This window comes from Denticeps clupeoides, chromosome 6 (assembly GCF_900700375.1).
Source record: "Denticeps clupeoides chromosome 6, fDenClu1.1, whole genome shotgun sequence".
Classification (NCBI taxonomy): domain Eukaryota; kingdom Metazoa; phylum Chordata; class Actinopteri; order Clupeiformes; family Denticipitidae; genus Denticeps; species Denticeps clupeoides.
In genome coordinates this window covers 16,768,168-16,840,256 of record NC_041712.1, presented here as the reverse complement: position 1 = coordinate 16,840,256, position 72,089 = coordinate 16,768,168, and the positions used below count along the sequence as shown (strand labels likewise).

The 72,089-nt window shown below is 42.3% G+C and overlaps 1 protein-coding gene across 3 annotated transcripts; it reads left to right on the top strand.

Annotated features, from left to right (window-relative positions):
- Positions 1-14,647: 14,647 nt before the first annotated feature.
- Positions 14,648-49,619, top strand: gabrg2 (gamma-aminobutyric acid type A receptor subunit gamma2). 3 transcript variants are annotated; one of them, XM_028982796.1, is made up of 11 exons: positions 14,648-14,968; positions 15,060-15,267; positions 21,376-21,518; positions 23,641-23,708; positions 25,275-25,495; positions 26,586-26,668; positions 27,797-27,934; positions 38,780-38,932; positions 41,691-41,896; positions 43,754-43,777; positions 45,928-49,619. In XM_028982796.1, the coding sequence occupies exons 2-11, from the start codon at positions 15,179-15,181 to the stop codon at positions 46,204-46,206; spliced, it is 1,404 nt and encodes a 467-aa protein (XP_028838629.1). In that variant the 5' UTR covers positions 14,648-14,968; positions 15,060-15,178; the 3' UTR covers positions 46,207-49,619. The 3 variants fall into 3 exon arrangements, with proteins under 3 accessions (XP_028838629.1, XP_028838630.1, XP_028838631.1); XM_028982797.1 differs by lacking the exons at positions 14,648-14,968; positions 43,754-43,777 and having other exon boundaries at positions 14,993-15,267; positions 45,925-49,619; XM_028982798.1 differs by lacking the exons at positions 14,648-14,968; positions 43,754-43,777 and having other exon boundaries at positions 14,994-15,267.
- The last annotated feature ends 22,470 nt before the right edge of the window (positions 49,620-72,089 follow it).

Sequence of the window (72,089 nt, the reverse complement as noted above, 5' to 3'; positions counted from 1 at the left end):
GTGAGGTGATAGCCTGATATGGGCACAACACACATGAGTAGGAATATGTTTATTCAGTCAGCAGGAATCACTCTTCAGGTAGGTCTGTCTGGTGGCACATCTAACAAGTAAGCAGCCACTGTCTATCGACGTGGCTTTGAAATCCACGGTGCACTGGGTCCAACCTTCACATCTCTCTGCCCCTCCCTACCCTAGACCCCTGCAGGCTCTCTCACCCACTGTGAACCTCAAGCCTGAACACACAAAGGCTGTGGAGGGGGAGAGTCTGGGCCTGTTTGCAAAGGGTGACATACAAAATATCTCCACAGGGGCCTTGAGAGATGAGAGTGAAGGATTCAGAAATGGCATGGAATGGCCCCTGCATCTGTCCCTCAAGGACGTCTCTCATGTGACATTGGCATTTCGGTCGGAGAAACAGTGCACCATAAAGAAGCAGCAGGCTACAGATACAAACGGAAACATGTACTGACCAAAACAAATGAAACAAAGCACATTTTGAGCACTGGGCATAAGGCTTGTTTGCTAAGGTAAGGTCAGGCGTCCTCAGGATCTACATGAATCCGTTAAGAACCACTTGGTAGTTACCTGCGTTGTGAAGAAGATAAGATAACTACACTTTTTGTTTTTGTATAATCATTTCTGTCAGACAGGATAGGCTTCAAATTGCAGCTCTCATGTCTGCTACATCCTCATTTTGAATTATTCAGATCTGCCCGTCAATATGTCACATGCTCCAAAAATGTATGTATTTATTTATTTTATTAATTTATGTGTTTGAGCATCATTCTTCGCATAGCACTTGGCATGAATTTGTTTGAAAATCGTGTCCTTGTTGTCTTCAGAATATTAGTATAGCAAGACTGTTAGAATAGACTACCAGACTACACATTTTTTCCATACTCATCTAATGATGGAAGGAACCTCTCCCAAAAAAGGACTAACCGTAACAGTAACCACAGCTCAGTGCATTGATGTTTTTTGATTGAGCTTCTTCAATTCTATTCATCATCAGCCCTTATCAGCGAATCATATGGGGCATACTGCAGTGTTAAGATCTCTATTCTATCCTCAGGGCTTCAAAGACCCTGTCAGAAATCATGATACAGGTCAAATCCAAGGTCTGCATGGTATGATTGTTTACATTATTATTACATGTTTTCTGCATTTAGAAAACATTGAATGCAGAGATGCAGGGGGTCGTGTCTGCCACACAAAGGTAGGCAAGAATGATCCGTTTTACGGACAGTAAAATCTATATTTCAGAATTACAGGTTAAAATGTCAAACACATCTTTCATTTTTCAGACATTTGGCCAAACATCATATTAATAAATAATGCCTGCTTGAGTGAACTTTGACATTCATGCAATCCATGTGCAGAATTATGGCAGAAAGCAGACAAATGAGACTAGCAAAAGTGCTGTAAAAAAATAAAAGGTCAGCAGGTCAAGGTTCAACCTGGGATCAAATGAATTAAATGTATGTTTCTGAGCAAAGTTGTGTGTATGATGTCAGTTTTTGCCATTCATCAATGTATTTTTTGTCCCAAATTTTTGCATACCAAAATTCTTCCACATTCCATGCATTTTTATATTTTGAGAAGCAGCATGTTGGCTTGTTTACTTTAGAACCGAGATTGGTTTTGCTGTAATATTTCTTGGTTTAAACCATTGTCTTTTGCATGATGAAGTGTAAATCTACCTTAGCATTATCGTCCTGATGCCCTTGTGCTCTGCTGAGGAAGGTGCACTCTGGCATGCCAACGTCGCAACTGCCCTGCAGAGTTGCCACCACAGCTCAGAAATGCTATTATTGATATTGAATGAGACACAAACAATTTCCAGCCATATGACTCAAATTCCCCATTGTTTCCTTTGTGACTTTGATGATACATTCTCTCTTATCACTGTAATGCTGCCTAATGATATTTTAGGAGTAAATGGCTTTGCGATTACGCCTTTACGGCCCACACTGACTTCAGCAACTCATTTTTCTTTAAGCCCCTTGGCTGGAGGTGGCTGATGAGGTGGAATGTCTCCTGGCTAGGAGCATTTCACAGTTAGTGGCATATAGTCAATCTATCCTCAGTCTGACACTAACATTGTAAAGGACCCTGGGAGTCAGGGAGTCGAACAATCATGTATTGTCTTTGAGAAAGGTGTAGTTAGCAAGGGGCAAGGTCATGAAAATCTCAGACAAGACTTAGATGTTAGATTTCTTTACTGGAACTATATAGTGCACAAAAGGGAGACCGAACTTTGACCTTTCATGGATGAGGACATAATAATTAATTGGCCAGAATTTGGAGCTTTCATTGCTATGTGTCTGTATTGCAGGACCGCAGGTTAGAAGAAGAATCTCAATGTGAGAGGGAGGGAAGCAAAGCTGTGAATTATTCAGCACGACTTGGGGGAGCAATTCCATCTTACCACTTGTGCCTGGAAGACCTAAGCTGGATCGTGGGACCCTTGAGTCATGCTATAGTCATTTATAATAGATTAGAGTACACTCAATCCACCTTCACTCATCATCTTTTTGTCACCTTAAATAACCAGATATGTTTTTTTTACATTTGTTCCCTCAGCTTTTGGCCATGAATCAGTATTATTTTGACTCCAGGGCCATGCTTATGGATCATTGAGGAAGTTATGCACCTTACACATTATACTTTAAATTCATGTGATAAAGTCAGTGTGAACAGCTTTTCTGTTGTTTAAATGAAAGATAAATGAAAGATGTCAGTAAATGTTCTATCAGGCAGGACCAACATTGCTGAAGAAGACTCTTTCAATCTAAGTCTGAGTTGATTGTACTTGCAGGACACTAGAAGGAGGCGAAGATGAAGAAACCCTCTGCTCACGTCAGGACAAGGGCTTAATTTCCTTTTCAAATGTTTTTATTTGCTGTAATTGACCATGTCTCAGTATTTGATTAAAGCTAAAAGGCGCTGTAACAGTGTTGATCATTCATGCCTGGAAGGAATTCTAATTTGTCTAATAAAAAAAAGGGTTATTTTATATTGTACATGACCTTTTCTGTTTTTTTCTCTCTTTTATTTGTAAAATCTGATCATTTTGTCCCATGATACAGAATGTAGAAATGTTGTTAAATTTATGCTCACTTCGTTTTCATCCATGTTTCCTTTTCAGGCTGGTGCTTTAATGGCGGTAACTGTTAATAATTTATGCCACCATTTTATTTAATTAAAGGGTATTTGTCAAAAAATGTCAACCACACAGTGCGCAAAGCATTCAATCAATGCTTACAGTTCACAAGGTGAAAGGGATGAGTCACACGCTCTTAATTTTTGCACTGAGCAAAAGTTCATCAGGAAGTTGACTAAATTCTGGTGGTACTGTGCACAGTGTGATCCACCCACACAGGCACTGTGAAACACGATAGACTGGTCAGGTGTGGAATCCATGCTAGTGCAAGCACTTTTCCACTTTATACAATTGTAAGCAGGTGAGTTGCAGCTTTGTGAAGATTACAGCGCGCTATATCTGCCATGGCTGTTTTTTCTTAATGTGATAATTACATACCTGCAGAAACTGAGACAGAAAATAATTTAGGTGCAGAAATGCACATTTTTCAGAACTGCATCTATTCAGAATATTGCAGGCCTGAAGTGTACTTTGAAAAATGTGGTAAAAATATGTCTTTCACTGGATAAGCGCTCCCCCAACATGCATTCCTATATATAGAAAACAGCTTATGCATATAAGCCCTGAAGCAAACATGTTCTGTTTACATTTTACTTAAGTCAGTCATGATAGCTTAAAAGATTACATTGCTTGGACGCCATGCACGCGGTCTTGGTGTTTATTTCGTAATGCTACTTCCAGTTTTGCTTGATTCTTCTTCTTCTTTCTTTTTTTCTTACGACGGGGTCTGCTTGTTACTCAAAAGCTTCACTAAGAAATATTTCACACCACCTCAACATTGTCAGCCTTTAATTAAAACCTCTATGTGTAATGGGAGGTAGTCACTTAATGTCCTGTAGCGTCTTGGAATCCCCTGTAAAAAATGTGTTTTGTCCACCATGGCATAAAAAGCACTGATTGCTGAATGCCACCCCCCCCCCCCCCACCCATTTCATGCTTTCAGAATGTTGCCAAGCATCCCATGACTCACAATTAGCAATGCAGAAAGGAAAAAAAAATAATGTGATGATGTAATCATTAAGAAGCGAATGCTCTAAGAGTCTTGTGGCATTATGGCAGCCTGTCTCTGCAGGTTTGAGCTTCGCAGAAAACAAAGCGCCGCAGCACGTCAGCTACTAGCTTAGCGAGGTGAAAGTCATTAAAGGTTCCGCTCAGCAGACAGACGTGACTTTTGAATACATACTTTTTTTCTCTGTCTCCATGAATAATTGATTTGCACAACTGTGCTGGAAGTGGCCCTGCGGCAGAGCCGCCATCGGCCCAGCGTTTTTATGCTGAATGGGAGGATCTCCTCCGACTCCCGTGCAGGTGCTAACCATGCGATTTATAACCTTCCTCACTATCCGACATCTGCTGTCTTCTGAGTTCCTTGGAAATGGGCACACCAGGCTTTCATCTTCTGGCTGGAGCTTAGATGTGATCATAACGCGGAGAAAAAAAAAAACAGATGAAAGGTTGAGCTTTTAGATTTCAATCAAAGTGGAACAACGTGTGTGGCGGAGCACATTTCCTGGAAATCTTAAAGTAGGTTACCTGGAAAATGAATGGCAGCCTTCCCTGCCTGAAAGCAGACAATCTGGGGCAGAACTTGTGTTAAACTTTGTTAAAGGCGCTGTGCCATTTTAAAATTTCAGCAAGAGCAGAAAACCTTGTTTTTAAATGGAAATTTAAAGCAAACAGTCCTACCTCAACCCTCTCAATTTCCAATTTTTCTTGTATTGAAAGAACCACATCAAAAAGTAGGCCACAACTCTTAAGCTTTGTCAGAGTAAGTGCTGACATGGTAATAAAAATGGGGAGGGAGTTGTGGATTCACAGTTAAAAATGAAAATGGGAATGCCCCATTTCAAACGGCTCAATATTTTGGAGACAAACCGTGGCTGACAGTAGGCTTGTGTATAAGTCTCTTTAATGGCTCCACGCAGCCACGTACATGGGAATGCACTCCTTGATGGAGATAAAAGGGGTGCCAGTGCTTCTTTTACCATCTTACCGTCAGTGGGATATAAGTGGATTAAGTACGAGGTGGGAAGTTTATGTAAACCTGCCTCAACATGCGTGAGCACTACCATTCAAAAGTGAACTGGTTTGTAATTTTGTACTGTTTTCTCTTTAAAAACTTAAAATAGTGATGAGGATGAACATGTAATTGTCTGAAGAAGTCCAGATTTATTGCTTCTTTAATCAGTGAAACCATTGTCAGCTGTACAACGATAATTGGAAAAGGTTTTTCAAATAATCAATAAACCATTTAAAGGGACAGACTTGCATTAATGAACACAACATTCCATTGTAACTAAAGACTAATTGTAGCTGATAATGGGCCTAGCTACAATTTATTATCTGCCATTTTCAGCTTCCATGGTACATCATTATCAATCTCTGGACAGTGTTTTGGTAATTGTATGTTCTTCTTACTGACGTTTCAAAATTTGAAACATTCATTTTCGAAAGTTAAAGTCAGGAGAAAGAAAAAAAGTCATTTTTGTGTAGTTTTGTGTATGCAGTATTTCACAGTCATTGTCTCAATGTTTTTCTGGTCCAACCAGTGTTCACTGCCATAATGACCACTGCTGCTGCTGTTGTTTTTTTTCCACGTTGATTTGTGTTCCTGGTCAATAATATGATCTCTCATTATGGAGAACCTAGTCAAATTCTGCGACTAAATTTCATATTCTGAGGCATCAAGACACCTTGCATGACTTCATTTTTTTTCTATCTCTTAGACTTTGACTGAAATCTGTTTAGAGCACTGACAAGGAAGGAAGGGACAGAAGGGTCATATATCCTGGAATCTAACCAAATGATGTAAATGCTGTAAATGTAAATGTAAATTGGAAAAGAGTAGCCTGTGCTCATTGAAGTTCAAAAATACTTATTTTGTGATCTGTAGAGAAGTGAAAGTGTTTTTTTTTTTATTGTGATTCATAGCACAGCACACTGTGCACTTAACAAAATGTAGTCTCTTCATTTAACCCTTCACCCTGTGAATAGTTTTCGACCTTGAAAGGCGCAGTGTGTGGGGATGGTACCTTGCTCAAAGGGGACCTCAGTGCCACCTTGGCAGTTTAGGAATTGAACTAAAAAATGTACTGTAACACCTGTGTTATGAAATGCGGTCTCAGTTTGACCATGAGTCTTGCTGCTCATTCATCCTGTGCATTCCCTGGCATACTTGAAGAAGGTGGTTTATCCAGGGGAGGCTCAGCCTCAGACTCTGGCTATGCCGACCCCCTGCTAATTCCCCAAATGTTGGAATCTTGACTGCATAATTTCTGGTAGTGGGGGACTGCATTTGTGGCTCTTCACTGTGGGGCAGTGGTGGCCTAGTGGTTAAGGAAGCGGCCCGATAATCGGAAGGTTGCCAGTTCGAATCCCGACCCACTGAGGTGCCAATGAGCAAAGCACAATCCCCACACACTGCTCACTAAGGCTGATGGTTAAAAGCAGAGGACACATTTTGTTTTGTGCACCATGTGCTGTGCTGCAGTGCATCACACTGACAATCACTTCACTTTCACTTTCACTTTCATCAAACAATCTGATGTAGGAATAACTTTTTTTTTTTTTGCCAGGGTGTGCTGGAAGGCTGGCGTGATTGCCCTGAGAGACGCTTACACTGAAAAATAACATTTTAAAGGGATTCTTCTCTCCTGGTTATGCTGGCATCTTGATTTGTCAGCATACCATTGTATAATAAAAGCTTCTCAGCTTCAACCTGTGCAAACACAGTATAAAAAAGATATGTCTCACTATAAAGCATAATATTTGGATATCTATGGATTTAGATTTTATATCAATTTCTGTGTCACAATTTACCAGATGTGCTAATGCCATTGCCTCAAAAAAATGGACCTTGGTTCAACCCATGACCTGTTTCCTCTCATGGTGACTTGATGGACTGGTGCCCTTTTCAGAATTGTTTCAGCCTGGGTCAGTAGCCACTGTGGAAAGGGGGGTTTAGAAAATGGATGAATGGGAGGACAGAACTACATACTCGCTGAAAATGAAAATGGAGCAAAACAAACAGAGCCTTCAAACCCCTGTGTGATGGGACTCAGCTCATAAGTTATTCCCTTAGTGCCATGTACAGGATGGATACACACACAATGCAGCATGTCTGTTGTGGTGACAGGATGATTCTATTATTATTTTTTCTGGCATTTTGCAAGGCACATAGGGGCCACTGTAGTTATGACAACGGCAGTCTGAAGTTTCATATTCCCGTGCTCGCCTTTGTTTGCCACGGTCCCTTGACAGTGGAAGACAAGATGAATCTGAAGGCATTCGGCTCATTACAAGCCAATCAGCAATATAAACGTGACCCTGGAGCCTGGCATGAAAAAGCACAATAATCCAAATCTACACCCCATCCCAACCTTAACCAAAGAGACTGTCCACATCTGTAGTCTCAAAGTGCAGTGTCTCAGCACTTAAATCATTCATGATGGCACCTTTCAAAGAAGTTTTAAAAATTCATGAGGGATGAGGCGAAAGACAAGAGAGAAAAGGAGCGTGATAGAGATTTATTTTTTATCTCATTTTCATCTTTGATGTGTTTCACGTCTTGATAAGTGAAAGCTCGAAGAGGAGCATTCTCGACTTCCTTTGCAGTTTGGGTAAAATGGACCTCAAGCCAGATCCAAGGTGAGGAGCACCTCACTATTTTTTTAACATGAGGTCTGCAGGTGTTTGTTTCAAAAGCTGCACTGGACTTGGAGAAATAGGTCAGGGCAATGAATGCCTGAAGCCTGTGAAAATTCCTCTGCTGTACTGAATCATCACCTTTCGGTGTATGCAACACAGAGACTCTGAAATTACGCTTAACATGCAAAAAACTGCCTTATGCTATGGTCATTATGAAACACTTTACTGAGAATTAAGGCAATTCGAGGGTAAATAAATGAATTGGGAAAAAAGTAAGCCATTGTTAACCACTCATTTCAGTATTAATGACTATAGCAGTGGACTATGAAGCATTCATTAGTTCAATAAATGGGCCTAATCTTTCAAAATAGTTTTCAATAGAATAAAATAAAAGAGCATTTGGAGTTATTACGTTTCATTAATTCTGCATTTAGATAGGATCATCTGTGATCTAGGTGTTCCTAAGGAACAATATATCTCATGATGTAAATGACGTTGTCATTGTTGCAGGACATGGCGAGGAAAGCAGGACGCATACACACAACATCATGAGACAGGGGATTGAGAAGGGAAAAATCACCCCAAAATGACCCAACGGCAAACTGACACAAACTGGGTGGCTTTATACAGGCAAACACAGGTGACAACCATCAGGAATCAATTTGACACAGGACAAAACACAGGACCTGGAGTATCCCCTTCCGGTCCGGATCCTGACAGATGTAATGAGGCAGAATGATATTTAGAGTGAGCTATTGTGCCAGGCTTCCTCTCAGAAAATCCACATGCAAGGATGGGAGCATAATTTGTATCACATACAAAAAAATCAAAGCCATTTCTTGCCATATAACTAAATACATTTGGAAAAAAGTTAATTGATTTCATTATCCAACACCAATAATGCATCAAAATGAAACATAATGAAAGCACTGATTGCAATGGTTATGTTGGAGTCAACTGGAAGTACATTTACATTTACATTTACAGCATTTACCAGACGCCCTTATCCAGAGCGACTTACAATCAGTAGTTACAGGGACAGTCTCCCTGGAGCAACTTCGGGTTAAGTGTCTTGCTCAGGGACACAATGGTAGTAAGTGGGATTTGAACCTGGGTCTTCTGGTTCATAGGCGAGTGTGTTATCCACTAGGCTACTACCACCCTGTAGAAAGTAGAAAAGTGTCAGATGAGAAATTGCTGTTGCACCTTGTCAAAGATTCTTCAGTCTATTTTAGCATGTTGGGAGGAGGTCGGCTCACAAGACTTTCCTTTATTCAGAATCTTGATGAGGACAGGACGAAATCTGTTGATGGAAGGTCATGTCATAGTATGTTGATGTCATATGAAAAACACCACTTCCTAAATGATCCATACAATGGGATATCATTTGTATGTGTTTTGAAAAATGACTTAATACATGCTATGCATTACAGAGTCATCTGCTTCACTCTAGGCAAAAGGCATTCATGCCCTAAACCTTGTATTGTTTTTCTAGTTGAGAAGATGGTGTTGTTTTCTGCTTACAGACTATTATGTGCATTTTAGGAAAACTCAGTTATAACTATTGACATCAGTGTTGCTTGTAATATTGAGCCAAAACATACTAGATTCTTAAAAAAAAAACAAGCATTCAATTTAGTAATTTAATTAGTAATTCCATGGTTTCAATATCAACATGAGCACAAGACAATTTTGCCTGTGAAAAGAAGAGAAGCTAAGTATAAGTATTAGCCATGGCTCATTTGTGCTTCTATTTGAACATCTCGGGGGGTGGCTGCCATCATGAAGCTTTTCGTCTTACAATTCTGAAGTGCCACTCAAACAATTGCCATAAGCGCTCTACAGCTACATTCAATCAAACATTCAGAGAGTACCTGAGGACTGGTAGCACAAACACGGGCCTGCTGGCTCTTCCGAGCGGCTGTAACTGCTGTGAAGTCACGGTAAATCTCCCACAATCATTACATGCTGTTGCAGAGCCCTCTTTGTTTATCGTGTTAATCTGTTTGTGGCAAACTGCGCTATTTATGTAACACTGAGGCCAACCAAAGGAAATCTTATTAATGAGCTGACAATGAATAATCATAAATAAAGCAGCAACAGGGCCCCATGCATAAACTACTTGACCTACTTCACCCCACGAAAAAAAATGTACAATGCTAGCCCGTCTCTCACAGAAATGTAGTTGTGCCATGATGATCGTGTCAGATCATTCATCTTTCTAGCCCTTATTGAGAAGAAACTCAGTAACAATGGAGTGTCCAGTGTCCAGTGTGTGAGCAGTGTGTGGGGACGGTGCTTTGCTCAGTGGCATCTTGGCAGCTCGAGATTCGAACCGGCAACCTTCTGATTGTGAGTCCGCTTCCTTAACCGCTAGGCCACCACTGCCCCAGTCTGTAACAAGATGGAAAAAAAAAAAACATATTCAATACTTTGGGCAGCAAATCAATCTGCCTGACATGGAACTGTGCTTCAGGATGAATTGAACAATCTTGTCAACAGAGATGTTTAACCAGAAAGGGATCTGCAGTAGGTGTTCTCTGCTATTTAGACAGCACAGCAAGAGGTGAACAGTAGATTGCATGGTGTGTTCAACTGGCGTAGATTAAACCCCAGGAAACATGTTTATCAAGCCAGTCCATATAGACATAACAGGATACAGGCAAAATTTACATTTACAGCACTTATCCAGAGTGACTTACAGTCAGTAGTTACAGGGACAGTCCCCCCCCGGAGCAACTCAGGGTTTCTTGCTCAGGGACACAATGGTAGTAAGTGGGATTTGAACCTGGGTCTTCTGGTTCACAGGCGAGTGTGTTACCCACTAAGCTACAACCACCCAAAATATGCAACTAATGTTTACATTAAGCAGATATTCACATTTCATTCACTGAATGTACAAAAATGTGCATTAATTTCTGGTCAAATCATATAACACATTCAAAAGTATTGATGAAGAATCATTGAAAAAAAGAAGCATGAGAGCTTATAAAATAATAAAAAATTATGCATAATTTTTTTTATGCATAATCGCCACTGGTGAGCAGTGGGCAGCCATGAAAAACAGTGTGAGGACAACAATTTGCTCAGTGGCACCTCATTGGCACATTTAGGATTCAAACTGGCAACCTTGCGATTATGGGCCCACTTCCTTACCCTCTAGGCCCCCACTGCACCATGTGTGCCCAAAGGTTATATATAAGGGTGGTGTAGGGAGGCCTATGCATCAGTTCTTTTCCAAAAAGGTTTTTTGTCACAGAGGGCATAAGAGAAACACAAAGGGCACGAGGACCCATACACACACAAACACATGCACACACAACAAAGCACAAAGAATCAAGGTAGTCAGGGAGACACTAGTCACAGCAAACACAAAACTCCAGTCCGCAACACTGGGAATTATCGGTGATTGTGATGCCGTTCTGTCACTTTCCTCCATCAGTCCAAAGATGATGATTTAGTAAATATGGTCATGCTGTATCGGCTCTGATATGGCTGTGTCTGGGTTTGCATGTGTGCAGAGTCTTCTCTAGCCATGTGCTCAAAAATCGACTAAGCACGTTTACGAGAAAAAAAGATTTAAACTTAATCTAGGATACAGAAATCAATTTTTTCAATCCAACATTTTATCTCTGTTATATAGCATTGTTACAAAGTACACCTATACCTGGCATGTAAAAAATCATATACTGATCAAAGATTTACTTAACTATTGCAGAATTTCCTTATTTTCATAAACATTGACATTTTTCTGAGCAGCAATACAATACTAATCTCCATCTCTGGACTTTTGCTTGTAGGAGATATTTCATTAAATTACAGATTTGGGATAGACTAAGAGCCGGTTCTTTTAGCAGATCTCTAGATCTTTTTTAATCATTATTTGAGTGTTTTACCCTTTTAGTATCACAACCACGGGCTGACGGGGGAAGAAAGCACAGATGGGATGAGATGGGCCAAATGGGATATATTAATAATACAAAGAAAATGGCACGAGGGTCAAAAGGGACAAAGCAAAATACAAAAGGAATTAAAACTAACCCACAGGCGTGTGGCAATTGCCAGGAACCGAAACCATACTGTACATAAGGTCAGGTTCAGAGTGCACATAAATGCTGCAGTGTCTGTCTGCTGCCAACCAGTTCCTTATGAAAGGGCCCTAACCATGGACACTTAATCAGCCCCACTTGTCCATGGTTAGAGCCCTGCTGTCAAGCTGAGTGGTGCAGGCTGTGGCCCCAGCTTCACCCAGACGTGACATTTAGACAGTCCTGAACAATTGATTTTGATGTTAAGAAGATGTTAAGAAAAATTGAATTATTCTTTCTACAGACTTAAACTATTGCACAGCACTGGATGTAGTCAAGAGTCACCCAGTGCTGCGGTGTTTTGAGATGTCGCCACCTAAGGTTAAGAGTTTGAATCGCGACTCAGACCATGTGTGTTGAGTTTACATGAAGAAAAGTGAAGTGAAGAAGTGAAGCGATTGTCATTGTGAAACACTGCAGCAGAGCACACGGTGCACACAGCGAAATGCGTCCTCTGCTCTTAACCATCACCCTTGGTGAGCAGTGGGCAGCATGACAGGCGCCCGGGGAGCAGTGTGTGGGGATGATGCTTTGCTCAGTGGCACCTCAGTGGGACCTTGGCAGATGGGGATTCAAACTGGTAACCTTCTGATTATGGGGCCACTTCCTTACTCACTAGGCCTCCACTGCCACCCTCAATGCCCTTTAAATGCTCTCCCCGTGTTGGTGCAGGTTTCCTGAAAGCTTAATGGCAAACGTCTGCTGAGCCGGCCAACGTACTTAGTCAAAAATGAGAGTATTGTCATATTTTTATTTCATTTTATTTTTATTTATTTGAATGCTTTTCCAGGTCATTGGAAGAGCCAGAGTTGATGGGGTTGTGTAAACAGACTAAGCCATTAGTGTTTCTGATCAGTTACATTTTATGGGTACCAGAATGATAATAATTATTATAATTCATTAATAAATGCACAAGACAACCAATACAGAATTTGACACTAAACAACTGGCCACACTTTGAACATGCACATTGTTTACACTGCATGTATTTTATATATAATTTTATTGTATGTAATATTTGTGTCATACATTACATTTTTATGGAATTAAAATTTGGAATTAAAAAATGCCAAACGTTTTTGACACACCTTCTCATTCAATGTGTTTTCTTTATTTTCATGACCATTTGCATTGGTATATTCTCACTGAAGGCATCAAAACTATGAATGAACACATGTGGAGTTATGTGTTAAGTGGAGACCTGGCCTCCACAGTCACCGGACCTGAACCCAATCGAGATGGTTTGGGGTGAGCTGGACCGCAGAGTGAAGGCAAAGTGGCCAACAAGTTCTAAACACCTCTGGGAACTCCTTCAAGACTGTTGGCAAACCATCTCTTGAAGTTCATCGAGAGAATGCCAAGAGTGTGCAAAGCAGTAATCAGAGCAAAGGGTGGATATTTTGAAGAAACTAGAATATAAAACATGTTTTCAGTTATTTCACCCTTTTTTGTACATAACTCCACGTGTTCATTCATAGCTTTGGATGCCTCCATATGGGTGTGTGTTTGCGTGTGCCTGTTTAGGTTGAGAAGTTTAAAAGAGTGCAGGATGGCCTACAAGTCCTCGAATGTTTCAGTTTTTTTCCTTCTCTGGGGCACATCTGGCCGTGTTTTGTTGAGTAAGTTCTGACATAGTGCCATTTTCACTACAATTCAGCACTTTTTTTTGTATGGGATTTCAGCTCCTACTCACTTACATTTCTACACAATTTTTGGGCTCATATACGTAAATGTTTATGAGTGTTAGTAAGCAGACTGAATAAATGAAAGTGAAGTGACTGTCACAGCACACAGTGGCACAATAAAATGTGCCCTGTTTTTAACTGGGCAGCCATGAAAGGCGCAGTGTGTGGGGACGTTACCTTGCTAAAGGGAACTCAGTGGAACCTTGGCCGTTCGGAGTTTGAATTATATGTCCGCTTTATTAGCTGCTAGGCCACCACCGCCCCAGTATGGGGAGTGTGTGAGGAAATGTGATGCCTTGGTATGGTGCAATATGATGCGGTTGGTCACTTGTTCTTTATACTGAGAGCTGAAGCAGAGATGAATAAAGAACGAAAGAACTCCCTTATTGCACTCTCCACTCCCCTGTAAGGTCACATTAAACCGGCCTTACTCCCTCATCCTATTTGATCTCGGCCCTATTAGGTTGCTGTATTACAAGTACTGCAGTTTCTGTACTAAATTGTTTCATGTTACACCATAGAGCCGCTTGCATGAGTCTGGCCTGGTTCTGAATTTAGGATCCAAGGCGCCTGGGAAGTTGCAGTGAGCTGTCCGCGGTGCTGAAACCAATCCATCTCCTCAAAGTGAAGGAGGCCAGCGAACGAGGAGCGGCCAGCGTGAGACGCATACATCATGAGGGGAATAATTACCGTTTCACATGCAAATACCAAAGAGAGAGAGAGAGAGAGAGAGAGAGAGAGAGAGAGAGAGTCACGTGGAATTCTCTCGTTTTTTTTCCTAGGGGAGTGACGCAGGCAGTATCTGTGGCAGCTGGGGTGCAGTTACAACCCGGCGTCATCTTCCTCTCCATCATACCACGCCATCCCATCTTCGAGTACAATAAGTTTTGAAACCCCCCTCCCCCATAAGCACACGGTTACTTGAAGGGGAAATTAAAAAAAAAAAAAACGATAAAGCATATTCCAACCTCTCCATACCCACTGCGCATCCATCTCAGGTGCAAGTGCATCAAAGACCCTGCTGGTAAATGCACAGCGTTTCCGTCCCCACGCCTGCGCGCAGCAGGAACCATCTGATCCCGAATATCCAGGCGCATCTGCCTCTGGACTATTTTGTCACGCTTCTCCGGCCAAGCAGGCGCCATGTGAGAATTCGTCAGTGAAAATATGATATCATTGCTCGGTTGTCATTATTATCGGTGTCACCGTGATCGCGGGCGGCCAGCGCGCATCTGATCTCCTCCCGGCTGCGCTGCCGCGGCGGCGAGACCACGCATGTGTTGATCTGCGCCGCAGCAGCGCGCAGCGGCTCCTCTCTGACCCCGGCGGTAATCTGCGTCCAGGCTGAGGCTCCGCCGCATCCGCCCGACCGCCGGATTCCCGGGGTGCACTTATTTCATTAGATTTTTTTTTTTTTTTTTAATGATCACTATTATTATTATTATTTCATTTTCCTTCCTTGCGTAACGCGCGCAGATCCTCTTCTTCCTGCCCGAGGCGGAAGGCGAGCGGCTATGTGTGTAACGTGCCGGGGCGAAGACGCGCAGTAAATAAAGACGGAGCGCGTCCATCTGCAGCAGCGCGGCGGAGAGAAGATGGTGCTGCCGTGGAAACGCGCGACGGCCATGGCGAAGCCCGTCAAGATCGCTCTCTGCGTCTTTCTGATGGTGCATCTCCCGTCGAGGTAAGCGGCGCGGCCACCGCCGTTTACCGTCGCGTCGCGTCGCGTCGCGTCGCGTCGCCGGAGGACGCCGCGCAAGGTTGACGCGCGCCCGATGGACTGTGTTAGGCAACGCGTTGTTGTTATATGCATACATATCTAGATTTGACACGTTATTGTTACAAATCGGGCGCAACGTGGCTGCGATTCTATTTCGCTTATTTATTTAATTTCTGAACACGGCGTTTTGTCGAACATCCGGGTTTACCGACATGTTTTCTGTGGGCGTCTTGGCTTTGAAACGTCCGAACCTCACCTCGCGTTACGAATTCATGTCACACACATGCACACACACATCTGTCAGGGCTCTGGTCGTTTATTATCGAAAGGGACAGTCGTCGCCGGTGTGTTACCTTTTCTCTCCCCGTTTTACGCGTGCTCGGGTAGGGATGCACTTCCTGTGCCACTTCCACGTAAAAACCGGCCTCTCTACCCTCCACCCGCCGCCTACCTGGACCGATCGCTCTTACCGGTTTATTTATTTATTACTTTTGGATCTGATTTACAAAAAAAAAAAAAAAAAAAAAAAACGAAAGAGAGAGAGAGAGAGAGAGAGAGAGGATAAAGCCCTCACGTGATCGGGGCCATTTCCCCGGGAAACTGTGTGTGGAACAATGTTTGAGGCAGAAGCGGATGCTCCCTGGATGGTGTAGCCTGGGGGGGATAAAAAGGAGAGGAAAACGGAGGGCGATGTATCGGTTCCATATACCCCCTCCCCAACCCTCCCATCCTTTCATTCCGGAAATGCTGCCACAATTGCAGCCTGGCCTAGATTAAAATAGGGAAAGCCTCTCTGCGTGATAATCACGTTGTAAGGACCTGTAGTTTTCTGTCTAATTTGAGGTATAAATAAACTTTGAACTTGGTAGTAACCCCCCCCCAAAAAAAATAAAAAAATTAATAGAATTGCATGGCTTTGTGATAGGCGCATTGTGAGCCATATTTTCAAAGGACTGCTTACTGGTTATCCCCTATATTTCAGTATCCTTTCTATAATGATTTTTTTATATATAAATGCCAACACACATACTACTTCCTTAACCTCCTCCGCTCAATGTCACACGTCCAAGCTTGGTTGCCCAAGTAAGTGATACGTTTCAGCCCGCCGTGGGCTGAAGATGTACCAAGACGTACTCCACAAAACCACTTTTTTAAAAAGAAGCATTTAAGAGCTTGCCGTACTGGGTTCCTCAATAACATCTTCCTCCAATTGTAATTGAAAACTGCCGAATATGACAACATTGAGCGCGAGATCCACGTTCTGTATGTAAGTTCTGTACCGAGGCTGCCTTGAACTAGTGATACTATGAGCAAATATACCAGAGGTAAACAAGCACAGCCCCTTTGTTGAAACATCCAACTAGTTAATCATACATCATTCATGTGCCACTGGGTAAGGTCTTGGGATGATCAGTACTGGCTTCATCTCACGTTCTTGCCACCTTCTCGTGGTCCGCGATGGAAGTAATCACTGTCTCCATCTCTTCTCCCAGCCTCAGAGCCACAGATTTAACTGACAGCTGACTGGGCCAGCGTCCATGTCCGCCCAGTGGGGGAGTAAGTAGGAGTTGTTGGCCCCTGGTGGCCACATGTGATCCCAGGTGCACCCCCGGGAAAAACCTGCAAAGACAAATGGGAATGACAGCAGGAAGTGGGGAGCTAATTAGAGTCTGCGGGATCAATTCAGACAGCGAGACTGGCAGATTGGCAGACCACCAGAATTAAAACATTCATGTCCATGGTCTGGTCTCAGGTCAGTCATTTGGGGACGGAAGATGTTGCCTCACGAGCGATGTCAGTGTCATTGCTGCTAAGGAACAGAGCCACCTCTGTAATTCCATTAACAAACGTGCCAGATATAACAACCAAGCAGCGTTTCTGCCCTGTGTCTCGTCTTCAATCATTTAAGCAGCTGATTCTGTCGCATATGACAGTCGCCTGTGGTCGGGAATAGTGGGATGTGTAGTGCTGCATCTTGGGATCAGCAAGGCATTTAGCATAGCTGCTCTTGGACAACTTTAATTTTGGCCAGGGACGTTGCAAATTGCTTTTCACTTAATTATTTGTCCAGATAGTGTTTGGGAGGCAATCCGCCTACGCCGCATGCTGTCCAAGTGTCCGGCATGTGACAATGTAATAGTGGGCGTACAGGCCAGCCTCGCCAATTATTAAAACTTTGAAAGACGTGACATGACCAAATTTAGTTATTATGAGAGAGTAGGAGTCTCGATTACTTCTGGAGCCCAATGAGAGAAAGTGATAAGTTATGCTGAGCTCGTCATGCAGCTGCAAAGTGGGCCACAAGTATTATGGGTACGATCCCTTGGTTTAATTCAATGCATTTATTCCGTATATTAATTGTATAAAAAAATGAAAGCTGGTTCTCACCATAATGATGTTGGTGTCTAGCCAACACAATTACATATTAGTGAATAGATCCTTGATTTGTGTGCCTGGCATGCAGCGTTGTCATTTAATGGAATATTAGGTGGAGTTGAACATCACATAAACATGGTCCGTCCCAGAAGACAATCCTTTTAACATTAATGTGGATGACAGTCGGGGACAAGTCTCTGGGGTGCCTTTGTTCTGAAGCAACGGTTCTCTTGAAGCTCTTAAAACACAAGAGGGTGATCTGAGGACAATTCATTGCCCATAAAAGCATAATTGTTACATCATTTTTACTTCATTAAGCATGGCAACTCGGTGTAAGATTCGACCGTGGTATTCTGCTGCTAACAAGTAACAAGTCTAGGCATTTGATCATCGCACCTCTTAAATTAAACCGTGGCATCTTTATCACCGATCTCATTTGTCAGAGGCTTAGCATGCACCCCGAATAGAGCGGCTGTCGGCAAGGGAGATCATTTAGGGCATTGTGGGCCATTGCAGGTCAGCTGTCATTAATAGCACCATGTCCTGAGGACAGAACCAGAACCACGGCGGAGAACATTTCATAAGCAGCCCACTGCAAAAACTGTGAAATGAGGAATGCTGACTGATTGGAAAAGAATAAAAGATAGCGGGCCACGTTATGACAAGACACAGAAATACCAGTTTAAAAAGTAAAGCAAAGACAGGATTTCCAATGTGGAGGATAAGAGTGGTCTACTGTTGTTATTCTAGTTATTCTAGTATCGTCTTCCGTCTAATGAACGTTCCTGCAGCCGTTTGAAGTGGCGCCCAGTGAGACGCAAAAAATGATTGAGGCAGCATGATACGACTTTTTTGGTGGAGACCAGTCACGCCCGCAGTTCTTCCTCTAGCTGAAGTAATCACAGCTCTTAGATGATTCGAAAATGATCAGTGATGGTACTGTGTGCTTTATACTTTTTATACTTTATACTTTTTTATACTTAACGTGATTTTAGTGGCATCAGATGGTGGGTGGTAATAACCTAGTGGGTAACACCCTCGCCTATAAACCAGAAGTCACAGGTTCAAACCCCAAATCACTTAACCCCATTCCTGGGGGGGGGCTGTCCCTGTAACTACTGATTGTAAGTTGCTCTGGATAAGGGCGTCTGATAAATACCAGAAATGTAAATGAGATGTGGGTGTTGAAGCTGCCATATGTCTAGACAGTGCTAGAAGGACGTAAAGTGACTCCTTCGTTTGAATTGTGTTCATTGTAAAACATGCAGAAGATGCGCATTCACAGCGAACAGTGAACCTTCTGCAGCTTTCGCATCAGTAGAGCAGTAACGTGTCTGGATTCGTTGCTTGCCTGTAATGTGGTGATGAACAGCCCCTCTGTATCTGAATTTTGATGCCAGCCTGTCTGTGCCAGATGGTTTGGATTTGTTTCTTCGGGAAGTTGGCCGTTTTGTCCCCTCTTTTGTGCGATTGCTCATTAAAATTCAGTATAAATGTGTGAAGCATGGGAAACACTTTTGCACGGTGAAGTTAGCCAAACTGTGGACTGTTCTCAGCTGAACTACAGTAGCTCCACATCTCGTCAGTGCACTTTAGCATCAATTTCCTGTAGGCACCGCAGGCCTCGCATTAGCCGATCGGAGTTTGAAACAGGATCTGTCTGCGGGATTCCCTGAAGGGACCATTTCTTCTCAGAAAGTTGTTTGCAATCGTATTGCGCACGCGTGTCTCTCGGTGGTAGGTAAAGAGCCGCGTACGGTGTCGCGGTGTTACGGACGGGTGTCAGAGGGCTTACTCATCCCCACCGGAAAGATCCGACGAGGTGAAAGCTCTTCGTTTAGCGATGAAGACTTAATGGGGAGTAAGACTTCCAAGCACTTACAACTGCCTGGAGATGACCAAGGGTCACAGCCTGATGTTCTGCGCCATACATAAGTGCGGCGAAAAGCCATTAGGGTGTCTCAGCAGAAGCTCGTCCCCGTTTTCTTTTTTTCTTTTTTTTGCAGCTGAGTGTCTTCATTCCTCCTCTGCGCCTGGTCACATGCCCCACTCAAGGATTTTCTTTTATATTTCCAGCCGATTCCATGGTTACGGTTTTTCACGTGGGGCTTTGTTGGCTGCGATGGCGGCTGGGAAGAGAAACCGCGTGCGGTTGGATCCGTGCGGCGGGCTAGCTTTTTGACATTGCCAAAATATCGGCTCGTTTACTTGTACGCTTCTTTGCTCCTTTTTTTTATTGAGCTACTCCATTTTGACAGAGACGTTCCCCTGTCACAGAGACAGTTGCATCATTTCAGCCATTTTGAATTCGGATGATGATGTTCCATACATCCAGTTGATTGACAGAAGATCCTGTGGGTGGAATGGTAATGGGTGGATGTATAGGGATACGCTGGATACACATGCATGCTGCCTATCTTGATTTATTCCTTTAATCATAAAACAGTGTGATTTTCAAGTAGTGCCATCATTTGTGCTCCAGAATAAAGGGACTGATGCAAGCAGCAAAGAAATATATAGTCAATTTAAACACACTGAAATGGGACACAAATAGTGTGAATACAAGAAAGTGCTAGTATGAATGGGAGGGGCCTAACAACTCCCTAATGGATCATGATTATTTCATGCATGTCTCCTCTCTGCAGGCCTTTTGCTGTGTCACTAAGTGAAGAAAAAAAGAAGAAAGAAAGAGCTATGGAGGATCTAGAAAATATTTATTAGGTGTCCAAACAGGCTTTCTAATATGAGGAGACATCTCTGGAAGTTGCGGTCAGTTCCACGAATGCCAGTGTCACACTGGGAGTCAGGACACATGGTACTTTTCCCATGGGATTTTTGACCAGACTGTTGAATCTGGTGCAGGCAATGATATATTCAGTACTGCAATGCCGGCCAACATGAAATAACAGAAAAGTTCATTGTGAAAATATGATTTACTGTATGCTTACGGGGGGGGTTTGAAAAAATGAGAATGAATCATGAACATGTGCAGAACAGACTGTGCACATTAAGCAGATCTGGTACTGGCAGGTGTGCTAAATAAGACTTATCACTCATTGTGTATTGGGAGTTTGAATATTGCTTGCTATATACACATAAAGCACAACGGTCTTGTTTGTTAGTTAGCTGTAACTGGGACAAAAGGAATCAACCAGTATCCCTGAGATGCAGTGGAGGTACCATCGGAGACTGGAGTTAGGGCTGCACGGTATTAACGGTATTGTTCGTAGATATTGTTTTACCTGACATATGGTTATGCTATATGTCAATGTAGCTGAAATAAAGGTTATTATACAACTTCCTGCTGCAGTGCCTTTGCTAAGGATGCATGTTAGACTTTCAAAAACAGTTACATTTCAATTTAAGCAGGCAGGGCGAGTCCAGAAGAAGAGTCAGGGTCAAGATGTCTGCTGATGCTTTATAGGGCACGCCGACCCCGGCCGCTTCTACTTCCGGGTTGCCGTCCCCTCAGACTGCCTGGTGGCATGGCAGTCTTGACAATGTTCTTATCTTAATTTTCTGTATTTCAGTCAATAATGAATGGAGCGCTACAAAACTGCAGTGCATTGTTTAATGTGACGCATGGTGACCAAACCTTTCGTGCTAAACAGGAACGTCTTGTTTGTTCTTATTATGCCGGAGGTTTTGTTTCAAAACAGTTAGCCTGACTTTGTTTCTCTCTTTTCTGTCTATCAGCTCCCTCCAGACTGAAAATGACGACGACGAGGTTTCAAACAAAACCTGGGTGCTAACGCCCAAAGTGTACGAGAGTGACGTCACCCACATCTTAAACAGCTTATTGGACGGCTACGATAACAAGCTGCGGCCGGACATAGGAGGTAGGTTCAACGTCATCTGCCGGATCACATCACTGGTATCATTAGAGCCGTCAGCTGCTTCCTGCTGCCGTGGTGAGGGCTCTGATGAGATGCTGATCCATCACGGCCCCGTTAACCGGCTCGGTTACTGCACGGCTGCGCGCCCCTGCTCTCGCAAAGTGGAGACAGACTTCTCCACCGCCCTGCACGTTTTCACTTCAGCTTCAGTGTCTCGTGTGGCGCTGAGATGTTGGCGCAATGAACCATTAACCGGTAACCCCTTCTCCTCGCCAAACAGGACAATTATGTGCGCCCGCCGCCGTTGCGGCCATTGAGTGGCTGTCGTGACAGGTGGGAGTTAGTCTTGCAGCCAGTCATGCATCTGTGACTGCACAAAAAACACATTTCACTAGAAATGGAAGAGCGTTTTTGAAGCGTTTTGGTTGAAGCTCATTCAAATTTAATGCCTCCGCAGTCTGAATGCGGAGGCAGAGTGAGCGGCATGCCGGGACACCGTCTTCCATCGTTCTAATGATACAGCTATCAGAACAAATTGAATTTTTGGTGCGTGTTTAAAAAAAAAAAACAAACAAAAAAACAAGAGCTTTTCATCTTTAAGATGCTAAATTATATACATTTTTATGAAAACGGCTAGTGCTTCCATAGAATAGAAGATCAGATGGGCTGTTTATTTGTGTCTGCTACACTGAGGAGCAATATGGTCCGGAGCGCTTTAATGGTCCATGTTAGGCGACAGTAGTAGCTGCAGGGATAATAATAGCACGCGCACGGTTAAATACACGGTTAAATACATGGTTTTAAATACGGTTCAATTATTTCGAATTTTAGATATGAATCTGCCGTGGATTTATTTCTGTTTGCAAGGACAAGCAAGTTGGACATAAGCCGAGTTGACTCTCTAAGCTCGACCTCCTCGTCTGTATTGAGCATTGTGCTTCAGAAGAAAAAAGCAGCAAAACAAAATGGGCTGCGTCGCATTGCTTCATGCTACTGCAAGGAGTTGCATGGGGCACGTTGCTCTTTGACGTTGAGTGGGCCTGACTCAAGAGTGCAGATAGCAAGCTGTCAGGCTGCTCTCCCATGCCTGCTCGCCAATCACAGCCAATCGTAAGGCGGACATGGGTGATATGTGAGTGGGAGCAATGCTAGCTATGGAGACAACTCCAACCACTCTCTTCCCGAAGACCTCTCTTCCCGAAGAGTTGCAATTCGCCCAAGTATTTATTTCAGTCTTTATCCTGTTGTTCATTAAGTTGGTGGGATAATTTTGTACCATTTATTAAAACGCCCTTGCTTGAAATGTCTGTTACTGTGAATAGTTAATTGAGGAGATGAGTTGATCATATCTGGCACTTAGTGCAGCAGCACTGCACCCTTAGTGTTGGTCTTGGTTGCTATGTGTCATATCCACAATCATCATTAAAGATTGTGTTTCTTTCTTTTTTCATCAAATTACGTAAATCCCAAAAGATCCGCCTTTGACCTTACACATCCCCTGTGGTTATTGATTAGCAATTACAATTACATATGAATAACGTCTTTACAAATACTTATGAGTAAAAAAAAATGCCCATATATATGAAATGTGATATTAAAGGTATACAGAAATAGAAAATGAATGTAGATTAAAATTCAGAATTCCTGCTTCCGAGCTATATGGTGTGCAGCATGAGCAGTGTGGGTTTGACAGGTAACTTTCTGGTACGCGTGCCTCATGGAAAGCGATTGAGAATCTCTGCTGTAGATCACAACAAGCATGGAGAGTTATGCTTGTGAAATAGTCACCCTATAGTCTATAACAACATGTTAAGGATGAAATACACTCAGTCTGCTTTCTTTGTTGGCCAACAAAGGCAAGAAACATAATCTGCAATCACATCATAATATTTATCCCCTATATTTCAGTGGCAAATCACAGTGATGCATTCCTGTGAAAGTGGATACACACGCTCAGTCACGCACATTCTCTTCCCTTCAATTGCTTCAGAAAATACTGTTATTAAATGTCTGGACTGGAAAATGGCCAGGAGAAGATCTTTTATTCGGTCTTGGGGATGCAGCGATGACGCATCCGAAACCAGTCTCTGAACGTGCGTCACAACATTGTTCTCTCTGCTTTCAGTCAAGCCAACGGTGATTCATACGGACATGTTTGTCAACAGCATCGGCCCAGTGAATGCTATCAATATGGTAAGTCCATTGCCCCAAGCAGGACGTTTTGCTGCGGTGGTGGCATATTTTAGTGATTACAGCATGCCGAGGCTTTGGGCCAGTGTCTTTTCAGCATGGCGACATTAGTGACAATTTTTTTATTTTTTTTTTATCCTCTTTTGATTGGCTATATCAGTGCATTCTGACCATTAATTGGATTTGTGATAATTAAAGTTACTTCACTATTTCAAAACATGGATTTGAATGTAATTGCATTTTCATGTTATCGCAAATAAAGTGTAAATGTATTTTACAGTGTAATTACTGGCTTACTACTGTTTTTTTTGCCTTCTTGCCATGCCTTGTATTAGAACAGCTTGTTTTTGTGCATTATTGAGGGGTGAAAGTAGGTTGAGTAATTTACTTCAAGATGCATAAATCTATTTGTGGGCCAAAGCTAAGCTGGGTTCTATTAATAGAACAGGATGAATATAGAGAGATTAGTGAAGTCAGTGCATTCACTGCAACGCAAACCCCCTTTCCTGGCCAAGGTTCACCGTTTATTGCAATTTGTCCTGCTTCTGTTATTGCCAAGTGTTGTTGCGGCATGTGGGAAAGACTTAGTAGCCAAAGTAGTGTGTGGCGGCTGCCGCTATGGGGGTTAGTCGAGGGGAACTCTCTGATCTCTGGGTTGTTAATCACCTTGAGCTTCTGTCTCTGTGGGAACAGAACCGGCTTGTGTGGGGCGGAGCTGGGTTGGGGATTGTGTGTCAGCCTTGGGTCACTGCGCCATCCCTGCTCTGTGGTTTTTAATATCGGGCACGCTGAGGTTCAGCGTGTTCGCCACTCCATGAATGAACATGAGCTGAACATCTCTATGCTGTGTGTGTTGTTTGCTGTGTTCCTTCTGAAGACGCAGGGACACCATCCATGCACACAGATCCACAATCTGTTCCTTCTAAGATTTTTTTTTCAATTTGAAATCAGTGATGAAGTCAAAATTTGCACCAGTTTGTCATTCTGGGTCAAACGAGCATCAATTCAGAACTCTTATTATTTTCATATATTATATCATTTCCAAAACACAAAAGGTGGACCAAAAAAAATACAGATTCTTACTGTAAATATAGAAGAAAAAACATTGAATCCATATGCATCTGGAGGCAGCAGTGCTTGTTGCTGGGAGGATTTGGGTTTTATTGTTGGGCTAAGCTCTGTTGAAAAGTCAGTGGTTAATGCTTCTGTGTCCTCATAAATCCACGTTTTTTAAACTATGGGGCATTCCAGGACATCCCAGACCATTCCAGAATGATTGATTGATTGATTGATGGATAGATGGATATGTCATTAAAATCAAGAGGCCCATTAATTGCATAGTTAAAGATTTAATTTCAGGATTATATCAGGATGAGGGGAGCATGATGGTACTGCAGAGCATTTCTGGCCTGAACTGTGTCTATTTAGCCTTGGGAGTTTATTGTTTTATTATTTGGAGCATGAATATTTGTGTCTGTAATGTGCAATTAAAATGGCTTTAACATAGTCAAAATGTGTATTTGCCATCGGAGAGTATTTTATTGGGGGTGTTATTGTTTATTTCAACAGGAATACACAATCGACATATTCTTTGCCCAGACTTGGTATGACAGGAGGCTGAAGTTTAACAGCACCATGAAGGTCCTACGCCTCAACAGCAACATGGTTGGCAAGATCTGGATCCCGGACACCTTCTTCCGCAATTCGAAGAAGGCAGATGCACATTGGATCACAACACCTAACCGGATGCTCAGGATTTGGAATGATGGCCGCATACTGTACACTCTGAGGTATTCTGATAATAATAATGCATAATAGTGGCCAATAATGTATAATTGGCACATTAATTTAACTTGGCACATTAATTTAACATTTTCAACTCTGTTCCTCAATATATTCTGCATTAATGGGTAGATATATTAAATAATACAAAGAAAACACAATAATATATGTACACCCTGAAAAACATGTTCTGTGAACAAAGTCCTAAAAAAAAGCGAAATATGTTCTTGTATTATTTGCATAATTTTATCATCACTTTTGAAGGGATATGTTTTATTTATTACTTCTGAATCTTCATGAGATAATCATCACACTTTTCACGGGTCTCTCAAGCAGTAATATTACTGACATTACAAAATGCATGAACATGTGGGTGATATGTAACATCGGAAGACCAATATATCACAGTACACATGGTCGCATAACTGTGTCAATTAAGTGTGGGCATAGTTGTCCATTATTTATCATTATGTTAATTTCAATCAGTACAATTAATTGTTAATTCAAAAGTGCATTACATACATATGAAAGTAATTTGAAAACAACTTGTTTACAATGTTAAAATGTAGATATATTGGTTTGATTTGTACTTTATTATTAAATCCTGCTTCTTAAGGTTTTCACACCATGTAATAACTGCATTTTAATTGAACTGGTTGGTAGTGGGATTCCTCTTACATCGCTTACATGTAGATGCATAAGTCACAGCTTGTTTTGGGTCATGTGGCACAGTGTCCGCGTTCAGTGGTAATGGGTCCATGCTTAGTTTAATGTGCTGGCAGTGTAAACACTGCATGAGCCGCCGTTCTTGGTTCTTCTTTGACTCATCATGAAGTATCATTATAGCATCATTTTAATCTAAGAGGCCACATCGTAAGGTGAAGTGTTGCAAGTCATTCTGTAAAGAAAATGGCATACCAAGGATGATGTCTGGCTCTGTATACAGAGCCTGATGTCTGGCGTTGCTTGCGTAACTTAACTGAATTTCATAACGCTGTTAAATTGGCAAAATGTGATTACTCTAGTGTGGTGTATAAGTGCCTGGCTGTTGATTAAATAAGCCTTGGCTTGTGCTGAAAGCTCATTTTCTGTCTGTAGGTTGACCATAGACGCCGAGTGCCAGCTTAAACTGAACAACTTTCCAATGGACGAGCACTCCTGTCCCCTGGAGTTCTCAAGCTGTAAGTCTGACCATATGCTCTCGACTCATCCCTCTCCCTTTCTCCCTCTCCTTACTCCCCCCACTGTGTCTGTTTTCTGTAACACTGGCAGCCAAGCACCCAGTCTATAGCATGCTGATAATGACGGCGACGCGAAACAAGATATTTTGTAGAGAGTTTTTTTATATAAATTTCCAGAAATTTTATTGTTTTTCCTCAGCCACAGCCAGAGAACGCCTCCCACCATCTCGGCTTTTCTCCATGTTCCGTCTCCATGTTCTGTCTCCTCTCTCTTTCTCTGAGAGAAAGTAGCTAGAAATCAGTCTTTTTTTATTCTAATGAGGCTGCTAGCATGCTGCAGATGCACCATGGGAAGGTCCCCAGAGGGAGGCACCTAAATAGCCTCTGAGAAACTCCAGTGATGGACCAAAAACACTTGTCTTGTCACCATTCTTTTCCCAGACAAGAAATGTCTGTGGGCATTTCCATGGGCTAATGTTAGTGGAAACATGGAGGGGGCGGGGCTCGACACCGAAACACGATGCAATGGGCTCTGTCTCCGGTGTAGCTCAAATCCTCTCACTTTACAAAAACCACCCAAATCAATAATCCATCCGATGTTCCATATCTTGGGGGAAGATGAAATTGTCTTAATGCAGACAGAGGAAGGGCCTGAGGGGATGACAGTGTTACAGTGTGCCTGAGGTCTCTTTCAATTAAATATCCCATTAGGGTCACTGCCCCGGAAAAAAAAAAAAAGCCTATGCAGGACACCACACTTTTGCCTTGAGTCGAGGCTCTTCTGAATCCCGTCCAGCGATCATTATTACCATTAAATCATTATTTAGAGCGGCCTGCGCTGAGCCGATGCAGTTTCGGGTCCACTGACAATCACGTTGACCTCAATTAATACTGCAATAAATTGAAAGATGCTTCAACGCACGAGATTCATTCACCCCTGGAGTCAGGGAGGACAGTTTTAAGTAGCTGTTAAAAAGTTGAAGCTGCTGCGATGGGGTCAGAGAGTTTTACCTCTGAAGTCCATGGCAAATCCTTACAGTTTAGAAAAAAATTGGCCGATTGTTCTTGGCACTAATTTGCCATTTTGTTTGCGTGTGTGTGCGTGTGTTTGATTCCCCTTGGCCCCAGATGGCTACCCCAAAGAGGAGATTGTGTACAAGTGGAAGAGGAGTTCCGTGGAGGTCGGGGACATCCGCTCTTGGAGGCTTTACCAGTTTTCCTTCGTGGGCCTGAGGAACACTTCTGAGGTTGTGAGGACTGTTTCAGGTGAGATTCCAGAATCTGGAAAAAAAATTGCCAAAATTTAACATAAATTGGCCAATTTGGTTTGGAAAAAGTCTACATCGCACTTGAATACGCATGTTGCATTCAGGATTCACAATAGTGAATCATGTGACCTTGTGGATGTCAGTAAAAATTGGGGTTAAAATCTGCATGCCTAAAGTAATGCTTGTATGATTTGAATTTTCATCTTAATTGTCTATGTAATCTCTATTGCTCAAATTGCTGATTATGAGCACAAATGAGTTCTGATTGTACATGTTCAGATGGGGATTTGACACAAGAATTCCTTTTTTTTCTTCATGCATGCACAATGTAAAAAGAACATAAATGTGGATGTTTCTTACCTGCCAGTGGTTTATAGGGCCGTGTTCATAAAGCAGATGAATCATATATATTTTTTTGTGTGAATTGTCATCAGGTGACACAGTTTACAAAATTGTTTGCTTTTATGCTCACTTATATTGACGGAGTGGACTGGAGAGATCAGATATGCATATAGCCGCTATAACTATGCATCATTGTTTCCCAACACATATACAGGAGCGTGATCTGGAGCCTGTATCAGGTGTGTATAGGCGTGCGGGGATTTGTGTGGCTCTAGGGATTTCTTTCATCTGGGAGCCAGCCAGCAAGAGACCACCCCTGGCCTCCGCGTCGTAAATTACATCAGTCATGATCTTACAGCTCTCCGGCACAACAGCACCGGTTCCTCGCAGCAAAACAAAAATTATGTCCCAGGCCTCAAAGGCCAGCCTATAAATCACCAGCTTTGATCAGTGCAGAATATAAAATACACCACCATTAGAGGCATTTATTTTCCTAACAGGCAGCCTCCAGATGAAACATTATATATGTCATAAGCACAGCGAGCCCTGCCCGGGCTTCAGAGAGGGAAGGGGAGAGGGAGCAAAAATTAAAAAAACACTTAAAAAGAGATCTCTTATTTAGGTGGACGATTTGCTTAAACGACTATTGATTCAGGGAAAAGGGCTCGTTCTTGGCCCTGCTCCATGTGCCTCAGCTCTATATCAAACGCCCCGCAGATAAATAGAGCCATCGTGTTAAAACATTTCTATTATGGTGGTGCATTATCGAGTGTGAGTCCTGTAAACATCTCCTTTTTTTTTTTCCTTTTCTGTTATGCCTGATTTGTTCCCGCTGATACGGACCTCCGTCTGCCATCCGTCTTACCTGTCAGGGTGTCTCAAAACGGTGGCCACTAAAAAGACGCGCTGGCGTTTTTAATGGCTGCTCGCTCTTCCGAACCCTGACTCTTCCCCATCTGCAGTCCGGGAGTGAAACGCTCCGGTTATTTTCGGATGCGGATGGCGAGCGGATGGCTGCTCCTCCAGCTGTTGGCTGCTTGTGTTAACGCAGCCCCGCCCCCATCGCCTCGCTCACGCAACCAAACAGGGGAAGGCAGCGGCTGGAGGAAATATGACCTCTCCCTCCTCCAGGGCCGATTATTGCAAGGGTTTTAAACAGCTAATTACATTGCAAGGAAATAAGTGGGCTGTCCTGCTGGTCATAAACATTTCAGATTTTTTTTTTTTTTTAGCTTTTTGTGTCTAGATTTATTGCAGTTCAGCACATCTGATCATTGTTTTTCTTGATGATCAAGACCTTTTAACCCTGATTAAATCTCTGCAAAACACAGCCTGCAATGGTTTAAGGCTTTTATTAAAAGAAAAACAAAGCATATTAAATAACATGATAATAATATAAGCATTACTATTATTCAAAGGCCAAAACAAGAGATTGTAACAATGACGTAATTTGTTTTCGCCAAACAGAAATGTATTTTGATAGATGTGGGCAAGAAATGATGGGCCATCCGCATGTGTCTGTGTGTTCCTCAGGCAACATGTCCCCAGTGTTGAACTTTAAGAAATAATAATGTAAGCACAACCATTGGAACCTGGGATCATACTATTGCCTCCAGCAAGCTAGTATGAGTGAAAAAAAAACACTTACAGCTCAGCATAATGGGGCTATTTACCCTGAAGACAGAACAGGGCGTTAAGTGTGGGATTAATAAGGAAGACATGGTACGTTAATTAATCATCAGCACTGTTGCAAAATGCTTTTCTGCATTTGTTACCATGCAGAAAAAAAAAGATAAAAACAGCAACAAAAGAAACACTTATTGGACCAAAGCCACTCTGTCAAGCATGAAAGAGCCGAGATGTTTTAGGACTTGCGAAGCCCACGCACGCTTCTAAAGGAGTCATGGCTTGGCTTTAAATAGGGAAGTGACGTGCCTGTGTGTGTTTGTTTATTTATTTATTCAGATGCAAGCTATTTTTACACTGACCTTCTAGATGCCGTGCAGTGCGGCTCCTCTGTTGTCTGCGCACTTTAGACTGCGCGATGAAGCTGGAGTCGAGAAAAGCCCCGGGACACGTCAGCGTCCGTCTCGGATTATGGAGGCCAGTGGTCGGCAGATGAGACGTTGACGTGGGGAGTCTGGGAGGCGTCGTGGGGAAAGAAAGGGAGCGGTCCATATGGCTCAGAGGCCAGCACGAGCATGCCTTTCCTCCCTGTGCACGTGCACGTGGGTTTGTGTAGAAAAAGCAGGTCAGTGGCTGACCTGACTCAGCGGGCACAGCTCGCTGCGTCTCATTCAGGAATCCCAGGCTACCTCTTATTCATCTATGAGAGTTAAATCTATAAGAGGAAGAATGTATCTGTTGAGTATTTCTATTCTATGGCATTTTAAATGATTTGTTTTTCATTTATGCATTTATGTGATTTATGGTAAGGCCATGCTTAATCATATTCAGTGTCCTCGTCTCTTAGCAGAAGTCATTCATGTATTTTAGAATGTCATGGAACCTTTATTAAGAAATATGTGTTTTCTATTTCCATTTAATTTAGTGCAATTGGAGGGTTAATGGAAACAGCCTGTGACAGATCGTTGGATTCATTAGTAACAGAAGAAAGCATATTTTATTATAAATGACAGCACACTTAAGTGCTGCACAGTGAAATGTCTGGCATGTGTATGATTGGCTGTTTCAGCTTTTGCTACTGCTGTTGCCTTAGAAGGATCTTGTTCTGGGACTCAGTAGAGTTCCCCAGTCAGGTTGTAACCCTACAGGCTGTTAAAATGGCCAGGAGAAGGTCTGCTGAATCCTGACAAAAAAAAAAAAAAAAAAACTTTACCTGGATTGATGGCAACTTGATTTGGGCTCTGTTGAAGCATGTAACTCAATTTGTTTCGAGGCAATCCACTTAAGATAGAGGAACAGATCTCTGTCTCTCGTTGGAGGTGAGGGGCTATCCCATGGGTGCAAGGAGAAAAATGGCCTGGCAGGTAGGGTGTAATGAAACACAAATTTTAGAGTCGCACCATGCCATGACTGCCTTTAAAGGTAAAACCAGGCGGAAAGGGAAATTCAGCCAGATATAAGGCGAAGTTGAGGTGAACAGCGGCAAATCGCATTTCACACTGGGAGAAGGTCATCTTAGACACAAGCTGGCTTTTGTGAAGGGAATTTATGGATAGGTTCCCATTTGAGGGGTGGACTTGAAATGAATCAAGTTCTGAATTATTACCCAATTTTACCACTGACCAATTCCAATAGGTTAATTTATAATATTGACATTTTCAGTATTGATTTTTGGTTAAAAGGGATCTGTACCAATAGGACACATATAAGGGATTGTCTGTCCAGCAAAAAAAATGGTTTGGGTGGTCAGAAATATTTCAATTACAACAAGGTGACAGGAAGACAGGTATGGGTTGAAGGTGACACACACACACACACAGAGCATTTATAATCAGTTGCTATAATACGGTCTTGCCTAATCTCAGCTCCAGCTTCTTCTGATGGCTGCCAGTGACGTGTGGGAGTCAGAAAGGCTGCTGTGAGTCAGACAGAATCCCCTCGCAGAGTTAAGCACCAATTTAGTCTCGCTCTTTTTCCACCCTTCTATCCCTTCATTTCGTTTTTACTCTTCTCCTCCTCTCCCTCGACTGACAGTGTAATAAGCCTGTAATTAACACCTGGCTGGGGATGTCCCCCGATAAGCCGAAGAAAGGAGATTGCGTTGGGAAAATAACCGGTTGTTTTCCTCCCCGCAATCACCACCTGCATCCTAAGGGCCCTTGTGGAGAAGAGGGAGGGGGACTAGATATGGACGGAGGAGAAAAAGAAGGAGATGGTGCATTGGAATTCATTATAAAACAGGAATCATCATTTTTATGCTTCATATCAAGAATGTGAATCAAAGATCATGAAAGATCAATATAAAGGATTGATTTTCAGTGTATTCACCTTTTACATGAGACTTAGAAAGTGTGTTTATGTTAATAGTGCATTTTGAGATAAACTGAATGAATGTTTTTTGTCTTTCTTAGTTTACTTAGAGCTTAACAAGGGATCTCTCTACTTTGTGCAGACTTGCCTATTACAGCAGAACATTTGAGTAATGCGGTGCAATGATGTTCAAGGATGGTGTGATGCCAATTATTTATAGCACATGCAACATTTTAAAATCAAGATGTAGAACCTCTCCCATTCCATCCCATGCATTTGCTGCATTAATTAGGATGTATTTACTGAATAATACAGAGGAGCAGTCTGTGGTGATAGGTCCTGAAGAGTTCAGATGGACCACTCTTCACTAGTCACACTCGGGCTTTTAATCTGGGCAAGTTATTGCAGCTACATGGAGCATCTGAGGCTAACAAGAGTCTCAATTTAGTGGCCATTTGTAAATGCATCATTTTAAAATGCACCATCTTCATTTATGTCAGGTTCTCCTCAATCCCTCCATCTTCATGATAAACCCTCCATGCTAAAATGGCTTCTTAGTCAGAAACATTATTGCTATGACAACCAAAACAACGTGTGAGCTTTTGGTCACCAGAGTTGACCTAGATCCAATACTTGTTTTCCCTGTTATTCTGCCTTTATTTTATCATTATAATATATATTACAATTGTAAGTATTTGCACTTTTTGGGCACATGCACAAAAAAGCAAAATTGCAAATTGTATTGTCTTTAGTACACAATATAGACAATATTTTTCTAATTATATAAGTGCATTAATTCAACACAATATAAATACACATTTTTATATATTCATTTTAGACCCTCATTATCCAAGCCTAAACCGTTTTGTTTTTAATACAACAGATTTATCGGTTGTATAAAACAATATAATTTAATGCATTGCACAACTTTTGACCAATTTAAATGAAATTTCACACATAGACACCACTATAAGTGTGTGTTTATGTATATGTGTGTCTCAAACCCTCAAAGCTCTAATGACTATGAGTGTGAGGAGTGTTTGCATATGTGTTAGTTGTCCCCAGCTCAGAAGCTCCAGGTCTGTCGCTCTCTTACACTAATTAGATCTTTTCTTTTTGAAATGCAGATGATGTTTTCTCCTGCACATGCGGGATTTTGGTTTGTTCATCAGTGGATTGATTGTTCTGTGAAAAACAAAATTATTAATAAATAAATTAAATAGCTGAAATATTGGACTGGGCTGGGTTTTACAAGGCTGTGCACTTACATAACCAGTCTGAATCTCATATTTCATAATGTGAAAAGGAGGAATAATGTTGACATTTTTAGAAAGGGTAACCTAGAACATAAAATATGGAGGGAATCTGTGCAAATGCTTTTGACTGCTAACTAGATTTCCTGTGGTGCAGAGAAGCTGTGAAATTGAAATGTTTCAAAATTCAAAGCTCTGATTCAATGAGAGACGTAGAGCCACGCAGTCTGGGTGCCTGGGTGGTTAAATGAAGCCTTTTTTTGATTGAGCATTAACAATGTTCTAATTTTACACATGCACACTATTCTCAGACAACATTCAGGCAACACAGTGGCAACACAGTGTTTTTTTTTGCGTGTGTAATTCTGCAGATGAAGTGTTTGCCTGCTTTTTGTGTGTTGCAAGAAGGGGAGAATGTAATCTTAAATGAAATTACCACAAAATTAATATTATCAATTAACTGAAGGAGATGTTTCTAAACAAGGAGAATTGTATTGGCAAGAACAAATTATTGCTAATAAACAAAGTTACTCAAGTTTTTCTATGTAATAGGCTTGCAAAATGCAGTCTTATTCTCTAGAAGAATAATGGTAATTTAAAAATATATATATTCTGAACTGGTTAATTTGATAGTGGATTTGATCAGAAGTTTTTGGTTGTATTAATTACGTAATTAATATTCAGCTGAATTAAAACCAGGTTTTAATAATGTACAATAAGAAACGTAAGGGGCTTCTGGAATCTGAATTTTTTTATTCTTTCTGTGAGTGGCAGCGGATGAGGTGGCATGCAGAAATAGTCACTAATGATTCCATGAGCGAATGATGGAAAGCTTGGCCTTGTTTCAGCTTCATGACCGTATCCCCATGGCAACGGCTCAGACCTGCGAAGGGCCGGCGACACCGATGTTGCCTCTGTCCACAGCAAGGTGAACGTGGCCCACTGGTTACCTGGCACTCGTTTCCCACCATGCCAGTTTATGGATGTGTGGGAAAACCTATTCTGCCCATGCAGCTTTTCTCTTGGTCCCTGATCAGAGGTTATCATTTTTATTCCCATGCTGTATCCCCACAATAAGTGACTCCAAGGCTGGAGAATGATGCTTCAGCACTTCCTGCCACAAGATAACCATTTTTATTTAATTTAGCACGGGAGGAAGAAATTCGAAATTCTTATTTACTGGTGTAATCTTGTTGCGGATGGAGGCAGGAGCCGCGGCCTGTGTTATTTGTTTAATTCCGTTCGACAGAGTCCCATGGGTTTCAAGCCATTGTGTCTGATAAATGATCATCGTCGCCAACTCGTTATTGTGTCCTATAGCTCCTCAGTATTTGAGAGGATTAAGGCCTGGAGATTCCAGTAGGAGCTGCTGCCAGAGGGAGACGGGATACGACAATTATCATACGCCTCCCAATATCTCTCCATCTACACTGGCCTTTTTATATTTGCTTGCACTTCCCTCATCTCATTTTACCTTTTTCATTAAACTCGATACAACAAAATAACACTGTAAAATGGGAGGAGTTACAGAGCTGGCTGCATTAGCTGCTTGGTTAAATTAGGGTAAAACAACCCTAGTCTGGCCTAAATCCACCGTGTAGCGAAAACCCCTGTTCTATTTCTGACAAACTTTCTTAGCATTTTTTTTTTCCCCCTCCTGTTAACACAGAGCGGGTGGGGGGAAAATAAAGTCCCTTCTCCACAGAGAAGGCTGGGAGAGTGTGTTCACGGCGTGGGGAGATGAAAGCATGCTGACAATTTTTTCTTTCTGAAACACCTACACCATTTGTTCCGTTGTGTGTGGCTCTGACAGATGCGATCTCCTGGCAGAAGGCGCTTTGAGGCTTTCGCCGGGCCCTAGTTAGGGAAAACCATGCTCGCCTTTGATGTCTTGGAGCCTGATGAGGAAGAGCACAAAAGAAGGTGCTCAGCTCTCTCCTGCGGAGGGCTGGAGGTGCCACGCGTGTCTCCGCGATCCACTTGCTTTGGGTTAGGACTTGAGAGCAGAGCTTAGCTAAAACCAGAGCCAGGGCCGGCCCGCTGCTCACCGTTCTTTCCTGACAAATACCGTATTGCTCGGCAGTCTGCAGACAGCATTACATTTGTGCTACTGCTCCACTAACATTAACATTCTTGGCACAAACTAAAAAGGAATTTTTGGTCGACAAATCGCAGCAGAAGGAACAAAGATGCTTTTCATGCTTTTCGCAGAACAGCGTTGCTTTATTTTGAAATTAGGCAATCACCACCCACTTTCAGTTTGGGGAGCGTGGTCGCCCTTATTGCCCTGTCCTGCATACCCGCAACCCCCCCCCCCCCCCCCCCCCCCCCCCCCCCCCCCAATCCCTTCACTGAATGTGTACCACCCCCCCAAACAAGAACATGCACATACTAACATGTAACAAACATTCAAACACTGGCCAAGTTCATTGAAGTTCAAAGCGTGAACTTTAGACTTCTCCCACGCAAACTGTTAACACTATACCACGCTCCAAATTATTATGCTAATTGTGTTTAAATGTCAAAGATTAATTATTTTGTTTTTACAATTGGACTCATTGGATGGAATAGCTCTGGCTCTTTGGATCACTGAACTCAAATCTCATATACCTGTGATAATGGTGAGCCCAATTAAAGGAAAAACTATTGAAGAAAGACGTTCCACATTATTAAGCAGACCACCATTTTCAAGCAATATCGAAAAGAAAAAATGATCTCTGCTGCCAAAACGTGTGAAATAGTTGAATGCCTTGGACAAGGTAAGAAATCATTGATATTTCACAAAAACTGTGGCTGATTCAAAGTGCATGGGTTTGTGCTGATAAAGGCAAGTTTACGAGGAAAGTTTCTTTCAGACAAATACATCAAGGTGTAGGATATGCCACCTTGTGCAACCCTAGATGGTCCATAGTGGTGGATGGTTGGTGGACGTCCACCATGTCCGAAAAAGGAGGTATCAGAGTCATGTTTTGTGCCGTAATCATGGGAAAATTACCTAAAAATTATGATGAGTTTTTGACTGACCACTTTGTTCCATGGTACAAAAAGAAGAATTGACAATGCATGAATCTCTTAAAGGATCATGGTGTGGTCCTCATCCTCCTCTGACCTCAATCCTATGGACAACCTTCAGAGCATCCTCAAGCAAAAGATCTTTGAGGGTGGAAGGCAGTTCACATCCAAACAGCAGCTCTGGGGAGAAATTCAAATCTCCAAAATCTCCAAAGTTGAATAAATGCAAGAATTATGAAGCTGCAATAAAATAAGGGATCATGTGGTAAACCTATTTGTAAATATGTAACTGGTCCTGATAAGATGTTTTTTTATTGAAAAAGCTTTTGATTTCAGTAAATATGTCCTCCTAATGCTGCACAATTAACAAATGACCAAACCCATAAGATGTTTTGAAACTCTGTTGTGCATAATAATTAGGAACAACGCATTTTAAGTTTTATGAAAAATACTGTTATCATTGGGAGGTTTGTTCAGTAACATTCAATTATACTCTTAATGGTTGATTACTTGAAACTCATGCTGACTGTAATTTGCATCGACTATTTTGGAAAATCATAGAAAAATATAATTTGCATAATAATCTGGAACATGGTGTACTAGACAGCGGCTGCGAATTCGTCTCCCGAGAGCCCATCTGAAAGAACAGTGTTTCCTGTAACAACCTGCCTCGGTTGCGCTATCCGGTGATCGCTTTACGGAAAGCTGGGTTATTAGCGGCGGTGAGTAATGTAACGTGACCGGCGATTCTGCTGACCTTGCGGAAACGAGTTTATTAACTGGCAGTTGCTCGATGGCTAGAGACTTGTACATGTTGCTCTGAGGCCTCCGCTAATGTAAAGCTAATAAAAAAAACAAAGCGGAGACCTCTGTGAACATTCCTTCCATCGGTTAGCCGTGTCAGCAGAAAAAAAAAAAATTATAATAAAGAGAGCGAGAGAGACGTACAATTTTACACTCCAGGTGCACTTAGTACCGTAATGATCCCATTAGTGTTAATATAGGTTGGCTTCCTCGCTGGGAATTGGATGGCTGCACAGCCCGGCCGTGCATTCAAACAAACAGACTTTTATAGAGTGTGATGCCTACGAGGCTGGATGAAGGGCATGCTGGTTACTTATTTTGGAAGCAAGCTGCCGGGATCAGAGGTTTTTAGCGTTATTAGCCAAGCCGACTGCCTTCTTTACTTTACTTTACTTTATTTAGCAGACGCTTTTATCTAAAGCGACTTGCAAGAGGAAGACACCAGCAATTCTCGTTCGATATCCATAGAGTTTACAAAACTAAGAGCCCTGATAAGGCCTAACTTGTCAGCAAAGAGCATGCTCGGAGATTGTTAAGTGCTCCAGTCCATAAGAGGCGAATGGCAGCTGCAGGTCTCTGTGTGCCGCGTACGTACTCATGCTTATCTACTACGCCACTGATGAAACGAGAGCAGAGGAGCGGCAGGTCAGTCCGTGTTGGCAGCGGTCCTGGCGTTGCGGCTCTATAGCACCCAGGCTGTTTGTGTAAGGGGGACGGCAGCGATCCTGGCTTGTAAAGGTCAACGCCGAGCCCAAGCCTCCGTCCAGCCTTTTCTCACCACACAACATCTGGAGGCGTCATCTGGGGTAGATCTTCTTCATCAGTACATTTACATTTGCAGCATTTATCAGACGCCCTTATCCAGAGCGACTTACAATTAGTAGTTACAGGGACAGTCCCCCCCCCCTGGAGCAACTTAGGGTTAAGTGTCTTGCTCAGGGACACAATGGCAGTAATTTGAAAGGTAGGATTTGAACCTGGGTCTTCTGGTTCAGGCTACTACCACCCTGGGCACACGAGGCTTGCCCGCATACCTTAACAAATACAATTCACTGGTATCAGAGGAGCTCATCAGTAAGAACCAACAGGAGGAGCAAAAAAAAAAAAAAAAAAAGTACGAAGAAGCAAGTTGCACTTAGAAAGTACAACCAATTAGCGAAGACACAGTTAGAGCCCCCAAAGCCATCATTAGCCTTTTAACCCTTGAATTCCCGCAGCCATCGCTCATGTGGTCAATCTGGTGCGGAGCCGTCTGCTGCGGTCGGGCTCCGTAACGAGGAGACGGAGTCTGGATGGCATGCTGTCTCTCGGCAGCACCGTCCCTGTTTTACCGCGAGCACTTGTCACGGTTTAATTGAGTCGTTGATGTTCATTACACTCTTATCCAATTAGGTTTTATGTAACAGGATTGGATGCAGCTGATCTGTTTTTTTTTTTTTTTTTTTTTTTTTTTTTCTTCTTCTTCCTCTTCTTCTCCTCTCATTCTGTTTGTGCAGGAGACTACGTCGTGCTCACTGTCTTCTTCGACCTGAGCAGGAGAATGGGCTACTTCACCATCCAGACCTACATCCCCTGCACACTCATTGTGGTTCTCTCCTGGGTCTCCTTCTGGATCAACAAGGACGCTGTCCCAGCCAGAACCTCTTTAGGTAGAAAAAACATGAAGCAGCAGTCATAACTGATGGAGAAATAAAAATGGAATGCATAAGTCGTCAAGGCTCGCCCACATACCTTAACGAATACATTTCACTGTTATCAGAGGAGCTCATTAGCAAAGCAGTTCCTAATGAATGGCTTGCTTTCTCAGACCCGTACCAGTCTCCCATGACCCTCACTGCTAACAGAAAGGGCAGATGGCTTAGATTCCAGGCATTTTGATTAAGTCTGGCCCCGGCACATATGCTTTTAAATTTTTTTTTCTTACCTCTGAATGCCTTAATAAGCCATTAATTATGCAGTTCAACAGGAGGATGCAGCCTCAGCATTGCAGCAGGTGCTGGCTGCAGCCTGCAGAGGGAAGTTTAGTTTTTTTTTTTTTTTTGCATTTGAAACTTGCCCTTGTCTTTGACGAAAGGGCAGGAGACTAAGGAGAAATCCCTGGCTTTCTTCAGTGGGAAATTCGTTTGTCAGCACCCCTGTCTCCCTTGGGTGGGATTGACCCTGACCTCCAGTCTACATGTGTCAGCCATTAAAATAATTGCATTCTGAAGAAGATGGGTGACCTTGGATAGCATTGAAAGAGACACATTTGTCTGAAGACTGAGTTTAAGGCCTTTTGTTTTTTTAGCTGTGTGCTGTGTCTGTATTCATTTACATTATTGTGATGTAGCTTTACATTATTAAATTTATTATTAAATGTTCTGCTGTCACAACAGAGACTGAAACAAGGATCCAAGTCCAAAATGGAGATTAGGACCCCCAAAAAATAACACACGTGTGGGAACACATATTAAGCCAAAGGATTTGGGAGTGAGCAGTATTCCAACTAACATCTAGACTGAAGGGCTAGATATCTTTTAAGGTGGCCAGTGAGATGACGTCTGGGTTGTGGTGATGATGGTGTAGATTATCAGAAGGACGGCGAGCAGGACCTAGGCAGTGAGGCCTGGAAGTGTGACATCTACATACAAAATTGGGACCACAGTAAAAATCTAATTTATTCCTCCCAGATAATAAAAAAAATGACATGCAAAATGATTGCAGGCTGTCTTCAAAGCAAATGCGGGCATTACAAACCTCACAGCACATAGGATAAATGACTCACTGCTGATGCACCTCGAAAAGCATGATGCTAATAACTGACCCTTCCGAAAAAGAATACAAATAAATAACTTACTAACTTCTGAAAATATCACTGTTTACAAAAAAAAAACAAAATTGAAGGGAGGTGAATGGTGGTTAGCTTGAAGGATTAATGGTTGTGACATAATTTTTAATCCCTCTGTGCCATCCAACAAAATATCACAATCACTCGAGACCCAGGGACAGATTTGGCACCATTAATCTTCTGCAGCGATGGATCTCATTCTACATTTTAAAAAACAAAAAGACAAATGTGAACATTGTATAACAGTAGGTGCTATGAGTACAGACATTTTTATCTTTTACAGACTCCAAAAGATAAGATGCTTACTGCTAAAGAGTAGTGTGTGTGTGTGAGTAATTATGTCTTTACAGACTGAAGGGTCTTCTGACATGCATCATGTTTCTATGTGAGCAGATGGCACATGGTTAAGTCTTAATGGTTGACCTACACTGTGGTGAACTGTAGATAAATGGGACCACAGCAGTTGGCCTGTTCTGTTATTTCGGATGAGGGCACGGTCTGTCATAAATGTAAAGTGTCTGCAATCAGATGCTCTCCACATTTATGGCCATCCCTGGTGCTTTAATACTGAGTGTGTATATGCCTCCCTATGAATAATGAGCTAATATTAATTGTATTCACTTCATTGGAATGCAGACACAGTTGGGTACATGCCACCATAAATCTGACCCCCATATTGTCTTTTAAGTCGTACTGCTCTTTAAGAGGTCAGCGAGAACTTTGTTCATATGGCTTGTGGTGACAGTGGCCTATGTGGCAGTGGTGGCCTAGCGGTTAAGGAAGCGGCTCCGTAATCAGCAGGTTGACGGTTCGAATCCCGATCCGCCGAGGTGCCACTGAGGTGCCACTGAGCAAAGCACCGTCCCCACACACTGCTCCCCGGGCGCCTGTCATGGCTGCCCACTGCTCACTCAGGGTGATGGGATAAATGCAGAAGACAAATTTCACTGTGTGCACCGTGTGCTGTGCTGCTGTGTATCACATGTGACAATCACTTCACTTAAAAAAAAGACATGCATTGGTTTTTGCCATCAGTTTTTAGAACCTCTGTGGTATTAGTGCTGTTGCATATGAAAGCGATGCATAAAGAATGAGGCAATTCTCCTAGCCAGACAAAAAAAGCACAAAGATAATACAAGAAACGGGACATTTTAAGAAAAGATTAAACTAGGAATACAACACTAGGGACTGATCAAATAGTGCTGCAGTTCTGTATGTAAATATAAAAATATAAAAATATATATATATTCAAGGTATCCTCAAGGGTAAAAAAGAGACTGGCGAGGAAATCCTACAACAACAACAAAAAAATGGTGCCAAAAGAGAGAAGTAACAAAAAACTGAACAGTGAAGGAGCAAGAATAGTGATGTCAGGATGCAGACCCGACAATCGTGGGATGGAGCCGCATCTCTAAAAACATTTTTAGAATACAAAAATGGCACTGACCGTGAGCCTAGTCTGAACGTACGAATGGGTCAGGGCGCATGGCTTGTGTTCATTAAAATATATAACATTTTATTACACTCTATTAGATGCTGTAGAACCATATAATATTGAATCATCTTGTCTCTCTTCCCAGGTATCACCACAGTGCTGACCATGACTACGCTGAGTACCATTGCCAGGAAGTCCCTACCCAAGGTGTCTTACGTGACAGCCATGGACCTGTTTGTGTCTGTCTGCTTTATTTTTGTGTTTGCCGCCCTGATTGAGTATGGGACACTGCACTACTTTGTGAGCAACAGGAAGCCCAGTAAAAACAAGGACAAGAAAAAGAAAAACCCGGTGAGTTCTAGCGATTAGTCTTGTTTTAGTCTACGTATGTTTATATTTCAAAGAAAAATATGAAATGATTGCAATATATGTGATTTTTTTCAAGGCAAGGCTTGATTGTCTAAGGCATTGTCTTTGTTGTGTAAATTGTGTGGACTGTTCTATGGTATTGGGCTGCATCAGGATCGGGAGGAGAATTTAAATGGAGCCTAGTGCAGTACAAAAAAGTCTAGAGGTCCTTTTTTAGCTAATAATCAAATAGAGCTACTTTTTATTCGCTTGTATATTCTGTAGATAAAAAAGACGCCAGTACATTGATTTATTATGATGGCAGAGCCATCCTTGCATCCTTGCATCCTTGTACCCCTGAGGAGCTTGTGAATTGTGGGTTGTCAGTAGAATGCACATTGATATGTATATACCTCCAAAAACATAGTCAAAGAAAGCAATCAAATGAAAGAATAACCTTAAAGCCTTTAAATTATGGCTCATGTGCTTTCCGTTTATTTTGAGTGATGGACCACCAGCTTGTGAAAGTTCTTCACATGCTGGTCCAGCAGCTGAGTGTAAATTTGCCGCCAGGCTGTATCGGCCTGAATGGCTTTGCTCCTGGAGAAATGCCCCTAAGACTTATTTGCAGTGCACTTAGCAGCCGTATGAGCATTTTCACACTTACGATTCCTTTCACAAGATTTAACAAGAGTCCTACCTTACCACAAGCTCAAAATAACCTTTTTCACTGTATGGAGCTCCAGAGACCCCTTAAGGGAGAAGCCACGGCAAGGGCAATGCTGCCCACAGACGGAGACGGAGCGAGAAAAATGGAGAGGGGATCGAGCCTGTCCTTAATCCTTGTCACAGCTGTACGGCTCTAATTCAAACAGCGGTAACGTGATTCCAAGGTGTCCAAAGGCACTACAACTGGACTGAAATACCTCACACGGCAGTTGGCCCAGGCTGAATCTGAAGGGGACACACGTCTTCACAGACGTCACCCTCCTTTTAAATCAGTAAATAGGTCTCCAAATCCAAGGATGGATTTAGGGTAGAATCCCCCTCTGATGAAGAGATAAGAGTGCCGGATCGCTGCATGGCACGCCAAGATGCCTCTGACACAGATGCTTCTGAATCTTGTAGGAGATCTGGTCAATAGGGGTGTGTGACGTTTCAAAAATTCATGATTCAGTACGTCATACAGTGTATTTGTCGCTGTGCTGTATTCAAAATTCTATTGTTACAACCAAATGAATGAACATTGTCCAGCGTATCAGAGAGAAATTGCATGACTTCTTGTTGCACTGAGTGTATCGATCAATACCCCAATATTGAACCAAACACACCCCTACTGGTCAAGTGTGAACCAGTAGAATTTGTTTATTCAGTCATTTGATGTAATTAACAAAAGCTTGCCTAGCCACAGACTCACTACAATTACTCATCAAATAAGGTGCTAATATGTTTAAAACAATGAATATTAATAAGCTTGAGGTACTGCTAAGCCATTTGGATGGGTTTGATTAATTGTGATTAAATCCAAAAGGTATCCGAGCAGTGACCATATCCGATTACAAAATGGCCTATGGGCTTTTTTGCATAATAATGTTAATGCAAATTAATTGGAACTTTAAAAATGTGCTTTTGATTGTGATTTCCTGCTGTGCGGACGTGTGTTGTTTGTGAATATATGTGTGTGTGTGTGTGTGTGTGTGTCTGAAAATGTTCTTTCCCCAATTTCGCTTTGAGCGAGACATTCTTGTTGCCTTTGTTTTACATCAGTTTGTCTTTTTGTGTTCTCTTGTTGATGCTGTTAGTGTTTTTTTTTTTTTTTTTTTAATTACACATATTCTTTGTTTCCTGTTTGGACTAAAGCTCCTCCGGCTCTTTTCCTCAAAGGTATACTGCCTGTGACTGAATTGACAGTACTGCCTGCATGTGTCTGCTGCATTTTGCCACGCTGGTCCAGGACAGCGCTCTGTGTGTGTTGTGATGGAGCTGACTCACCTTCAGCATCCTTGCGTGCTAGCTTTACACTATGAGCGGCATTTTGCCTGTGCTGTGCACCGCCTGTGCATCAAATCACAGGCTTGCGCCTACCTGTGTACCTAAAAATTTTTTTTTTAAATCCACCACACACAGATACAGCGGGTAAAAGACAGCACACACAGTTATTATTATTATTATTATTATTACTTAAATATTAATCCTATTGCTCCTTCTGCCTCATAGATAAAGGCTGGATAGAGGCTGCTGGCTTTTCTCTCCCTCCTGTCTATTGACCCACTCATGTGTTTGTCTATGAGGCTGTAAACCTGACACTTCCTACAGGGTCAGATAAGCCTTAACAGACTGAAGTAGACAACCTTCCCTACAACTCTAAGCCCAATTAGGCAACATCTTAGAGGCTTGGCAGAGCAGATTTAGCCCGGGTTAATCTTTTCAAAAGTCAGAGGCGCCCTGTCAAAGGGGGCTATTTTTTAACACAACCTGTGCTGTACAGCAGTAACTTACAATCAGACGCTAAACACTAGCATTACGACCAATTAGAGTCAAAGCTTAGACTAATGTAATATAAGCTTGTTCCAAACTGATCCAGTGAGTCGTTTCCAGAAGGCATGGTATGTTCGACCCCGGGCAGGGGCACTGAATGAAACATGGTTGTCTACTTTCACCCAGTTAAAGCTGAAATGCCACTGTGTTGTTAACCCCCTTCGGTCGCGCCGCAGGACCTGTGCGTGCTCTTGTGCTTGCGCTTCCAAATGCGCTTTCCATTGCCAATCCCCTTTGACAACCGAGTCACATGACCCATTTTGATATAAATCCCAGGTGGGCAGTCCATTAAATAGAACATAATGGTGTGGGTCCCAGTCGGCCAAGCGATGCATCTGGTTGTGTTTAGTTTTCAAAGGGACGACAAAACACCCCCTTGTGCTAGTGCTGGGCAAAACTGGAAAGGGAGAAGAGCGCATGCCTGGTTTGGAGTCAAGAGTGGAAAATGCATGTTTATTTTGCTAATGAGAGAGGCCATACAAAATATAACCCTTTCCAACCATTTATGTGCCATTTATGTCTGAAACAGCCGCATCAAGCATCCTCTAAAGGCATGAAGGGTTTCATGAAGATGAGAACTAAGCTGAAAGCATATTATAATATGCAAAACCTAATGAGTGTGTTAGAGAAGCTGGCATCAAAATCAATTAAGGTTGTAGGTGTGTGTATGTGTGTGTCTATAGATAAATCTCAAGCTCCATAAACTTGGCCAGTGTGCTGGGGTTTGTCAACTCGATTGATGGCACTAGAATGCAACTGAAGTGGCCTCTGGAGGCAGTGGCGCATTTTGGCGTACTTTTAAAGGTCACTTGAGCAATATGAATAGGAAATACAAGGTCAGGGAAACTTTGCATAGTCTGTCAGGAGTTTAAACTCGGGCTGGGAATTTGTGCTGCTTTGAGATGAAAGAAATTGAACGTTCCCCATTTGAATGTCAGTCGAGACCGTAGCATAAAAGGATGAAGGAGAAAAAAGGAAGAAAAGAAGATTGTTCGCATCATTCTTCAATTAGGTCTTCGGGGACTGGGTATGTGGTCTCAAGTTTAGTAGAGTTTAAAAAAAGCACACTGAACATAAAAGATTAGGAAATTGTAGCATAGTGATACATAAATTAAACATAAACTGCAGAAATCCTTCTAATCATTACAAAGTTTGCACCGATGAAAAACTAAATGTTAAGTGGGTTGCCCAGCACTAGAATTGTCGGTCCAAAAAGAATTGGGAGAAAAAGAAAAGAAAAAGAAAAAGCCAGAGGCTTGGTGCTCTGCAAAGATGTAATTTGCATCATTGGTTAGAAAAGTAGAAATCCTTTTGTTATCTATAATCAGTCTTAGTTAAATCCAAGTTTTTTTCAGTGATGCTTTCATCAAGGTGCAAATTACATTTTGTAGACTACATTTTGTAAGAAACGCATTAGGAGAGAATAGTTTGCTCCCTGTAGTGGTTTTGAAAAGGCTGACGCACTTATTTTGCCCTCCTTCTTTGGTGAAAAGCAGACCCCGACGGTGGACATCCGCCCTCGCTCAGCCACGGCCATCCAGATGAACAACGCCACGCATATGCAGGAACGGGACGAGGAGTACGGATACGAGTGCCTGGACGGGAAGGACTGCACCAGCTTCTTCTGCTGTTTTGAGGACTGCCGCTCGGGTGCATGGAGGCACGGTCGCTTGCACATCCGGGTTGCCAAGATAGACTCGTACGCTCGCATCTTCTTCCCCACTGCGTTCGGTCTGTTCAACCTGGTCTACTGGGTGTCTTATCTGTATCTCTAGATCTGCCTCGTTCGCTGGCCTTACTACCTACATCACACCCCAGCAAGACCATGTGTACTTATATTTATTTTCAATTTTTATGAAGGAGACCCAATGAAATCTTATTAATCATGTTCATTCTTTTATTTTTTCCTCCCAGCAAATGTTACTATGTATGAAGCAAAAGTTGTAGCAAAATTGAATGGACGTACTCGGCTGCGCAAGGAGTTGATGGCCCTGTTTTTTTTTGTTTTTTTTCTAAACTACAAGCTTAGCAATTTCTGCATGATATCCCTGTTCTCCTCTGTGTAGGGAGTGGAGTATACTGCAGTACATCCAAAACAGAAGCATGCATTCACAGCATCCTTTTTCATATCATAAATAACAAACATGATGAATGGCTCTTTTTGTTTAAAATCAGTATAGAATTAAAAAGAAAAGCACTTTAAAATGGTAGTTTTCATAGACTAGTTGTCACATTTTCAGAATCAACAGTATACATTGTTTTTTGCCTTTGTTGATTTCCATATTTATTTAATCAATTTCATTTTATTATTATTTTTTTTTTTATATGTGTGGGCTCACAGCTTGTGAACTACCGGGTCTATGGTCACCTGTACAGACATTGTAAATATTTTAATACTGTAATGTAGTAGATGTAGATTTACATTATTTGCATGCACCTTTCAGGCCAAAAAGGAACACATTTTCAGAGTCTTCTATTACTGACAGTGGTTATGAATGAAAAATGATCATGAATCTGAAATTAATTGTAAGGGAAATTTTTTTTGGTTGTTGCTCAAATTTTTTGTTTTATTGTTTTTGTTTTTCCTTCATTACCTTACAACCATTTATGCTGGGTCTTTATTTAAGACTGTTTTGTAGGCATCTTTGTTCCCATCACTTAATTTATTTTCATACATGATTTTTCAAATACTGAATTGAATCCACAATCACAAAAATTAGCACTTGACGAGGCTCCTTCACTATTCATTAGATTACTGAGATTCAAACATATTAAGATCATCTAAAGTAATAACACGTTACTGTTATTTTGGGGCCATTGGATTCAGCTCAATTATGTTTATCATGAAATTATTAGAGGTAGATCCTGTGTAGTTGGGGGAAAAAATTGTACCAACCACCAAACTAGTTCAAAAAAGAACCTGTCACTGCGGTGTATGAAGACGTGTTCTAGAATCAGTTCTAAGCAGTCATTAAGATTAACTATGTACTGGGGAGTGCCCCTATGAACCACATATCTACATTTCACTGTTTACATGCACACCACCAGTAAAAAGCACAGTAGATGGGAAATAATTGAAATGACTGCTTGTGTAATGGCATCACCTCAGCAACAGCATTAAGCGGCCTGTTTGTCTCTCTTAATATCTTATATGTGTTTGTTTTTTAAGAGCTGTTTAACCAGGGTATTTTTCAAAGTGAATCATCAAGTTGGCATTTGAAACATCTTTCAAAAAGCCACTGCTGCGTTGATTTGCTCAACTTACATCATGAATGGTTCCTCATGTGCTGGGACAGCTATATATAATATGCAGACTTATAGTTCGTTTGTCCAAGCCACCAACAGTGGGAGGGGTCATTTAGTCAGGTGATAGCAGCGAGCCTGGCAGGTGCTCTCAGTGAAGCACCTCAGTAAATGCTGTTGGCAGAAGCAATTAGCTTTATGAGCTTTGCGTAGCTGGAGGACATACACATGGGGAAAATGAAATGAGCCGACTCGGAAAGACTTTAATACACCTCTCAGGTCAGCCAGCATCGTCAGCCATAACAAATGGTGCTGGGGAAGATGCCTGCAAAATGATTGACATAACTGCATTTATTTATTATTAATCTGACATTTGTTTATTTATTTATTTATTTATTTATATTGTGCATTTTGTGTGGGTGAATATGAATATAGTCTTATCAAATGCACTTCCAATACAATGTGCAAGATTTTGCTGTGAATGTGCAGAAGAGCCTCACAACTTTTCAATGATTCTGTTCTATACATCTTACACAGAAGTTCAATATGACTCAAAAAGAAAAAGAACATTTATTTATTGATGAATTCATTTATTTTCTTAACACTTTTCCCATGACTTTGGCTGCATATGAGATATGAGGCACATATGAAGAGCATTGTCTTTTTCCTTTAAACATCAGGACACAAACACACACACACACAAAAAAAAGTACATTGAGGAAAAAATGCGTACTTACTGTGTTTCCTATGGCGTTGCTTTGGTTCTATGTAGAATTAAATTGACCTTGTTCTGTTTGTGTTTAAAAGAGTGTACTGTACACAGGCAACGTTGGCCTGTTTAGTACCGTATGTTTGTCCACAGAGTGCTGTTTCTTCACAATTATTACCTTCATCATTGCTACTTGTTCTCTGTTGAGGTGTCTACTTAACAAAAAAAAAAAAAAGATCCCATTTTCACATCACGGTATACGCTGCTGCAGAGCAAAAGCTCTATATTTATAATGATCTCCGGAAGCTTCTGCAAGAACTCGACGCCAACCATGACCCTCCACCCTTCATCTCCTAGAAAGACACGACACAGCAAGTTGGCCAGCTTGCTTTTGATGGCCGCCGTTTATATACTAACAGGGGATCCTGCAGTTAGTACTGAAACGAGCTCCCATGCAATCATTATGTACTTACATCTCTGCATTCTCAAGGTGGAGCAGATTTAAGTTGGCCTGGCATAAGGTTGGCCTGGCATTGCTTTGGACTTTTCCACATTAAACATGCTGGCCAGAAGTATGGGGGAAGCTGTTTTAAGTGCCAAATTTAGTGTTGATTTAATGTAATGCACTACCGATGGAAGTCTGCAATTAAAACTGGCCACACTTGTGTTTGGTGGAGCATGGTTATGTTGATAAGAAGGAACGGCTTGAAAGAGGCCCAATTGGTTTCCTCTCTTACCGTTTTTGTTTTTAAGAGCAGTCATCTAAGACTTCTTAAGTGTAGACTTCACAACTTTCTGACTTACTATTGGTTTACGACTAAGAACCATATCACTTGACTTATTGGCAATAAAAGGTCGCATACTACTTGATCTTTAACTTCCAACTGGTCGATTGGGTCTCCAAAAAAAGTTGTATCATTTTTTGCATAATAATCAGAACCAATAAAACAAAAAATGCCCGTCCTGCGTTCTCATTGGCTGAACTAATTTCGGACTCCACAAGATATTTAGGCTAGTCTGCAACCATCTTCGACTGCATTGTCAGTTTGGTGATCTTTGCTTTGCCTACCATCCTGGATTTTGGTTGGGGACCACTGGCAACCATAATATGGGGCTTTAAATTGTGTTTTCTTGCTTATTACTTGCTTACAACTTGCAGGACAACTGCATTCTGTACATAAGCATTGTATCAGTTTCCCAGAATCATTCTGATGCAGATAAAAGTATTTATTTGTTGTTTTGTTTGTTTGTTTGTTTTGTTTTACCTTAGCATTTTTCCATCTGCCATATGCACAAAAAGTAAGACAAAATGTAAATCACAAAAAAAGGGTTCATGCAAAGCATCTGAAACAAATCCAGACCACTGCAGTCTGAGGGCAGTTCTTTGCAGGCGGGCGCATAATGAAGAGCAAGAAGTGCAGAAGCTGTTAGCTGAAGAGGAAAAAATGGATTTGTAAACACTTGTCAGACGATGGTGTTAGTAACCTTTTTTCCCCAGTCAGGAAGATTTGATCATTTAGATGAGGAGCACAGATTGGGGTGTTCCTTGTTTCTGCTGGTTTAAGAGTTGGCCCGGCCCCGCCCTGAAGTACAAGTGCGCAGAGGGAAACGGCGTCTGCATTCATGCACGTTGTTAAGTGTGACATGTTGACTTCCACGCTCAATTTCTGTCTGCACCAGCCAAGGATTCATCTAAATCTTAATGGCAAAACTTCATGGTGTGATGGATACAAGTATTATAGGTGACAGGTCACAGGATGTCATCAGAGTGACCTTTGAGGGCAAGCAAAGCATAAGCTTTTCAGATCACAGAGGTCTGCAGAGCTTTGCCGTTGTTGATAAAAGGTGACACCGTGTCTTTATATCTGTTTATTTTCAGAAACTACAATTGTGACTTACATGAAGAGCACATGTAAATAATATATATTGTTATATATTTTATTGTCTGATGAAAGAAAAAAATATGATGACACTGTTATTGCAGTACTGGATTAGCAGGCTCCTAAAACATATTAAAGAATATCATTGATTTGCTAGGTGTTTGCCATCTCGTTCTCTTAATATATATTTCTTGAGTAGTGGACAAAAAGGACACAGAACAATTACTGGTATACGGTCTGCATTATATACTGTATGTATGGGGGAGGGTTGGGGGGGGTCCTTTTCATAAGGGATATGCACAGAGCCGTGGAATTTTTCAATAAAATGATTGCATTTATCAATACGTGTCTGTGTGTTAATTGCCTGTAGGTGGGACTGGTTGTCTGGAATCAAAATTTAATGGAAAAAAAAACTTTTCAATTTTACAGAGAGTGCCAGATTAGTGACGCATTGTAGTTTAATTAACTATGCAGTTTAATGTTATATTGTGTCAGCTTGTAAATTGCTTTTTAGGTAAAAGCATCAGCCAGGTCAATGTAATTGCGAACTGTTATAACAAATACTATAATTATTGATAGCACAGAGTTTTAAATTAAAGTTTTCCAAATTATGCATGATAAGTTACAAAAAAAAAGTGTATGCAATTATGCAAATAGAGTGAATGACGAGGGTATGAGTAGCGACATATTATTGCTGAATTTTGTTTGGGGTTTAGTAATGGGGGCTAGTACCATTTATTTAACATGAAATTATATAAAAAAATATATATAATATATATATATATAATCATTCAAAAATTACATTAGTAAGGTTTTGGTTGACATTTAGATTTAAGGCATTTGGCAGACGCCCATACTTCCATGTTACAATCAATGAAGTGATCAATTTTGGTTCACTAGGACCCCCAACTATAAAAACAATCTTTTTATTCACTCTGTTGTAGTTTCTATACATAAGTCATACAATAAGACGGTTTCAAGTTAATCTAAATATTCTCTAAAGAGGAAGGTCTTGAGCTGCCGTTTGAAAATACTCAGTGACTGAGCTGTTCTGACCTCGAGGGGAAGTTCATTCCACCACCGAGGGGCCAAGATGCGTGCAGCTACTGGGAGCCAGTGGAGGGAACGTAGCAGAGGGGTGGTGTGGGAGAATTTGGGACATGAAATACAGACATTTACAGCATTTATCAGATGCCCTTATCCAGAGCGACTTACAATCTGTAGCTACAGGGACAGTCACCCTGGAAACAGACAAAAAAAATTTGGAAAAACATAAACAATGACCTATTTGGTGCAATTATTATTTGTGGAAATATAAGTTGACAGCAAGCTGCCAGATACATTAGTGCCGTTATCAGCGAGGTTGGGCCAACTGTGAAATGAGTTTAATGTGTGCCTGTCCATTAGCCTCCCCATCAGAAGCCTCATTTAAAAGGCAGATTCAGCCTTCAACCTCAAAAAAAAAAAGATCAAGTGGATTTGCTGCTCTTGTAAATTTTTGTGTTGCTGAGTTCATGCTTTTAAATAAGCAACATAATGAGCTAGTGTTTAAGTTAACGTGTTTGAATTCTATGATTAGTCTACGATTTTTACAATTAAAATATCGCAAGACAAATTTTAACATGGTACGCCTTCATGAATTGCTTATATTCAGGATTCTTTAGTGCCATTAACCAAACCAACCTATTACTTTATGGTCCTAAACATATTCACTTTTGGTTGGAATGTTATTTACCAAATTTGGTGCATAAATTCTATATATATTACACAATCCAACATTTTTGTTGGCAACTAATAGAGAAAAAAGATTGCAAAGTTAACTGATTTACTAGATTTGCAACATGCTTTCCCTTACTTAGAACAAGATCTTTAAATGGTAGGTCAGAGAAACAGCTGGTGACATTCCTGTGTGTGTGGGTGTGTTTATTATATATCTGGACTCTGTGTGTGTGCAAGCATACCTCTATATTACATGGCAGGGACCAGGTTGATTACCCAGAAATAGGTGCAGGAGCATGTTTGATGTGATCCAGGGTGGTGTGCTGGCACAGACCCCCAGTCTGGCGCTGACTCCTCCCCGGGGCTGTGAGGCAGCTGTTGGGCCAGGGATGGCTGAGAATCCCCCTGGCTATTACACAACGCACTATCAAAGGTAGCCTTTCATCTGCTGGGGTACATGCTCTTCTGAAGTGACAGCGAGGGGGAGGGAGAGAGGGTGAATCGAGGAGAGCTTCAGCCAGCAGTAATGCAGTTCACACGCTACACACTTTTCCTACGTACCATTTTGTCTTGAGGGGACAAAGTATAATGTGCCCTTGCCTCTCATGTGTGGGTATTTATATGAATGAGTGGGATGATAGCCAATAAAGAGCAAGCAGAAAACATACCAGTGAGCACAAGATGGTACAGTGATAAACAAATATGTTTCTAATTTAATGTGAGTCCAAAGAGTGACTGAAAAAAGTGATGTGAGGACATCAGTAAATAAGAACCCTAGGTGCCCATACTCAAAAGTTAATAAAATGTGCTGTTCAGTGCATGCATGTAACATAAATTGGACCTTAAATGATTTGTAATTGTTGTTACTTTTAATGTATCTGATAGATGACCTGGTCAGAGAATCTCTGTACGGTAAACCTCTGGTACAACAATCACATTGCCTGGTGCACGTCAGATGTTTTATTCATTAGACTGCACTGTACTCTGCCTGTCCACAGACACTGCCAAGGAGGGTATATCTTCACAATAAGATCTGATAATTAATCCTTGTTTTCGCAGATCGGGCTGAGGCTCGACACAAGAGGTTATGCAAAAAGGCCCACTGCACCACGCGTGATACAGAGGTGCAGCAGCTAAAATATTAAAATATTAACACCATACACCAGCGGTGGGAGCCCGCACTTGCACATGCTATAGACCAAAAAAAGGGGCATTCGATAAAAGTTCCAGTCCGATAAAAGTACACTTTATGCTGCTGTTGATAACATGAAGAACCAATTTGTACATGCCTATGTATTTCCGAGTTCTCATTACACACAGATTTTATGGTGAATTTAAAGAAAGGCCTGCACATGCACATCAGCGTGCTTAGCTTAAGGGGTTGTCACCAGATGAAAGAATAGAAAGCAGGGTCTTGGCTGGTTCCATGTGCTATCTGAAAGAATGTGCTCTCTGCTTATTAGACTTTTTCTGCTGTGCCGGACCTGCCAAGCATCAAAGGCCTAGAAGGAAAAATAAAGGAGGACAGGTGAAAAGGGATTTGGGCTGAAGACCCTTGGTATTAATCCCAATACAGCGCTGCATCACTCACATAGCTAATGATGTACAGTTCTAATTTAGTGCGTGCTGCCTCGAGGCAATGTAGCAGTCGCTGCATGCTAGATGTTTCTCAAAATGTTGGTTTCTATGCAATTTCCAGGTGAACCATATAAACAGGTCCATGCTAATGAATCTGCACAGCGCGCAAACTGGCGGGACAAATAAAAGCAATATGCATTAATGACGCGCAAAAAGTTTGGTCATAATTAGATGTATTTTATCCCATATCCTCGTACACACTCAGGGAAGAATTTGGTCTTACCACCAGAGGGAGCTATCACTGGAAGGGGGAATTGGTGTTAATTCTCGTGGTATTTTCTTTAGATAAAGAAATGCCTGCACGAGCGAACGACACTAATGATTCCGGCCTGTGTTTTCTCTGTTAAATACAGGTTAGTATAGTACACCACTATTTCTAAATACACCCACTGGGTATAATAGAGAAATTACTCATAAGAGCTGTCGGAAAATGCGACAGGTATCACATGGTTCGGAAGTTAGTAAAAGTGTGAGACACGTGTAGTTCAGTGAAATGGTGGCCGCGCCATGTGCGTTTCTTTGTTCATGTTACTACTCCCAGGTAGAATGAGCGTATTATTTATGTGTATGTGTACACATGTTAAGACCACTGATGTGCTGTGGGATGGGAAAATACTGGAAAGATTCTGTTCAAGGTGCTTTTGAAAGTAATTATTGCATTTATGTAAAGTAAAACTGTTTTGTACTATTATGAAAATGGTTGTTCGATGGGTTGAAAGCACAGGTATGTGGGTTGATTCTGTAAAAGTGATAGCAGATATTGAACGAATGTAATATTCGAATTTCTGTTGAGATTAACCTGTGAGAAGACTGAAGACGAAATGTAATTCAGAAAATGAGAAAATGTAAATTGTTTGTAAAGTTGAGTGTAAAATGTATTTTCTTTAGATAAAGAAATGCCTGCACGAGCGAACGACACTAATGATTCCTGCCTGTGTTTTCTCTGTTAAATTGAGAAATCGCAGACACAAATACACTTTTTTAAAATCTGTCATAGTCCCGGGGTGCTGGGATCTGCAACACATTTTTTTATACTGTGTTTTATTTGTCAGAAGATAAGGAAATTAAGACATTTTATTTTGTTTATAATAACGACACAGCAGAATAATTGTGCTCCTATTACACTGTCAGATGCACTTGTACACCACCTACAAGTCATTCTTTCCCAGTTGTTGTCTCATTTCAGGCCTCAGAACAAAGGTTTGCCAAAAGTTTAGATTCAAAAGTTTAGATTCAAGATTCAAGATGGCGCTGGTGAGGTCGGCTGCCGTCGCGACTGCTCGGACCCCGTTTAGTTTGTTTTTGTCTTTTAAACTTTTTTTCAACAACCCTTCACTGGCAAATCCACCACCATGGAGCGCATTAAATACAGTAGAGACACTCTTGTTTCTATTAGTATACAATGCACTTACAATACAAAGATTTTAACATCTTTCCCGGATCCCAGCTGCTCGAGTGAAATCCTGAGGAAGATCAAAGGACGCAAAGCGGTTGCCCCGGGGGAAACGAGCCAGCGTCAGAAACAGGCAGAGGGTCCGTGCACACAGCACACCTCTGCCTAGAATCCTGCCAACTTCCAGTCACTGGAGAACAAGCTTGATGACCTCAGGGCCAGAGAGACATGCAACCTCCTCTTCTTCACCGAGACATGGCTAAACCCAGCGGTGCCGGTCCACGCCATCCAGCCGGCCAAGTTCTTCTCGGTTCACCGCATGGACAGGACACGGGACTCGGGGAAGACACGGGGAGGCGGCGTGTGCTTGATGGTAAACAACAGCTGGTGTAACAGTGTTGTTCCCCTCACTCACTCCTGCTCACCGAACCAGGAACTATTGTCCATCAAATGTCGTCCTTTCTACCTTCCTCGGGAGTTCACATCGGTCATCGTCAGCGGCGCTTACATTCCCCCAAAAGCGGACACGGACACTGCCTTATGTGAGCTGCATGAGGTGCTCACTCAACACCAAATGGTAGTGGTAGTAGCCTAGTGGGTAAGACACACGCCTGTGAACCAGAAGACCCAGGTTAAAATCCCACTTACTACCATTGTGTCCTTGAGCAAGACACTTCACCTTAAGTTGCTCCAGGGGAAGCAACATTGTTAACTCGTCGCTTAGCACCGGCCACGTACCAAGTTCGTTCAAGGTAGCAGTCATTAGACCCCTGATTAAAAAGCCGGATCTTGATCACAGTCAGCTTTCAAATTATAGACCGATATCTAACCTTCTGTTCATATCAAAAATCTTAGAAAAAGTCGTAGCCCAGCAGCTGAGCGCATACCTAGACTGTAACAATATCCATGAAGTATATCAATCAGGATTTAGACCTCATCATAGCACTGAGACAGCGCTGGTTAAAGTGGTTAAAGACCTGCTGTTGGCCTCTGATCAGGGACGCATCTCGCTGCTTGTCCTGCTTGATCTGAGTGCAGCGTTTGACACTATCGATCACGCTATTCTCCTTGCCAGGTTAGAGAATGTTATTGGGATTAAGGGAACAGCCCTTGAATGGTTCCGATCATATTTGACCAACCGATATCAGTTTGTGGACATCAATGGTGTTTCGTCTTCACATAGTAAAGTAGAGTTTGGTGTTCCACAAGGTTCTGTCCTAGGTCCGTTACTTTTTTCTCTATACATGTTACCTTTAGGCGACATTATCCGCAAACACGGTATTAGCTTTCATTGCTACGCTGACGACACACAGCTGTATCTGTCAGCAATGTCAGATCAGAGGCAGCAGCTGAACAATATAGAGAATTGTCTGAAGGACATTAGACAGTGGATGCTCACCAACTTTCTCCTGTTAAACCCTGACAAGACAGAAGCGATTGTACTTGGGCCTCAAGCAGCCAGGCATAAACTGGCTGACTACACAATAACCCTGGACAGCCTTTCTATCTCACCGAGTATTGAAGTGAAGGATCTAGGTGTCATCATTGATGCAGGTCTCTCATTCAATTCGCACGTAGATAATGTCACTAGAATAGCATTCTTTCACCTTAGAAATATTGCGAAAATAAGAAATATCATTTCAATGCATGATGCAGAAAAGTTGCTCCATGCATTTATTACATCAAGGTTAGATTACTGCAATGCATTAGTAGGTGCATGAGTAAACTCCAGCTAGTACAGAATGCTGCAGCCAGAGTTCTAACTAGAACCAGGAAATTTGACTACATCTTACAATCACTGCACTGGTTACCCATCAAATTTAGGATTGACTACAAAATCCTACTTTTAACCTATAAAGCTCTAAATGGTCTCGCCCCACAGTACACGAGTGAACTTTTGGTTCTTTACGAACCGCCACGCCCCCTTCGATCTATGGGTGCGGGGTCACTACTGGTACCAAAGGTGCAGAAGGTCACAGCTGGGAGAAGTTCCTTCTCCTATAGAGCTTCGCAGTTGTGGAACAGCTTGCCTGTCAGTACCTGACTCAGACACAGTCTCAGTGTTTAAATCCAATCTCAAAACCTATCTGTTTTCTCTGGCTTTTTGCTAAAGTCCTAGACCCTCATTTCACTTCATTTTAACGCAGTGTCAATTATAAAGTCCAGTTTATTACAGAGTCCCCCTGTTAGACACAGACAGTTAAAATTCACCCTAGTTAGGCTGTCCAAGTTAGGGTACCGGGCCACTGTAGCACCAATATACCACTATAACCACATATTTCAGTATCGGTCGTACAGTGCAACCGTCTGCCGCTGCTTCTGTTTGTTTTTCTCCGAGACAAGGAAACAAGCACCCAGACTACTGGCAGACCCCAGTGAAGAGACCAGCAAATAAATCCTGGTTCCTGACAACTGCTTAACAAGGACATACCATGAAACAAACCAGAGGGTCACCACAGCCACCACCACCGTTACAACTACAGCTATAGGGATCTTCAAATGGACCAGTAACATCATTATGGACACGTAATCTAGACCATGACACTGACTACATCCTGGACTTCTCCAACCCTACAACTGTAGGACTTATTATTATATCATCCCCAACCCTGCACTGACACCATTTGCAGGCTCACTCTACCCTGGAAGGGCGTCCCTCTCTGTATCACTCCTTCGGAAGGTTTCTTCCTTTCTTTTTTTCTCTCCTAGAGTTTTTTTTGTGTAAAGTTTTTCCTTGTGTGCAGAAGGGTCAAGTGTGGGGGGTGTCAACTGTAGGGCCTGTCAAATCCCATTGAGACATACTGTATGTGATTTTGGGCTATATAAGAAATAAATGTTGTTGTTGTTGACTGTCCCTGTAACTAGTGATTGTAACTTGAACAGAGTGACTCTAGGAGCCTGTGGCAGGGACTAAGGACAATAACGGACTGTAAAGCACCAACATCCGGTGCAACGAACGTGGACGTGTCCCTGGCAGACGAGCTCGCTTCGAGGCTGCAACTAAAGATGCTAGCGATGCTATGGCTAGCGGCTCCAACAGCTGCGGACAGGAGGACACTGCCAGCACCGAGAACGCGTTCATCATCACCGAGCATGACGTGAGGAGAGCCTTCAAGAGAGTGAAAACCAGGAAAGCAGCAGGACCTGATGGCATCTCGGGGAGAATCATAAACGCCTCCGCAGACCAGCTAGCACCTGTGTTCACAGAGATATTCAACCTCTCTCTATCTCAGTCGGTGGTCCCCACATGCTTCAAGGAGTCCATCATTGTTCCGGTCCCCAAGAAACCCCATCCTGCCTCCCTCAACGACTACCGCCCTGTAGCCCTCACCTCAGTAGTGATGAAGATCTTTGAATCATTTCTTCATTACCGGACACATTCGACCCACTACAATTTGCCTACCGCCATCACTCTCAGCACTGGAGCCCCCCAGGGCTGTGTTCTGAGCCCCCTACTGTACTCCCTTTACACCCACATCTGTACAGCCACTACAAACTCCACCACCATCAACAAGTTTACTGATGACACTGTTGAGGCCTGATCCCTGACAATGATGAGATGGCCTACCTGGAGGAGGTTGGAAATCTGGAGAATTGGTGCCAGAGGAACAATCTCCACCTGAACGTCAGCAAGACAAAGAAGTTAATAGTGGACTTCAGTACCAAGCAGGAGAGGAACTACCAGAACCCTGTCATGAACAGGAGCCCAGTGGAGAGAGTGGACACCTTCCGATACCTCGGTGTTCACATCTCACAGGACCTGTCATGGTCCGGTCACATCAACACCATGGTGAAAAAACGTCCGGCAGCGTCTCTACCACCTCAGACGCCTGAGAGACTTTAGACTGCACTCCAAGGTGCTCAGGAACATCTACTCCTGCACCAAAGCAGTTGTGGCCTAGTGGTTAAGGAAGCGGCCCCGTAATCAGAAGGTTGCTGGTTCGAATCCCGATCTGCCAAGGTACCACTGAGGTGCCACTGAGCAAAGCACCGTCCTCTCACGCTGCTCCCCGGGCGCCAGTCATGGCTGCCCACTGCTCACTCAGGGTGACGGGTTAAATGCAAATTTAACTGTGTGCACTGTGTGCTGTGCTGCTGTGTATCTTGTGTGACAATCACTTCACTTTCAAAGAGAGCATCCTGACGGGAAACATCTCAACCTTGTTTTTGGGACAGCACCATGCAGGACAGGTGAGCCCTACAGAGGGTGGTTCGATCAGCCGAATGCATCATCTGTACCAAGCTCCCTGACCTTCAAACCATCTAGTAAACGTTGCTGGACCAGGGCCAGTGAAGGACCTCAGCCACCCCAAAAATGGACTGTTCTCTCTGCTGTGATCAGAGCAGCGCTTTCGCTCCCTGAAGTCCAACACAGAGAGAATGAGGAGGAGCTTCTTCCCGCAGGCTGTCCGAGCTCTCAACAACAACACTACATAGAACTCCAAAATCAGTTTGCACAAAATCTTCGCTCTTTTTTTTTTTTTGCTTTTTTTAATCTTTATACATTGACTTCCACTCATTTGCACACCTTCACCCTACCTGTTACACATATAGTATGTTAAAGACATAAAAGTGTAATATTTGGTTATGTTTGTAATATTTGCATATTGGTTTTCATTGTATACTTGCAATATTTGCAATACTGTGGTCTGTAGCAGTCGCTAAAAGCATTTCACTGCATATCATACCATGTCTGACTATGTATGTGACAAATAAAATTTGAATTTGAATTTTGAATTTAAATGCCAAATTCCCTACATCACACAACCCTCCCCATTTATCCAGACATGGGACCAGCACCAAGACACTCATGCTTACTTGTATCCTATGAGAGTGCTCAGTAAACATCTAAAAAGCACCAAGCACCTTTATGCCAGAGTATATACATTTGGGTATATTAAATGTTTCACAATTCAATAACATATCAATAATCAAATGAAATGTAACAGTGATCCATATTACAATGTGCTTGTCACCGAATAATATCATCAAATTCCAAGTATGCATTCTTTCAGTCGCATTCTTTCATCATCAGTGAATCTATGAAATCTAATTTGCATATGTTAAATGTAAAACTGGCGTCTCGCAGGCCAGCGGTATTAACATGCAACCAGACAATTTTTTAATATACATTTTTAATATCTCTACAGAGCTCGTTGAGTCCCTTTAATGGAATTCCACCCTCAAAGAACTTTCTGTGCAAACAGATTTTGGTGAGACGATGGAAAATTCTCACTCATGCACTCACCAGCCATTACCACTGAAAGGCAAACAGGCGGGGAACTGTCATGTTAAAAGACTGGGCCAAGAGTGAGCAAGTTTGATCACATGAAAGAGTTCATGTAGAAAGAATTGTGCAAATATTGGATAATACTGTAGCATTACACTTAAGTGTGTGTTAGGTTGTGTAGCTTCGTCTACAATTTTGTCTGAAGAATGTGCAAACATTTCTGATATGGCGGGGCTTCAGTGTCCCACGTGAGCTAAGGCAGCTGGAAGAATGTAGTTTTCACGAGGGGAGTGGGAGTGTCTGTGTGGGCTGTACAGTCTGGTGAGTGGCTCCCGGGCAGGGTTCGTATCTGGCTGCAGCCACTGTGAGGTCGTAACCCTGACCTGACACTAATCATGGATAAAGTTCACTTGCAGTGGAGGTCATGTGCTCCACACCTCACAGTGGCAGCAGTCAGACCGTAGGGGTCGAGTCCTCATGCACGCAGATGCCCTCCACTACGCAATCATGGAACACGTCCTCGAAGCTGAAAGCTTTGTTTTGTAGAATTTTTTCTACAAAAACGTTAGAAACATGCTGAAATGCGTGTGTCTCACCCTCAATGTGAGACTTGAGAGCCCTGGTCATAGAATACAGATGAAGAGGGGAGACTGGGGTTACCATGACAAAGGCATCCTGGAACGTAGTGGGCTGTAGAGTACTCAGGCAACGTTGGTTGGTTGCAGGTAGGACTGGGTCATCAGAGCATTAGACAAGCAAATGGTCATGGGCAAAGTAAGTAGTCAGCTACATGCAGTTCAGAAAACGGTACAGACAAGGTTTGGTGGTGCAACAGCGACCATGACAATCAAAATCACCATCTGCTGAGTGGACAGGATCCATGAATGATTCACCTTGTAGCCTACGTTTACTTACAGATACAGAAGACCTTCAGTGGTAATATTGAAGTCTATGGAGCATGCAAGACATTACGCTGGTTGATCTAGAGTTGTTGCACATCATTTCTTAATGAAATTAATGTTCCAACCCCATTGGTAAATGGACGTGGGCATTAATGCTAATAATTAGCTTTAATCACTGGGGCACTGTTCCTCCACAATTTGCATTTACATAAGGCAAACAAAAACATTTGGGTAACTTTGCACACACTTGAAGTTCAAAGAGAACCCCTGTGGTGCTCTGTTTTTTAAGCCTTTCATTTTTAGTCACTAACTAAACCTCTGGCGACTCCAGTTCAAGACATCAAAACTAATTGGGAACTTTAGCCTTTCTTTCGGCACTACACTCACAGTAAAGGGCAAATCATGGGACTGTAAAACACGCGTGGACTGTAGAAAAGAAGGCGAATTGCTGCATTCCTGTTAACAGACCTGCAGTAAACTAAATAGGACTGGGGAAGGACAGAGCAATGGACAAATGAGGCAGTCATTCGGAGCAGAATATTAATAGACTTTCTGCATTATAATGTATGAGAGGCATTTTATAATGTATGAGAGGCATTATGTTCGGAAATAGAAGGGAACAGTGGCTTTATTTACATTGTTATAGACTTAATTTACTTAAAGCCTCACAAAACAACAATATGGCAGAACACAATAGTTAAGATTCTAGTAAGATAATCAATAAAAAAAAAGCATATTATTATTATGAAGATTGGGTTCCTAGTCTTGCTGAGTCTATGTGAGGAACCTGGCTGTGAGTATGTAACTATTGCTTACATTGTTCATCCCAAAGGTTGAGGACCTGGGTTGGATTAAATGGACCTCTCCCACATCTTTTTTCTCCTGCACCAGTACGCTCAATGAAGTGAGGCAGACAACCCAGACTCACCCACTTGACAGCCAAACACAGCAGTATGATTTGTCACACCACAGTCCAGTGGCGGTGTGCTTTACACCACTCCATCTGACGCTCTGGTGACGTGAGGCTTGGGTCGCACAGATCTTGCGCTGACAAATGCCAGTGGCAGTTTGGAACTCCTCAGCTAGTGTCTCAGCAGAGACTCTGACTTCACATAGTTTTCCACTTAAAGTTAATGTTGTTCCTAAATGTTTCCACTTGCCAATGAAACAGAAATATGTAAAATTTCACAAAGGTGGCCTATCATATTTACTTAGCTTATAAATGTGTGTAAATGGAGACTGACAGGCTGGTAATTTATTAAATGGCATTGTGTTAATTTATTAAATGCATTGTGTAAGATGGGTCCTAAATGTGTGTCCATATAATGCATGATACCAGATAAGCACAACAAAACAAGATTTTCTCTTAACTTTGGAAGGACATTTCTCATTTATGCACTTATTGTGTAGTTGGTGACTGGGAATCATTATGAGGTCTCGAAGCCCACCTGCTGTGCTAGATTTACCTTGCCCATGGAGCATCTCGATTGGATACCATTTGTTTCATGCACCATCATGCAATGGTGAAATAAAACGTCCTTGTCAGTTCCATGCAGTGCAACGCTAGTTTCTGCCCTTGTTTCTTCCAAATCCCTCAAATAACTCAATGGATGTGGAGACTATTATTACATGTGGTTGTTCTCAGCTAACATACAGAAACAGTCATCAGTAGAACAGGCTCAACAGTTAAAGTGGGTTCTGAAAGTCGGGGTGAAGACAGCCACTGCCAGTTTTCCTGTCCAAAAATTACCAACATGCCTCAAAGTTTTTGTCAGCCAGGCTGAGCAGACATAAATCTGACCCATTACAGCGCTCTCGCTTGACAAGGATATAAAAAAAAGGGAGAGGTGTTTAATGGCACACTGAGCCACTGGCACGGTTGAATTCATCAGTTTATTTTTGTAAATGCCTGCTATCTCTGCTCATTTTGACAAGATCCTCCGGAAAAATGGCAGGGCTTTGCACGGGGAGGAGGTTCTATGCGGAGGAGGGTGAGCACGTGGACGTGCAGGCCTCAGCTGTAGCTCATTATGCTACCCACACCGGGGAGAGGCTGACTTTCCACCTCATTTGCAATGGCCTGGGATGCCAGGCGGGCATGTTTTAATCATTTAATTATATAATTCAAGGTCAAAGAGCTGTGATAAACTTTAAACACATTTTCATGCTGCTTTGTCCCTCTCTGTTCAGAAGCTCAGGGCGATGGCACTGAAGGTGGACATTGCAGAGCAGAATGCCTGTACTCAGGACGTCAAATTGGTTGTGGTTTGGCACAGTAGGAATGCATGGTGCATTTACAGGTTTAAATGTACTGCTGACATTATCTGTATCTTGGACAGGAGAAACTAACTTCAAGGTTAAGCCTATAGTGATGATTTTAGGGTTTAAAGCATCCGAGTTCATAAAACAGTTAAAGCCGATCTTGTCAATGCTCCTGTCAAACTGCAGTGTGTGGGGACGGTGCTTTGCTCAGTGGCACCTCAGTGGCACCTTGGCAGATCGGGATTTGAACCAGCAACCTTCTAATTACGGGGCCGCTTCCTTAAGCGCTAGGCCACCACTGCCCCTCAAACCTCAAACGAAAATGTGTTTAAAGCATGAGTAGAACTCAGAAAATTAGGAATATGTGAACACAACATGGGTGAAAAATACACGTCAGAGTGCCTCTGTTGCATTTCATAGTGGCCATTATCTCTTCATTTGTTTTGCTGTTTTCCTCCATTTTCTTTGCTCCCCAGTGTCCAGCTTAAGTCTCGCGGCACTGTTTCTCCTCCTTACTGCCTGCACCAGGGTTCAGGGTCCAGTCTTAATGGTCTGTTATTGACACTGTTTGTGTGTGGTGTGAGTGTGAGTGAGCATGCGTGTCTGTGTGTGTATGGTGTCTGGTTGGTGGATTGGCGTGGACACTGTCTGCCCTGTGATTTCCTCAACATAGACTCAGAGGAACCTATAGAGTGATGCTCTGTCCTCTCCTCCCCACCTTGTCAATGTGTTGGGCGCAGGACAAGAGCATATCTGGTACGGTTCATGCCAGCAGTTTTAGAGCCATGGTCAGAGTGGGTTGGACTCAGGGTCTTGTTGTGATGTCTTGGTGTCGGTATAAATAGTTCATTTGTGTTTTATATTCCACATGGGGTGAACTGTAAGTTTCCCATGTGAGCGTACGTTTCCTGTCCCCGTTTCCACTTCCCCTTTCCCAAAGATGAGCTTTTGTTCAAACTCAAACACCTGCACCTGCACCTGCACCTGGACCCACCCCTTCCTTGGTGTCCTGACAACTCGTAATACAGCATACAATCTCTGTTGTAGGAATCTCAGGACCACATATGCCACCCAATCAAACATGCTGGTAGATTCACATGAGCAAGGGAATCTGACATTTGTGACCACTTACCATGCTATTTTACATAGAGAGATTTATCCCTCTCACTATACCTTCATATAGCCTTCTAAGATTGTATTGAATGGAGATCGTTATGTAATAAAGTCTGTATATCACATTTATAATGCATATGTTCCATATGAATATGTACTGAGACCAGTCTGCAGTCTCCGTGGACCATATTGCTTATTCCATTGGAGCACAAAGGGAAGGTGATTAAGATGTACCAGGTTAGCTAAGACACTGAAAGGTAGCATCTTCAAAAGGTAGTAGCGTTATTGAATCTTTATTTCACTGTAGCTGATCTTAACAGCATGGTTTTAGTAATTATGTAATTGTTTCATAAGGCACCCAAGCCTCTTATTGTTATTTGCAACTAATGAAATACGACTCCTGCAGACCTGGTCTGATCCCTACATCATTTCATGCTCGATGGAGGATGACTATTAAAGACAATCAAAAAGTCTGACAAGTCGGACCGACGTCATTACCAACCGTTTCACAGCTTGCCTTCCAGATGAACTGCAGCAATGAGCTTTGGCAGGATTGATGGGGCGTATGGCTGGGAGCGACAGACCACTCTGCACCTCTACCGTGCCGGCGTGGGCTCGTCATCTAGGAGGGGGGGCTGATCAAATCTGTGGCGCAGTGAGTCGCAGCAGCCCTGCAACTTGGCAATGCAGCCCGAGTCAGAGGCGAGACCTAGTTACTGGCAGCTGGTGACGTCACTTGTTTGGCTGCGTCCCGCTGCCTGTAATCTACGCGGCGCCAGTCCTCTGAGCTGGAGCCACTGATGGCGGCATATATTCATGATGTCCTCTCTCCTTTGGCCTGATGCTGCCACTGTGGTTAAGTCACTGCATGGTATTAGCATTTTTAGTTAATGTCTGCCATTTTAGCAAAGGTTTGATTACATTTACAGCATTTATCAGTCGCCCTTATCCAGAGCGACTTACAATCAGTAGTTACAGGGACAGTCCCCCCTGGAGCAACTTAATGTTAAGTGTCTTGCTCAGGGACACAATGGTAGTAAGTGGGATTTGAACCTGGGTCTTCTGGTTCACAGGTGAGTGTCTTACCCACTAGGCTACTACCACCCACCTTACTACCATTACCATAATTACACTTGACTGCTGTACTTTAAATAACAGAACCCACATTTTGACTTTTACCTGTGGGCTTAACAGACAAAGGTGACATCAAGGTGATTCAAAACCCAGACAGAGTGTTTTTGGTTTAAATTTAGTAGACTGTGCAACCAGAATCTGTGATCCACAAAAACAAGCCCTTTACATGTGATTAAAAGAAAAAAAATTACATTTCTTATCTCAGTCTGGAATGATTTAAATTTACTTCAGTTCTTTCCATTCCTTTCAATTTAAATATAGCCCAAAATTAATTTTCAGACTGCTGATAAGCATGGGGTTTGCTCACTAGTCTAAGATTCACCTTCCCTGGATTTCCAGAAACAGATTAAACAAGATACGCCTAACTGTAACTAACTACCCTTTTTATTGGTGCATAATTATTTCTGGTCCTCAGAACACAATCTGGGTGATCATAATATTTTACATACACAGAATTTCAAATGGGAAGAGCCTAATCACTAACTGTTAGCCACACTAATTCATCATTTTAGACGATTAGCACAGTTAGTGAAAATAGGTTTTATAAGTTGAAATGATGACAACAGAATGAAATCACTCCTCTGCACTTTTCGTCATTGTTCCTGGGCCACCGCCCCACCAGGAGAGCATCGGGGCCAGCCACCTGGAAGTGGACTTGGGCGCCATCTTGATTCTTCGCCCGCTCTTCATCATGACTTTGCTCCGTTGTATCTGCTCCTCCTTTTTCATTGCTGTTTCGGATTTTGCTTGACTACTCCCTTTACACTTGTTCTTACCTTTTTCTCGTTTGGAACCCAGTATCACCACCTCCCGACACCGTCTCTGCAATCCCCTTTGTTACCCGGACCTCGGCGGTGCCAAAAATGGCCTGAAGATGCCGCTCTCACCTATCCCTCCTCCCTTTACCACACCCACGATAAAAACATAACTCTTTTCTCCAGTGTGCTTCCCCCACCCCTGTACAGATTCATGCGATGTCCAAGCCCCCCTCTCCCTCCAGCTGCTGTACATGCTCCTCTCACCCCATGTCTGCTCATGCGCCTCCCAGCCCTTCCTGTGACACCTTTACATTCCGCTGCATTTAGCACACGAGGAGTATAGTACGCACACAGGTGTGTTTTTAATTGAGAACATATATAGATTAACCAGCCTATCCAGTCAGTTGTATGTCTGTGCTGTTACTAGAAGATGATTTTTTTTTTACTTTGACTGTGTGTACAATCCACTAGCAGAGGAACTAAAAACAGACCTTCATTTGCATATTGATGGCTGGGACAGTGGAGTCCATCTGAATTTTTAGTAAGAAATCATTTTCTGACTGGGAAGATGAATTTCTGGGGGGGGAGATAATTGCTGGCGGATAGAGAGAGACAGTTCTGCAAAACTTTTTTTCTGAAAAATAATGAGTTCAGCCAAAGAGGTAATATTTTGGTGTGGTTTGTCTTGATGCAATAACTACTGGCCTGATTTCCATTAACCTTGGTGTACACATGTAGCTTGCATCAAGGAAGAAGCCATTACATTTTAGGACAGATCCACGTCACATGGTGGACCAACTAAATTGCTTTCCATTTTGCTCTACTATGCATTTCATAAGGTAGCAGAACTAATTTTATCCTAGAGTTGTGTATATGGCAGGAATGTCATTATCAGAAATACAATTTTATTACACATTATTTATTACATTGCATTAAACATTTAGTTTCATTTACATTCTTAATTTCAAATCCTAGATGATAATTATTCAATGCTGCTATTTATGTCAAATGAAATAAATTAATTAATTAAAATTACAGACAGCTTTTTAGAGGAGCTAAAAAATTTTGAGGACAGTTTCAGACACCTGACGATTAAGGTGATAATGCTGTCACACATTTCCCTCCAGGTTCTCATATAATATGATTTACGGATTGTAGTCCTTTTTTTCCACCTGAAACTGGTTACCAAGTGACAATTAACGTACAATGTTAATTTTAAAAATGGCTTTTAGGCCACTGCTGCATATATATTACTGTGTAATAATAACAATAATACATTTGTTAATAATGACAATAATACATTTTGTTAATGAGCCTCATGTCTGTCTGCCTCTATGTCTGTCTGGAGTATCTGAGCATAAGCAAGCACGGCCCATACACAGACAGTTCTGAGAGAGTCCACGGGGGATGCAGGTAACATGCAAACTCTGGGAAATCTTTTTGACATCACATCCTCACGGCCTCTCCCTTTCAGGCGATGCTCACATTCCATCAGCAGAAATGTCAGGAGTCCATGGAAATGCGCATTCGATGGACAAGACAGCCCCATACAGCCTGGAGGTTGGATCATATCATGGGAAAAATACACAGAGAGACGTTGCATGTATGCACAAGTCCAGCCCAGACCAGGCACTTTCCTTTCATTTTCATCTCAGCCACCCTTTCCTGGAAATCTCAGCACACTTTGCTGGCAAAGTACCTTGATAGATATTTTCTTGCGGTAGTTATCCTAAAAGAAGTGTGTCAAGAATTTCATTAACCCAGATTGAATTCAATTTGGAATTTTCAAGACAGTGAAATTTTGTTCAGATTGACATTTCCCTCTGCTTTTTTGAATGTAATATGTGACTTCCTCAAAGTCACCCAGCCCTATTTAGCATGACCTTCATGGTGTCTTGTGTCGGGTGAGGTGTGGAACCCTCTTGTGGTGTGAAAGTCCCACATAGGTTGGTGGCGGCGCTCAGGTGTTTGCATGCTGGTCACCCGTTTTTCGTCCTGCACCCCATCAGTGCGCTCTATTTCCTTTCACTGGTTTTCTGAGTCACATAACTGGCAGCCGAGTCATGTCTGCAGGGTCCAGACCAGCTCTAGGGGAAGCATGAGTGCAGACATATGCATTGTGTGTTTGTGTGTGTTTGCACATGTGTGTGTGTATTTAAGAGGGTGAATTAGACTCAGACATTATTAAATCTTCTAAATCTGACAACCCCATAAATGGAATAATCAACCCATTTAAACTGTCTGATCTTTTGGACTCATTCATATGCATTCAAAGCTCAATGGGTTTACTTTTCCAGTTAACGAGGGAGACTGGCCACTGTAGTCAGTTTAAATTGACTAAGGAGCCTTGAAAAGATGTCTCATCTATTTTCAAATGATTGGAGAAGAACACTGTAAATTGAAATATGGGAAAAATGGGCAAACTGTTCCTTTTAAGGCATTGACCACTGAGATGACTCTTAACCATCCGATGACTGGATGAGCTCTGCAGTGTGTGTAAATAGGTGTGTAACAGTGTGCAATCTGTGCACAGATGAGCCTATCTGGCTGTGAGTGTGGAGAGGAAGTAAGTGGTCATGACACAGAGCATCTCGAAAGGGGGGGGTGGGTGTACTGGGTCACGGATGGGGGTCTATTATGTAAGCCCTGTACTCCAGATGGCTTGCCTTCCCTGGCCTTTGTGTGGGCATGCTTGAGACAGTCCTATTAGTAAAAAAAAAGAGAATGAAATGAATATATTTTGGCCTCTGGAATTTGTCTTGTTGACAAAGGATTGTGTGTGCTGTGTCTGTGTGTTCACAATCTGTGTGTGCTGCAAGGAAACGCTTTGAAATAATGTTGCTGTTCCCAGCAAGTGTTTTGCAAAAGTGAAAGGAATTCATTATGTGTTCCTTTTCTTTATACATATATATTTGGCGGAAAAGCTTTCTACCAAACTGCAAACACAACCTTTGTAATTTAAACTGTTTTAAACTATCATGACCAATTAAGTAAACTATAACATTAAAAGATTAAACCATTTTGTCAAAAGTTTCCTTGCAGTGTCTAAATCTTGAGTTTTTTTTTTTTTTTATAATTTTTTTTAATGTCATGAATATTTTCTTGTAAAATGTGTTATCACAGTTATTCTACACATGAGGTCGTGTTGTACTGGGAAATATTGGCACTTCACGCTAACAGTGTAAATGATCTAATCAGAAGTATCTATGCATGTCACGACCTTGAGCTCACAGGGAAAGGAGACACAGAAGTGAAAGTGAAAGTGAAGTGATTGTCACATGTGATACACAGCAGCACAGCACACGGTGCACACAGTGAAATTTGTCCTCTGCATTTATCCCATCACCCTGAGTGAGCAGTGGGCAGCCATGACCGTTGCCCGGGGAGCAGTGTGTGGGGACGGTGTTTTGCTCAGTGGCACCTCAGTGGTGCCTTGGCGGGTCCGGATTCGAACCGGCAACCTTCTGATTACGGGCCCGCTTCCTTAACCGCTAGGCCACCACTGCCCCAGCGAGGCATATTTAAGGATTGTCCCTTCCCAAATTCTCCCACACCACCCCTCTGCTACGCTCCCTCCACTGGCTCCCAGTAGCTGCACGCATCAGGTTCAAAATACTGACGCTGGCCTACAAAGTCAAACATGGAGTAGCCCCATCCTACCTCACAGCCCTTATTACACCTCGCACTGCACACCTCGTATACTCCGAGCCTCCAGTACTGCTCGCCTGGTCCCTCCATCTCCTTCAAATGACAGCTCAAGACCTTCCTCTTTAGAGAATATTTAGATTAACTTGTAACTTTCTTATTGTCTTAGTTATGTATAGAAACTACAACAGAGTGAATAAAAAGTTTGTATTCATAGTTGGGGGTCCTAATGAACCAGAACTGATCACTTCATCGATGGTAACTTGAAAGCACATTGTAAGTCGCTCTGGATAAGGGCGTCTGCCAAATGCCTTAAATGTAAATGTAAATTTATTAAATACAACAAAAAACAGCAAGAAGGCAAAAAAACTTACAGAACGAAATCAAACCAAACGAAGTCATGTGGCACTGGCAGGAACTGATTCAGGGTCATCAATGTAGCTGTGTCTTCCCTCGGCTTCATGAGCAAAATTATGGAGCCCTGACTGTTCAGGCCAGATTGTGCTCAGGGCTCCACAATCAGGTGCAGGACTTCCAGCTCCCCAGGTGTCACACTGCTTCATCCTACCACACTGTGGATTATTAAAAATTACAAATTTGTAATAATCAACAAAAATTTTTTTTATGCAATATAATATACTGATCACAAAAATAAATGGAACACAAAGGATATCCTAGATCTAAATTAATTAAATATTCTTATGAAATACTTTGTTCTTTACATAGTTGAATGTGCTGACAACAAAATCACACAAAAAATTGCTGTAAAAATACATTTTATCAACCCATGGAGTTCTGGATTTGGAGTCACACTAAAAATTTAAGTGGAAAAACACACTACAGGCTGATCCATTGATGTAACGTTCTTAAAAAAAGTCTAAATTAGTAGTGTGAGTGGCTTCCACGTGCCTATATGACCTCCCTACAATGCCTGGGCATGCTCCTGATGAGGTTTCAGATAGTCTCCTGGTGGAGCTCCTCCCAGATCTGGACTTAAGCATCTGCCAACCCATGGACAGTCTGCAGTGCAACGTAGCATTGGTGGATGGAGCGAGATGTGTTCAACTGGATTCAGGGTCTGGAGGAACTCAAGGCCAACCGCACCAGCATACGGTCTCACAAGGGGTCTGAGGATCTCATCTCGGCACCTCATGGCAATCAGGCTAACTCTGGAAAGCACATGGAGGGCCAAAGAAAAGCCGCCCCCACACCATTACTGACCCACTTCCACACCGGTCATACTGGAGGATGCTGCAGGCAGCAAAATATTCTCCACGGCATCTCCAGACTCACTTTGGTCACATGTGCTCAGTGTGAACCTGCTTTCAAGATTTGGCAATCTTGGTTTTCTCTGGCAAATGCCAAACATGCTGCACCTGTTGATGTCGGGCCCTCATACCACCCTCATGGTGTCTGTTTCTGACCGTTTGAGCAGATTTGTAGACTACCACTAGAGTGAAATGGATTGTCAGTGTTGCTTCCTAAGAAGACAGTTTGATTTCACAGAAGTGTGATTGACTTTTTGAGCAGTGTATTTGACTGCATTACCACAGCGAACTTTATTGTTAAGGGACAATCCTACCACAAATCACATAAATGTTTAACTTTCAATCCTCTCTCATCAGTGTAATAACTTCAGTCTTTCATGACCAGTCAAGGTATTTTTAATGAAATGAAAGCAGACTGAATTTTGCCAAAAGCACAGTTGGTGGCCACCAATTAATTTAGTCAACAGCGCTTCTGGGAGGACTCAGGTCAACCGTATCAAATAGTTGTTGAATAAAATTTATTTTTCATGTCTCCCTAGGCTCTAGATATCATTAGGTTGCTGGACTGTCTCTCCAAGCAAAATGAGGGAGTCGCGTAAGCGGCGGCTGACTTGGTGACACAGCTAAGATATTTTGGATGAGATACAAGTTTGCATTGATTGGTTTTAATCAGGCTGCATTGAGCAAAAAAAAAAAAACATTGCCAATAATGTTTTAGTATAGATATGGTTTGGTGCCTCTGGATTTTTAGAGGTCTCTGGCGT

Coding starts and splice junctions, on each gene's coding strand:
- gabrg2 (XM_028982796.1), top strand. CDS start 15,179: ATGGTGCTGCCGTGGAAACGCGCGACGGCCATGGCGAAGCCCGTCAAG. Junction 27,935..38,779: donor GGTTGTGAGGACTGTTTCAG/GTGAGATTCCAG, acceptor CTGTTTGTGCAG/GAGACTACGTCGTGCTCACT. Junction 41,897..43,753: donor ACAAGAAAAAGAAAAACCCG/GTGAGTTCTAGC, acceptor TTTGGACTAAAG/CTCCTCCGGCTCTTTTCCTC.